The 60,948-nt window shown below is 34.5% G+C and overlaps 1 protein-coding gene and 3 long non-coding RNA genes across 4 annotated transcripts; 3 read left to right on the top strand and 1 right to left on the bottom strand.

Annotated features, from left to right (window-relative positions):
* Nucleotides 1-7,152: 7,152 nt before the first annotated feature.
* Nucleotides 7,153-13,308, bottom strand: LOC149724229 (uncharacterized). The gene is made up of 9 exons (XR_016386752.1): nucleotides 13,185-13,308; nucleotides 12,919-13,109; nucleotides 9,827-12,772; nucleotides 9,590-9,776; nucleotides 9,341-9,422; nucleotides 9,082-9,211; nucleotides 8,761-8,926; nucleotides 7,962-8,483; nucleotides 7,153-7,883 (listed from the first exon to the last, which is right to left on the bottom strand). It is a non-coding gene; the product is annotated as an uncharacterized LOC149724229 (long non-coding RNA).
* On the top strand, nucleotides 11,659-13,203 carry LOC149724230 (uncharacterized). Its single transcript, XM_089893254.1, has 4 exons — nucleotides 11,659-11,788; nucleotides 11,919-12,127; nucleotides 12,523-12,687; nucleotides 12,938-13,203. The coding sequence occupies exons 1-4, from the start codon at nucleotides 11,684-11,686 to the stop codon at nucleotides 12,975-12,977; spliced, it is 519 nt and encodes a 172-aa protein (XP_089749380.1). The 5' UTR covers nucleotides 11,659-11,683; the 3' UTR covers nucleotides 12,978-13,203.
* A 17,188-nt stretch (nucleotides 13,309-30,496) lies between the features above and the next one.
* Nucleotides 30,497-31,334, top strand: LOC149724228 (uncharacterized). The gene is made up of 3 exons (XR_016386727.1): nucleotides 30,497-30,696; nucleotides 30,756-30,900; nucleotides 31,228-31,334. It is a non-coding gene; the product is annotated as an uncharacterized LOC149724228 (long non-coding RNA).
* A 1,645-nt stretch (nucleotides 31,335-32,979) lies between these two features.
* On the top strand, nucleotides 32,980-36,661 carry LOC149724227 (uncharacterized). Its single transcript, XR_016386726.1, has 4 exons — nucleotides 32,980-35,505; nucleotides 35,598-35,686; nucleotides 35,741-35,849; nucleotides 35,992-36,661. It is a non-coding gene; the product is annotated as an uncharacterized LOC149724227 (long non-coding RNA).
* The last annotated feature ends 24,287 nt before the right edge of the window (nucleotides 36,662-60,948 follow it).

Below are 60,948 nucleotides of genomic sequence, written 5' to 3'. Positions count from 1 at the left end.
ATAACCCAAAAATATAAACAACATCAAACTATAATAACCAAAAAATATAAGCAATCACAAAATATAAGCAACCAAAAACTATAAACATCCAAAAAAAGATATACTGGTTAGTATAGTAGGGTGGGGCAAGATGGGACACATTTTCATTCCATCCTCTCGTACCATTTGGTAGTAAACAAAGAACAGTCAAAGAATTATAAACCGTTTTGTATTGTTTAAAAAAACTGTCAGGATATTTTGTGTTAATGGTGTCCCATCTTTCCCCACCCTACTATATATACTTAATTTTTGCAATGAAACTCTTTAAAACAATTGTTACTTGATTTGAGACACAGACACACATGGCATTTACTACAGTATATTTGGGAATAACCAGATTTACATAGTCTGCATCTCCCTCTTTGAGATCGAGGTTCTGGCCAGTGAGAAATTTGGTCAAAACGAAGAATTTCTTTAGGCGTCGGTGTGAAAGGCTTTTTTCCTGGAAGGGTATCATTTTCTAGCTTTCGTTTGTTTGAAGGCCTTCCACGTGTTGGTGTTGAACAGCTGTTTCGGTACAGCAAATTGTCGGATATGTCAACAACAAAGTTTAGGAGGGTCCTTTGTGATTTTTTTGAAATAGACATTTCATTACAATGTCGTCTGTACAACAACCAAGCATTAACTTTTGCTATGTCTATGCAGTGCCAGAAAATTTTAATGTACCATCTTCTTGTTTTTACTTCTGTTCGATACAGAGATATGAGCATATCTGCAAGGTCAACACCACCCATGCCTTTGTTGTACATTGTAATTATTTGTGGACATTGGATTGGAACCTTCTCCTTTATTTCTGAACTCCATCGGTCTATGGTGCTCATCGGTTCTATGCCAACAAAGTTTGACCCAATGTGAACTGCATTGTTGTCGTACCATTTCGTTACTAGTATGCCGGAGTTGAAATCAGATCTAAAGTCTACTGCACCTCTTCCATTCTTCTTTAGATCTTCATTCCCACGTATAGTGCCACACGCATTTATTCCTATTTCTTTTAAGTATATAAGGAGATCCAGGGTGGTAAACCAATTGTCAAAAAATAGCTGGTGATTTTGTTTCACAGGAAGATGTTGACATAACTTCACAACAGTTTGTGCTGATTTCTGTAGATGAGTTGCATCATCACTTAGTGCAAGTTGTTTAGAATCTTTTCCTCCATAAATGTAAAAATCATACATAAATCCTGAAGAACCAGCTCTGACCATATTCTTAAACCCCCATTTTACTGGCTTCTTTGGATTATACTGTCGAATTTTGCTGTACTTAGTTTTAGCAGGAATTATTTGTTCATCAACTGAGTGGCTTTGTTCTGGTTGAATTTTGATGCATTCGTTCCTGACTGCATCCAAGACTGGTTGTATTTTAAAAAGTTTGTTTGGGTTGTCAGAATCAAAGGTGGAGTTATCAACAAAGTGCAAAAAGCGGCGTAGTTTCTGATATCGCTTCAATGATATAGAATCTGCAATTGGTGGGAATCTCATTTCTTTGGACCAATACATTAAATATGAAGGCAGATGCAAAATGCTCATTTTGATTTGAATTGCAATGAACATACAAATTTCGCTGTAATTGATGTTGATACTGACACCTATCTTTTGTGTGCTATATAAATTTGTTTGTTCTACTATAGTTCGTATTAAGCTTTCAGGAAAAAATTGCATGAAATAGGTGATCGGTGAATGGATCGAATCTATATTGTCCTTTTGAAGCTGAAAATTACTATCGGTAACAGGAATATTTCTTTTTCTCCACCTATAAACATGTTTTTTCTTATGCTCACTCTCCACTTTATCTGGTACACTGATGTTCATAACTGTATCCTGAAAACTTTCCTGCACAGTATTATCAGTCTCATCCTCACTAGAAGAACCAATGTCTTCGACATCTGACACATCTCCACTTAAAATCAACTGAAGTGCATCATTTACTGTGTATTTATCCTGTACACTATTTAAATTAGACATTCTAATACCTTAATGTGCCTTATTAATGGTAACATGATTAAATTTGAGCTGGATGCAACTTAAAACAATTCAACTATCATCTATTCTTCTGTCATTAAACACTACTGAAATTCATTTAAAAATATCTCCCTTATTGGACAATGTTGCGGATTTGCAACAAATTATTTAACTGTTCGTGTATACGTAATTTAACCAACCTAACCCTAAAATAATACTACAAAACAAATATAGGAGTGTTATTTGTTCATAATATAAACTTTAACAGCAAAAAAACTAACGTTAAAACCCTATGGTGTCAATTTCAAAACCCATGATTTTGCGGTTCCCACTTTAACCCTACCGGCGAGCCGGGATCATAGAAACATTAAATATTCAAATCTGCAAGTCATCATTAATTCTGACAAAATTCTTAACTCGAAATTCTTAGCGGTCTGCGACAAGGTGTGGTATGATTTCTGGTTAAGAATTTTCTTGTGTAACAGGGTGTGTCGTGCTAAATGTTAATGTATTGTTATTGGGAAAAGTTAACAGTTTTCACGTGTGACAGGGTGTGTTATTCTAAATGTTAAGAATTTTCTCGTGTGGCAGGGTGTGTCGTGCTAAATGTTAATGTTTTGTTATTGGGAAAAGTTAACAGTTTTCTCGTGTGACAGGGTGTGTTATTCTAAATGTTGAGAATTTCTTCCTGTGACAGGGTGTGTCGTGCTAAATGTTAATGTTTTGTTTTTAGGAAAAGTTAACAGTTTTCACGTGTGACAGGGTGTGTTATTCTAAATGTTGAGAATTTTCTCGTGTGGCAGGGTGTGTCGTGCTAAATGTTAATGTTTTGTTTTTGGGAAAAGTTAACAGTTTTCACGTGTGACAGGGTGTGTTATTCTAAATGTTGAGAATTTTCTCGTGTGGCAGGGTGTGTCGTGCTAAATGTTAATGTTTTGTTATTGGGAAAAGTTAACAGTTTTCTCGTGTGACAGGGTGTGTTATTCTAAATGTTGAGAATTTCTTCCTGTGACAGGGTGTGTCGTGCTAAATGTTAATGTTTTGTTTTTAGGAAAAGTTAACAGTTTTCACGTGTGACAGGGTGTGTTATTCTAAATGTTGAGAATTTTCTCGTGTGGCAGGGTGTGTCGTGCTAAATGTTAATGTTTTGTTTTTGGGAAAAGTTAACAGTTTTCACGTGTGACAGGGTGTGTTATTCTAAATGTTGAGAATTTTCTCGTGTGGCAGGGTGTGTCGTGCTAAATGTTAATGTTTTGTTATTGGGAAAAGTTAACAGTTTTCTCGTGTGACAGGGTGTGTTATTCTAAATGTTGAGAATTTTCTCGTGTGGCAGGGTGTGTCGTGCTAAATGTTAATGTTTTGTTTTTGGGAAAAGTTAACAGTTTTTACGTGTGACAGGGTGTGTTATTCTAAATGTTGAGAATTTTCTCGTGTGGCAGGGTGTGTCGTGCTAAATGTTAATGTTTTGTTTTTGGGAAAAGTTTTCTCGTGTGACAGGGTGTGTTATTCTAAATGTTGAGAATTTCTTCGTGTGACAGGTTGTGTCGTGCTAAATGTTAATGTTTTGTTTTTAGGAAAAGTTAACAGTTTTCTCGTGTGACAGGGTGTGTTATTCTAAATGTTGAGAATTTTCTCGTGTGGCAGGGTGTGTCGTGCTAAATGTTAATGTTTTGTTATTGGGAAAAGTTAACAGTTTTCACGTGTGACAGGGTGTGTTATTCTAAATGTTAAGAATTTTCTCGTGTGGCAGGGTGTGTCGTGCTAAATGTTAATGTTTTGTTATTGGGAAAAGTTAACAGTTTTCTCGTGTGACAGGGTGTGTTATTCTAAATGTTGAGAATTTTCTCGTGTGGCAGGGTGTGTCGTGCTAAATGTTAAGATTTTTTTTTTGGAAAATTTAAGAGTTTTCACGTGTGACAAGGTGTGTTATTCTAAATGTTGAGAATTTTCTCGTGTGGCAGGGTGTGTCATGCTATATGTTAAGATTTTATTATTGGGAAAAGTTAAGAATTTTCTTGTGTGATAGGTTGTGTCGTGTTAAATGTTAAGATTTCGTTCCAACTTTTTGATATAGAAATTGACTGCATTTTAGATGGAAAATAGATTTGATTTTCGATTTAGTAACGTAGCATTTTTTAGCAGTTCAAACAACCCCAACAAACCCTACTCCAACACCAGCAATCCCAAACCGTAAGTCTTTGGTTTCCAAATTGTGTTACTTTGTAATTGCGGACTATTGTTAATCATTTTTATTTTTTGTAGAACACAAAAGAACAAGAAAGTAAGTATAAGTTTTAAACAATTCTTTTTTGTTTGTATGTTAGTGGCAATAGTTTTATATATATATATATATAATTTAATTTTTTCAGATATATCGGCAAAAGCCGATTTGAGTTTTTGCAACGGTAAGTGATAATGATGTTTTTGTTATAACTTATAATATTTAAACATTTAAACTGTCTTAACTTTTATAGTAAAGGAGTTATTCCGGAAGGAAAAAAGTAAGTATAATTTATATCTACAGTGTTTAACTAAATTGCAATTGTTGTACTCATAGGCGCTGAATGCGGGCCTGCAAGGCCTGCGCGCAGGCCCTCACAAATACCAGGGTACTCTCGCAGGCCCTGGAATTTTAATGCGTGCGTCATGTTTATTGCCTTTCTTACGCAAACTTATAGATCATATTCGCGCAGATAATACTAGAATAACTCCATAGGATTATTGATATTTCCATTAAAGTATTAAAATAATAAAAATCCAGCGTTTATAAATGTTCCAGACCGCAGTTCTAACGGAGACGTCAGTCAAGGTACGTTTCGGTTGCCTGGCAACTTATCGTGCGATAAAAGCATTTGTGTCTGTGACGTAAAAACATTCGGTTCTTGGTAGTTTCAGAATTTTTACAAGGTTAAAATAAATTCGACTTAATGTTTGGTTTAATAAATATTTCAACATGTCCAGTAATCACATTTCAAGTAACCCACCGGATTTTCAATAGAATTATCCCGCCGTCCAAAATTGCCGTCACAATAAAACATCATATACTTATATCGCAGTTTAATCTAGTTTCGACGTCATGTATAAGAGATTGTCATGTAGCCAGAACCCAAAAAAGGGGTCGGTCTAAAACCTGTCGTCATATTTAAATACTGCGTTATCAGGATCGTTTATCAGTATCGGCGTATCGTTAAGCCCACTGGCGTCGATTTATATGGTGCAGGGTATGCAGGCCTACCCTGACAATTTTGCAGGGGTTGCAGCAACCCCTGGATTTTCAAATTATTAAAGGAAATTATTCTTAAATTCTTCTTAAATAAATATATTTAACTTTATCAAACAATTACTTTATAGTAGTTACGCAACACCTTCATTTTCCCAACGCATAAACTAGCCGTTTTTGTACCCTGCGCGGTTACCTATAACGGCTGCGTGTTACGTCAGACAAGTGTTTACGTCACATTGATAATCGCAAAATCGCCAATTGTTACAGTAACAATTATATTATTGTGTGAGAATGTAATGTTTACTTGTCATTTCTACATTTTAAATTTTGTCTAACGTCTACTTCCAAAGCTGCTTTTCTCCCGAAGGCAATTCGAATTAAACTTAAAACACGCGGACCAGGAGAAAATTAAACTAAAGGAATAGGTGTTCTTTTTCTAAGACGCGCACATGCCATGAATCCCTAACAACAGTTGCGTGTAAAATCAATGTAATTTGGCTGTTAAACGTGCGAAAATGAACTACCTAAATCGGGTCGGTCACTGCTTTATATTTATATATGATATTTTCTTCAGCCAAGCAACATGTTTGTTACGAAATAGTAAGGATTCACGCGTGGATTCATTACGACATAATGACAATTTACACGTCGATTATTGCAACATAATAGCAATTCACACATTCATTAATTAGCCTACATGTGAAACGTTATTCTCGCTCGCAAACCTTATCCTGTTAAGTTCGTCTGTTAAAAGGGAGATCGTGGCGGTGCCGGTAATGCTCCTTTGATCGGTGATAGGCGAACGCAGCTTTGATCGTGTGTTGTACAACATGATTGACGCATGTTTAATTAATTTTTTTGTTTTCTCGACTTTTGTTAAAATGATTTTTTTAAACTTCATTGCGCCCGTCAACCAACACAAAATTGTTACGTGTTCAATTGTGATGCGAACAACTTTTAGTTTTATGTTGCGCAATTACGAGTTTTAAAGTCAAATGTTGCATTATAACCAATATTGTGACGCAGAGAATTAACGTAAGATATTGCGCAATGCTGCACCTGTCAGTTGAATAATGTTACGTCATACGCGGTATTGTGATGTGGTCCATTATCGCAACGGGTTACAGCATAGAGATACTAATATATAACACTAGAGGAGGCACCGCCATTCAAAGGGCCGCGGAACTGTGTTGCAAATTGAAGCCTAATTTGCCATGCAAGTTATGTTGCCAGATGAAAAAAAAAAAACTATTTTTTTTTGTATTTGGTAAAAACTTTGATTCAATAAGTGGTAGCATACGTTAGTAAAATGTTAAAAATTGTTTGAAACTTTTTTTTCGTTACATCACAATTATATAGAGAAATACACGCATGCAGCATTTAACGGTGTGTATTTTTGGTCAACACTAATAGTGTAACAGTTACTAAGCCAACAATTTAACTGTAATGAATAAAGATTGAATATTAAACAATGCTGTATAGTGAAAATAAATGTATGGCTGTAATGGAATGTACTTTCCCTTCATTCCAATCGTGATCATAAACAATTACCCCGTTTTGTGTATGCCAGTTGAAGCAATTAACCCATGCCATAAACTGTTTATTATTTTGTGACACATGTTTTCCGTTATATATACCTTGTTTTTTTTTGTATTTGGAGACAGTACGGACGAAGTAGTTCCTGTGCTGTTTTCACTTTTGTCTCAAGCTTCGTACAATAAACTGAGCTAGCTTACAATGCAATACAATGTCTTACAATCATGATTTGTGGAGTCGGATAGAATGTATGTTGGGGGAAAACAGCGATATTCACATAGTATTACACCCCCACAACATTATTAGTACAATTTTTACAAATTATTTTTTAAATTCAAGTAAAGAAGTGTAGTAAACACTAGTGTCAGAATTAGTGTGAGTTCTCTAGACCACATATTATGATATGAATAAAAAGCAAGTTGTATTAAGCGAAAGTGTTGATAGCAAACAAAAAAGAAATAACAAAGAAAGATTAGTTTTTAGAATGTACAGAAAAAATTATATTTTTTAAGATTTCCACATGCAAAACCGGAGCTTGTTAAGAAATGGGTGATGGCAATAAAAAGAGAAGGATTTAAACCAAGCAAATTTTCATATATTTGTTCGAATCATTTTAAAAAAGAAGACTATCGGAGTGGATTTTCAATTAGAAAAAGACTTAAAGATGAAGCAGTTCCATCCATATTTAATTTTCCTGAAAGACTGCAAACGGTAAAAGTATTTCATTTTAAAATCTAATCATAATGATTCCAGTTTTTGTCAGAGTTAGTTCACACGTACATTTAATTTATCAGGCAGTGAAAAAAAGAAAAGAACCTATGATTCGTAACAGACATTCAGTAAGTTCTCAGCGAGTGATGATGACACCGAATTGCAGTAATTTTCTTCTAGACCATAATTACACTTTAAGCCCAAGAAAAAAAAATAGCAAAATTAAAGAACGACTGGTTATAAAAAACAGACAGAACAAAATTTTGAAAATTCAAGCAAACAGATCTAAATTTAAAATAAGAAAAATGACCCTACTGCTCAAGCTGGCAAAAGAAAAAACACAACTTAATGACCAAGGACTTTCAATTTTAGATGCATGCTTTGGAGATACAGAATTAGATTTGTTCAAAGTACACCTGTCCAAAAAAAACATAAAAAGTTAGTCTATCCAGAAACAGTAAAAAAATTTGCTATGACACTCCACACATACTCACCAAAGGCATACAATTACATGCGGAGGTTTTTGACTTTGCCTCATCAACGAACATTGACTAAGTGGCTGAGTGTAGTGCAAGGGAATCCTGGAATAACTCAAGAAGCAGTACAATCAATTAAACAAAAGGAATCAAAACTGGATTACAAATTATATTACTCACTTATATTAGATGAAATGTCAATTAAAAAACAGGTTGAATGGGATGGTGACCATTATACTGGGTTCGTGAACTTGGGAAACAATTTAGATGATGATGCTTTACCAGTAGCAAAAAATGCCCTTGTATTCATGTTGGTACCTTTGAACGCTAACTGGAAAATACCAATAGCCTATTTCCTTACAGATGGCTTATCGGGTCAATTGCTTGCAGATATGCTCAGCAAGATTTTGTCATATCTCCACCACCATGATATTAATGTTTGTTCTATTACATGCGATGGCTGTGGGACTAATCAGAGCATGCTAAAATGTTTAGGTGTCCCGCTTCTCTATCCAGTAAACAAGTGTTCCTTTCCACATCCTGAAAATCAAAACACAAAAATTCATGTTATGCTGGATAACTGTCACTTGTTTAAGTTACTGCGAAATTTGTTGGCACAAAAAAAAGTTATATATAACAAAATGACCAATTCCTACATCAAATGGGAATACATAGAAAAGTTACACTCCTTACAAAGCACAGAAGGTCTAAGGTTGGCAAATAAATTGAAAAGAAACCATATTGAATACGCAACACAGAAAATGAAGGTAAATCTGGCAGTTCAAACATTTAGTGCCTCTACAGCAAATGCTCTTACTTGTTTACGAGAACTTGGGTACAAGGATTTTGATGGATCAGAAGAAACTGCAAAATTTATTTTGCTCATAGATCGCCTGTTTGACATGTTTAACTCAAAAAACCCGTATGGAAAAGGATACAAAGCTCCACTAAGTCAGTCAAACAAGTTGAAATGTTTTTACTTCCTGTCAGAAGCAGAAGAATACCTTACTAATCTATATTGTGATGGTCAACCACTTTACATGAGTAAAAGAAAAATTCCTATTGTTGGCTACCTAATAAACATAAAAAGTATTCAGTCTATGTACCATCTATTAATTGAAAAAGAAAAAGCACTTACCTATTTACTGACATACAAATTTAGTCAAGATTTTCTTGAGCTTTTTTTTGGAGCTGTTCGTGGGAGCAATGGCTGGAATAACAACCCAACATGCAGGCAGTTTAAATCCGCATATAGAAGGCTTTTAAACCTGCATGATCAAATTGCTGTAACAAGAGGTAACTGTATGCAAGATCCATCAAATAATGCAGATATTCTTGCAATTACAACAACAGTAGAAAAAACGACAAGTGAAATGGAAACTACAAGAAAATACAACCTTGATGCCCCATTAGTAGATCCAACGATAAATGACCACAGCTATTTTCCAGTATTTTCTTCCTCTTCAACATTGTTGACACCTATGGTTAATTCTGTGGTAACATACATTGCTGGCTTTTTTGCTAGAAAGCTAGTTGCAACATTGTTATGTAACTATTGCATAAATGGTCTCTATACAACCCAGCCACCAAGTTATGATCAGCGATACATTTTGATAAAAATTAAAGACAATGGTGGACTGACTTACCCATCACTGGATTTAATAAAAGTGTGTGCAACCACAGAGAAGGTATTTCGCCGTTACCTAGCAGTTACAAACAGACCAACGAACAGAAAAGGAATACACACTGCTATTTCAATTAATGTATTGGAACATTTATCCTGTGACCGACATCTGTTTCAACAGTTAGGTGACCATCAATTTGATACAGAGCCTACAGACAATCATCAGATTAAACTGATAAAATCAATTATAAAGTCATACCTTCTAATCCGGCTTCATCATGAAGGTAAAATGTATACTACCAAAGTGAGGGGAGAATTTAAAAGACAAAAATTGAATAAAATAGTTTTATTCAATAATCAGTAAATGTTTGTTCCCTTTTTTTTAATTTCTTGGTGCTTTTAAGTTTCTTTTCCTTTAACATTAATCCCCCCAAATTTTTTTTTATCAAATTTCTTTTCCGTTTTTCTTGGTTATACACATTGTTTTGATTTAAGTTATTTAACAAAATAAACCTGAAGAAAAGGTTTTCACAAACGTTCAGATACTGAATTCAAGCCTGCCACACAGATTTTCTACAGCACTATAGCCACATAAAATATCTGAAGCTATACAACTTTACCAGAAAAAATCAATCTCTATAATGATGAACGGCTAACTCAACTGGCATAATAAAATGCGTAATATGACTAAATGCGATACGTGCTAATGTACTAAACGTCAAACAGTGTATTTCCGTTTGGAAATTTACCTGAAAAAAAATTATTCAAAATTATCCCTAACTTCCGTATAGCCAGTAAGAGCATTTTGCCATGCTAATGGCGGATTCGCGTCGGTTCAATTTACAACACGTTTTTGGCGGCATGCCTCCTCTAGTGGTATATTAGTATCTCTATGGGTTACAGTGCGTTTGTATAATCAACGTATTGGCAATTATATGATGATATTTACATGTCATATTGTAAGTTTTTTAAACACTTACCCGCAATCAACTGCCAGACTTATGTCATACCTTTTCTATTGAATGCCGCACACGTTATATGCGTGGTTTTACTTGTTCTACATATACCTACTTTCAGCTAACATAGTGTAATGTCGCAACCCCTACGTTTTTATAAAATCGACGCCACTGGTTAAGCCTACAGTTGTTAATACATTCTTGAAGTAATAAAGTCGATCTTTACCAAAGTTTTCCTCAACCACGCATAATCCTTTGTTACGATATAGTGGCGATTCACACTTTGATTATTTGCGTCATAATAGCATTTGATGCGTCGATTATTGACGTCACAATGCCAATTGACGCGTTCATTATCAGCATTCCAGGAGATAACAAACTGAATGTTCTACGAATCTACGTTCACGGTGGAGACTGTTTTAACCCAAATTCACGTAAACACATGCGTTAGTTTTCTACTTGAAACAGATTGCAACGAAATACATAGCTAGCGCCATTATATACAATTTCCCTCTGTTGTACCACGACCGTATTAGAACTAAATAACATATACATAATACATTAATACAATAGTGACAAATGGTCTGTATTAAACACAATTTAAAATTAACTGTCTTATCATTTAAATCTTTTTTGCATGGCGGATGCCGTTGGGTTTAATTTTCTACTTACAGTCAGCTGCCAACGTAATAAAAGAGAACGAAATGTCCTTGCGTATATTACAGAACTCACGCCTCTCGTGAAAGTTAAATCAAACGTAATGGTTAATCCACGAAACAGCCAAACACTTAAAAACGATTTACAAACGTTTTTAAGAAAACGATTTACAAACGTTTTAATAAAAACGATTTACAAACGTTTTTAATAAAGCGATTTACAAACGTTTTATACAAAGACCCCACAAACACAAGATTTATAAAAAAAATGACATGTAATGTTCAACAGCAGCACAAAACTTTCGTGATGTTATATTTATATTGGATGGCGACTCAGTATTTTAAGCTCGTTGTCTAATAGCGATCGGCGGGAATTACTTTATTTCTTTTGTTTTAAAACTGCACGGACGATTCTATAGCTTGAAATATAGCTTAAAAGACACAAACAGTTTGCCAACAGTGCATTTTGTTGTTGTTGTTGGTGGCTAAAATATTATTGGTACTATGACGCAAATATTTGGCATACCCTGGCATTTTAAAAGTTCTCCGCCTATGGTTGTACTAAATGTAATTGTGTATTTTTCTTTCAGATGGATTCCCAAACATATAGTAAGTTATTTTTGCAGACATGGAAAGAAATTGTTAAACCTTAATTTGTTGTATATTTTATAACAATTTTTTTTTTATGGTCAAGTACCTCAATTCATGTAAATACTTATATCTCGTTTTTGTACTGCAGTGGAATAAAGGACCTCCAAAACGAGCAGCAGGCGTAGGCTCTGCTCCAGGGCCTCTGCTGCCCGCCGCTCCAGGGCCTCTGCCACCCGCTGCCCCAGAGCCTCTGCTGCCAGCCGCTCCAGGGCCTCTGCTACCCGTCGCTCCAGGGCCTGTGCCACCCGCTGCCCCAGAGCCTCTGCTGCCCGCCGTTTTCTGCTTTCGCTACTGCACGTAAGCCAGATAAAACTGCCTTTTTTCTGTCTCCAACACCATTATCTGTTTTTTTGACTCATCTTTCCCACGCCTGTTCTCGATGAAAGTCACATAGAAGAACTTTGCAATCTGGTGTAAAATTTCTTCAGCATTATAACCTTATTCGGTTCAAAAAACAACAGTGATTAACATTAGTTTATTAGATATTTTCTAGGATGAAAACTAAGTCAAAGTATTAAACAACTTTTTCCAAGACATAAATTTCATACAATGGTTTATAAATATAAACTAGTATCCCAGTTCTGGGTATATAGGATATTATTTTAACTGTAAGTAAATAAGGTTTAAAAATTTTAAAATTCAGTACTACACTAGTATACCTTGGAAAGTATCTTCCACTGCATTTATTTCAGCTTCACATTTGTCTGTCATGAAAAATTATGGATTCCAGCCAGGTGTCCAGATCTTTATCATTTCAAGGGCCTCTGTGATGTCAGATTGACGCTCATTTTGTGTCACAAAACATGCAACAACTTGATAATTGACATTGGTCTTTATGCACAAGAAGAACAATGGCAGTGCGTACTTTGATGTCTTATAATTTGCATCCAGAAGACAAATATCTTGGCCATAACGTAGCAAAAGTCTTTTTTGCCATGCTGTCTGGTATATAAACAACAATGTTTGTTTTGAATCGAAATCGAAATCTAAAAATACGAACATTAAGTTTGAGATGTATACGTAACAACATATATATAAATATAAAATATATGTTATATATAATTTATCAGTTTACAAACATTGCCTACCATTTTTTTCTTTTTTCAGGAAAACAAACTTGGTGAGGGTTTCTGTTTCAAAATCTTGAATGGCAACAGTAGCTTCCTGGAAAGTCTTAAACTTCAAGATTTGACCAGATTTGTCGTTGTGTGAAGTTTTTTTCACCAAAGTATGATCCTTTACAGTTAAAACAGATGAAGAAGCATCTCCTGCATCTTTCCTAAATAAGAAGTGACATTGTGAAACTAAATTTCACATTAATTTTAAAGGAAACCTAAAAAATATCGGAACTTACATTTTGAGCAAATGAGTATTTGGTTGAATTCTTATCTTCAAAGTAAAATCAGTTCCTTCTTTCAGTAAAATCAATTTTAATATTACTATGTAATTTTTTCTTAACTGAAAAACGTAGAAATCTGAATTAGTTATAGAGAGTAATGCATAAACATTCTCATTCTGTCACTTTTGAAATACGGAGAAAATTCTTAACTTTTCCCAAAAACAAAATATTAACGTTTAGCAAGACACACCCTGTCACAGGAGAAAACTCTTAACTTTTCCCAAAAACAAAATCTTAACATTTAGCACGACACACCCTGCCACACGAGAAAATTTTCAACATTTAGAATGACACACCCTGTCACACGAGAAAACTTTTAACTTTTCCCAATAATAAAATCTTAACATTTAGCACGACACACCCTGCTACACGAGAAAATTCTCAACATTTAGAATAACACACCCTGTCACACGAGAAAACTGTTAACTTTTCCTAAAAACAAAACATTAACATTTAGCACGACACAACCTGTCACACGAAGAAATTCTCAACATTTAGAATGACACACCCTGTCACACGAGAAAACTTTTAACTTTTCCCAATAACAAAACATTAACATTTAGCACGACACACCCTGCCACACGAGAAAATTCTCGACATTTAGAATAACACACCCTGTCACACGTGAAAACTGTTAACTTTTCCCAATAACAATACATTAACATTTAGCACGACACACCCTGTTACACAAGAAAATTCTTAACTAGAAATCATACCACACCTTGTCGCAGACCGCTAAGAATTTCGAGTTAAGAATTTTGTCAGAATTAATGATGACTTGCAGATTTGAATATTTAATGTTTCTATGATCCCGGCTCGCCGGTAGGGTTAAAGTGGGAACCTGATTTTACATGCAAAAATTCCACCATATTTAGAGGGTTGCTAGGGAAACATAGAAATAATCTAGTTGTTTAGGTTCAGTTTGGTTTGATCACATAGACATAGTAAATACATCAAAACATTTAGAGGGGACAGTTTCACTGTAATTAAAAATATACAGACCGAATTTACAACTGTTGCAAATTCGCAACATTGCCAAATAAAGGGTTAAGATCTAAAAATAATACAACTTATCGCATAAAATTCTTTTTTTCGTGTTGTATTTTGACCAGGTTGGGCCCTCATAAGAACGCGCATCTCCAATGTCGACAAAGGAGAGAGGTGATATACTCTCTCTCTTTCGGGGGTCGTTCCCGTTTACTATTGTAGTCAATTAAGTCGATAACGTTTTATGTAGTTTTTCTTCTTCTTTGACCTAATTTAAAGTTATAGTGTAAAACAACCATTTTCTAAATGTATATATATATTTCTAACAAACCGTTTGTTTAAAGTTTTTAATTAATTTTTCGTAAAAATAATTCAAGCGTAACGTAAAATTAATTCAAGTTGTAGCGTAAAATTAATTCAAGTCGTAACGTAAAAATAATTCAAGTCGTAACGTAAAATCAATTCAAGTCGTAACGTAAAATTAATTCAAGTTGTAGCGTAAAAATAATTCAAGTTGTAACGTAAAATTAATTCATGTTGTAACGTAAAATTAATTCAAGTCGTAACGTAAAATTAATTCAAGTTGCAGGCTAAAATTGTTTTTTTGTGAGATTAAGATCTAAAAATAATACAACTTGTGATACAAAAATAATCTAACTTATCGCATAAAATTCTTTTTTTCGTGTTGTATTTTGACCAGGTTGGGTCCCCATAAGAACGCGCATCTCCAATGTCGACAAAGGAGAGAGGTGATATACTCTCTCTCTTTCCGAAGTCGTTCCCGTTTACTATTGTAGTCAATTGAGTCGATAACGTTTTATGTAGTTTTTCTTCTTTTTTGACCTAATTTAAAGTTATAGTGTAAAACAACCATTTTCTAATGTATATATATATTTTTTTAACAAACCGTTTGTTTAAAGTTTTGACTTAATTTTTTAAATAATTAAAATAATTAAAAAAAGAAGTGGTAAACTGTAAGCGTTAACCTACTAAATAACTAAACTGGCATAATAAACTTGAATAGTTGGTGTAGTTTTCAAAATAAACAGTTAAAACCTTCCAAAAATACTATGCGCCTATCTTTTACAATGGAGATGAAAGGAAATGGGGACGGAGTTGGCGGTCACGTGAATAGAAAAAAGATTACCGGTTTTGGGCAGTTGCGCGTTCTACTCTTTTTTATTTCTGTGAGTACAATCATAACATTTTTACACTATCCCCCTCGTAAACCAAGTACAATCATAACATTTTACACTACTTACAAGTCACTACCCACCCCCTCCGATACCGAATACAATAATAACATTTAACACTTTCGGTTCGTCGTGTATGTAGTGTAGGGAAGGACGGGACCGATGAGACAATTTTCATACTTTTTGGTATATAGGCTGCGTTTAATCCAGCTGGTTTGTTATGAATATGAGCATAGCGGTTCCGAAACAACTTTTATTTTAAAAATATTCAGTTCATTAACTCTTCTAAACCACTGGAACTCTTCAGCATCTTTCTTGAAAACGACACTCTAGATTTCCCCATTCATCCTTCTTCTTTAAAACTTTTCCTGTGTATAGAACAGTTGCCTTTTCCTGGTGAAAATTCTACAACAATATAATTTCCTACTTCTGTTTTTTTCTCACTCACTACATCCTCTATCAGAACATCACATCTATTTACTTCTGTTTTTTTATACACTCACTACATTCTCTATCTACACCACATCTATTTCTAAATCTCTCATAACCTAACTAAAGAGTAATATTAAATTATAGTTTGTAGTAAATTTATGCAAGATTGTGTAACCTTATAACCTATTTAACCAAACACAGACTTAACCTTATAACCTATAACCAAACACAGACTTAAATATAAAATTATAGTTTGTAGTAAATTTATACAAGATTGTAACCTTAACTGTTCAAACACTTCTAAAACATTGGCTGTGTTTTTGAGGAACTTTTGTGGCGGATTTAGTTGCTAAAGAATATTTTTCTTGTGGCGGATTTAGTTGCTAAAGAATATTGTTCGAAAAATATTAAGAGTCGCTTATGGGTCCCAGGCTCATCGCTGCTACCATTGTGGGCGTATGTATCCTTAGCCAAGATACATAACGGCAAATTGTGGGCGTATGTATCCTTGGGCAAGATACCTAACGGCAATTGCTCCAACCCAGTGGTCACTAATGGGTTGTCTAAATTATCAGCCATACATAAAAATAACCATACATAAAAAATAATTACTCACAAAGTAACAATACATGGAACTCGTAAGCTGGCACGAGGTGTTAAACCCAAAAATGAAGCGTTAGATGCAATATTTTCCACAATGTTGCTGCTAGCGCGCCAAGGTCTTGCCGTTCGTGGCCACACGGACGAACGTTTAAACTTGCATGCAGTCATGGAACTCATTAAAAAATATAATTTAAGTATTAGTCGTTGGTTGAATCAATCCAGCTTCACTTGGTTTAGTCACGGAATAACAAACGAAATACTGGACACACCGGAAAGTTCCGTTTTAAATGAAATAGTTAATCCAATCCAGTTTCACTTGGTTAAGTCACGGAATAACAAACGAAATACTGCACACACCGGAAAGTTCCGTTTTAAATGAAATAGTTAATCCAATTCAGCTTCACTTGGTTAAGTCACGGAATAACAAACGAAATACTGGACACACCGGAAAGTTCCGTTTTAAATGAAATAGTTAATCCAATCAAAAAGGCAAGTTAATCCAATCAAAAAGGCAAAATACTTTAGCATAATCGCTGACGAAACCACCGACCTATCAGTATCAATGCAACTGAGCCTTTGTATACGGTTTGTAAACCGTGACTTTACTGTTAATGAACATTTAGTGGACCTGGCAGTATGTCCATCAACAACTGTGGAAAGCCTACACCAGCTGCTCACCAAAGCAGTAATAATATCTTTGGGTTTGTCAGACTGTCGGGGCCAGGGTTACGACGACCTGGCAGTATGTCCATCAACAACTGTGGAAAGCCTACACCAGCTGCTCACCAAAGCAGTAATAATATCTTTGGGTTTGTCAGACTGTCGGGGCCAGGGTTACGACGGAGCGCAATCACGTCTGGTATAGTGTCAGGGGTACAGGCAAGGTTTACTAACACGCTATGTTGTTCGTTCACTGCATTGGGCTCCAATTAAACTTAGCAGTGTACAGGGCAGTTTAAAATATTTGAGACAGGGTACTCACGCCCTGTCAATTTTGGAAAATACTGTTAATTTCATTAACGCTTCGCCAAAGCGATTAAGCAACTTCCGGGAGCCTCGTCCGATGCCACTACTACTTCTTTGCGACCGGTATGTCCAACTGGGTAATGCGACTACCGGCGATTGATGCCTTATTGCCTTCCAAAGCAATTTTCGGTAGTTCTTGATTGGCTGGAGACGATTTCGACTACCGGCGATTGATGCCTTATTGCCTTCCAAAGCAATTTTCGGTAGTTCTTGATTGGCTGGAGACGATTTCTAGCGACACAACAATTGACCTTGTTACGCGAAACAAGGCATCCAGTCACCTGATGTCACTGGAAAAATTTGAAGTCTATTTCATGTTAAGAATTTTTCCAAAACTGCTCACCATCATCAAGCCGGTCCATGTGGCAATACAAAAGCGTGGGATTAGTATCGGTCAGGTTCGGTCATTAATATAACAACTTTTGATTAACCGCATTCGTGGAAGATCACCAGCAAGCAATCGATTTCTTTTTAGTCTCTGAAAGATCTGCTGCACAAACTAGTGGTGAAAAAGGCCAGCGCAGATATAAAAGGGGCCGAACCATGGATAGAAACCGAAATACCAAAGCTGCTAGAGAAAAGTACGAACTAGATGATATATACAATGCTGATGAAACCGGACTTTATTACCGAGCAACACCAGATGGTTCACTTGCAAAAGACTAGCTCGTAGGTTCCAAAAAAAGCCATGGACAGAGTGACAGTTCTGTGTTGTGCCAACATGTCTGGAACAGACAAACGAAAACTCTTGGTCATAGGAAAGAGTAAAAATCCCGCTGTTTTAAGGGTATTGATGCGGAGAAGCTTCCCGTTTCATATCGTGCAAATAAGAATGCGTGGATGACAGGAGAGTTGTTTACAAATGAACGCTTGTTTGGTAAAAGAGAATAAAAAAAAATTGCTTCTTATAACTGTTCTGCGCTCCCTCATCTGGAGCTGGCAAATATCAAGCTACAGTTCTTGCCCCTAACACGACTTCAGTAATTCAGCCGATGGATCAAGGGGTAATAAAAAACCAAGACGCTCTTAACGCAAAGAGCTAATCTTTATGATCGTCCGCTACATCGACGACGACCTTTTAGATCCAAATTCAACAGCCATGAACAACAGCTCAAAAATTTGGTCCAGAACTGTTTCCTACATGCAGGGTTTCGAGTGGTACACACGGAAGTGAATGAGAAGAGAGCTAATCTTTATGATCGTACGCTACATCGACGACGACCTTTTAGATCCAAATTCAACAGCCATGAACAACAGCTCAAAAATTTGGTCCAGAACTGTTTCCTACATGCAGGGTTTCGAGTGGTACACACGGAAGTGAATGAGAAGGCTACGACATTTGAAGCGTCTTTGGACGAAGTAGTAGGTGAGGAGGAATACAATTATTGACGACGGCATACAGTGCTGGGAGGAAGAGCTTGAAGAAAACTTGACCGAGAACATCGTGGCAAGGCTTTGCGAAATTAGTGAACAAGCAGGCAATGACCAAGAAGACGAAGATGACGAGACTGAACCTCATAACTCATAAGCAATACCTACACAGTGTGTTGCCTAAACGAACACACACGTCCACAGTGGTGGCAACATAGAGTTTTGATGACCGCTCCAACCACTGAACCACAATGCCAGTCCTATCAGTTAAAATACGGGGTCGCTGTTATTGGTTTGTTCGACGAATAAAGAGGGCAAAGCTGTAATGAATTTGTAAATTGAAGAACATTTGCCTCGTTTGATAAATATGATTGATGCCTATCTTATTAACCTTGTCACTAATAAATCTTTTATTTTCTAGGCAATTGTTAAAAATATGTTGTAATTTTATACACCGGCAGCAAAATGCCCCCTGTCAAGTTATAAAATGACTGGCTTCTTATAATGGTGTATGCATGCAATTTATGATTACTATGAAATTGTAAATTAGCGCATTCTAAGGGCAACGGAATCCATAATGAATACAACAATATGCTGTTTCTTTGCTGCTAGATTGCACACATTCATATAAAATAAAAAATATATAATACAGTACTAATACTGCTAATGTAAATCTATTTTAATTTGGAGTCCAATCTTCCCCCACATTGTAATTGTGTATGTTTTCATTGCCAAACTTTAAAATATTTGCTTTTAATTTAGTAATTTATACCTCAGGGGGTTTTCAACTACAAGATACTGATATAATAAAAATATATATTATTTTGAAAATAAATTTGAAACTTGGTCATTTACACTTGGTGATTTAGTACAATGGGGGAAGATAGGACACTTAAGCACGCTCTTGTTTCTTTCATGCGACGGCCTGTTATTTTTCACGCCTCATCATGTGTTTCACGGATTCTGCACAAAAAAAGGGAAGTTAGGGAATATGCGGGAAGTAATTATCTTGGATTCAATTAAAAACGGCAAACAGAGTACCATAGTGTATGATTTTTTTGGAATAATAATTTGCAGTCTCTCCCAGTCTCATGAAGTGGAAAATTACAAAAGTATAACGGTTCAGTAAAGTTATTGAAACAAAACCACACTCCTATAAATGGTTAAAATTTATATTTCTTTGACATTTTGTGTGCCTGTATAATAGTAATTCGGGTTAAAATATTGTAATGTGAACAGAACAGCATTAAATATTTTAAAAGGTACAAGATTCTCCTTAAAATTATCAGCATACTGATATACAAAGATAAAAAATATCGCTATGTGTTGTATCATTTTCCATGTGTGTTGGTTTGCCTAGGGCAGACCGTTATCGGTGTAATTTCTACAATGCAGCGGTGCAAGGAAAAAAACATTCCAAGCAGTTATACGAACGCTACGTTTCGAAAACAAGAAAGAGACGAAATGCGATTAGCTAGACACTTAATAGGAAGTTATTAAAACGCTTTTTGTCCAATCAGACATCAGAATGAACGGTTTCTTGTGAATTGTTTGTAACAACGGCTTGCGGGATCGACTATTGTAATGAGCTTTTAGTTTTATTGACTGATGCTATATTAATTGGTCTGTGCTTTCTGTATGCTTACATGTACATGTTTTAAATAATTTGTTGCGATAAAATGTTGTCATCGGTGAAATTGTAAATTAGCGCATTCTAAGGGCATCGGAGTCCAAAATAAATGAAACAATATGCTGTTTCTTTGCTGCTAGATTGCACACATTCATATAAAATAGAAAAAAATATAATACAGTACTTACATTGTTGTAACAATTTAGCAATAGTTTTATATGCTGTCTGTTGAAAGTTTAATTTTCATAAAACTTTATATAGTAGGGTGGGGGAAGATGGGACACTTTGTCAGACGGGACCGTTTTTAAATTTTCTTTCAATATGGCTAAAATTTCAGGGGGTCAATATGATTTAAATTTAAAATAAAAACATCAAAAAATATCGGTTTAACGTTATGTATATAAGGTTTACATGGCAAAAAAATCTAGCACAGCCTGTTTAATTCGGTAGGTTAACTACAAGTTGCATAATACTGCTAATGTAAATATATTTTAATTTAGAGTCCCATCTTCCCCCACATTGTAATTTTGTATGTTTTCATTGCCAAACTTTAAAATATTTGCTTTTAATTTAGTAATTTATACCTCAGGGGGTTTTCAACTACAAGATACTGATATAATAAAAATAGATATTTTTTTGAAAGTAAATTTGAATCTTGGTCATTTACGCTTGGTGATTTAGTACAATGGGGGAAGATAGGACACTTAAGCACCGCTCTTGTTTCTTTCATGCGACGGCCTTTTATTTTTCACGCCTCATCATGTGTTTCACAGATTCTGCAAAAAAAAATTGGAAGTTAGGGAATATGCGGGAAGTAATTATCTTGGATTCAATTGAAAACGGCAAACAGAGTACCATAGTGTATGATTTTTTGGGAATAATAATTTGCAGTCTCTCCCAGTCTCATGAAGGGAATATACAGGAAGTAATTATCTTGGATTCAATTGAAAACGGCAAACAGAGTACCATAGTGTATAATTTAATATGAATAAGAATTACAGTCTTTCCCAGTCTCATGAAGTGGAAAATTACAAAAGTATAACGGTGCAGTAAATTTATCGAAACAAAACCACACTCCTATAAATGGTTAAAATTTATAATTCTTTGACATTTTGTGTGCCTGTATAATAGTAATTCGGGTTAAAATAGTGTAATGTGAACAGTACAGCATTAAATATTGTAATAAATACAAGATTCTCCTTCAAATTATCAGCATACTGATATACAAAGATAAAAAATATCGCTATGTGTTGTATCATTTTCCATGTGTGTTGGTTTGCCTAGGGCAGACCGTTATCGGTGTATTTCTACAATGCAGCGGTGCAAGGAAAAAAACATTCTAAGCAGTTATACGAACGCTACGTTTCGAAAAGACACGACACTTAATAGGAAGTTATTAAAACGCTCTTTGTCCAATCAGAAATCAGAATGAACGGTTTCTTGTGAATTGTTTGTAACAACGGCTTGCGGGATCGCGACTATTGTAATGAGCTTTTAGTTTTATTGATTGATGCTATTAATTGGTCTGTGTTTTCTGTATGTTACATGTACATGTTATAAATAATTTGTTGCGATAAAATGTTGTCCTCGGTGAAATTGTAAATTAGCGCATTCTAAGGGCATCGGAGTCCAAAATAAATGAAACAATATGCTGTTTCTTTGCTGCTAGATTGCACACATTCATATAAAATAGAAAAAAATATAATACAGTACTTACATTGTTGTAACAATTTAGCAATAGTTTTATATGCTGTCTGTTGAAAGTTTAATTTTCATAAAACTTTATATAGTAGGGTGGGGGAAGATGGGACACTTTGTCAGACGGGACCGTTTTTAAATTTTCTTTCAATATGGCTAAAATTTCAGGGGGTCAATATGATTTAAATTTAAAATAAAAACCTCAAAAAATATCGGTTTAACGTTATGTATATGAAGTTTACATGGCAAAAAAATCTAGCACAGCCTGTTTAATTCGGTAGGTAAACTACAAGTTGCATAATACTGCTAATGTAAATATATTTCAATTTAGAGTCCCATCTTCCCCCACATTGTAATTTTGTATGTTTTCATTGCCAAACTTTAAAATATTTGCTTTTAATTTAGTAATTTATACCTTAGGGGGTTTTCAACTACAAGATACTGATAAAATAAAAATATATATTTTTTTGAAAGTAAATTTGAATCTTGGTCATTTACGCTTGGTGATTTAGTACAATGGGGGAAGATAGGACACTTAAGCACCGCTCTTGTTTCTTTCATGCGACGGCCTTTTATTTTTCACGCCTCATCATGTGTTTCACAGATTCTGCAAAAAAAAATTGGAAGTTAGGGAATATGCGGGAAGTAATTATCTTGGATTCAATTGAAATGAGCTTTTAGTTTTATTGACTGATGCTATATTAATTGGTCTGTGCTTTCTGTATGCTTACATGTACATGTTTTAAATAATTTGTTGCGATAAAATGTTGTCATCGGTGAAATTGTAAATTAGCGCATTCTAAGGGCATCGGAGTCCAAAATAAATGAAACAATATGCTGTTTCTTTGCTGCTAGATTGCACACATTCATATAAAATAGCAAAAAATATAATACAGTACTTACATTGTTGTAACAATTTAGCAATAGTTTTATATGCTGTCTGTTGAAAGTTTAATTTTCATAAAACTTTATATAGTAGGGTGGGGGAAGATGGGACACTTTGTCAGACGGGACCGTTTTTAAATTTTCTTTCAATATGGCTAAAATTTCAGGGGGTCAATATGATTTAAATTTAAAATAAAAACATCAAAAAATATCGGTTTAACGTTATGTATATAAGGTTTACATGGCAAAAAAATCTAGCACAGCCTGTTTAATTCGGTAGGTTAACTACAAGTTGCATAATACTGCTAATGTAAATATATTTTAATTTAGAGTCCCATCTTCCCCCACATTGTAATTTTGTATGTTTTCATTGCCAAACTTTAAAATATTTGCTTTTAATTTAGTAATTTATACCTCAGGGGGTTTTCAACTACAAGATACTGATATAATAAAAATAGATATTTTTTTGAAAGTAAATTTGAATCTTGGTCATTTACGCTTGGTGATTTAGTACAATGGGGGAAGATAGGACACTTAAGCACCGCTCTTGTTTCTTTCATGCGACGGCCTTTTATTTTTCACGCCTCATCATGTGTTTCACAGATTCTGCAAAAAAAAATTGGAAGTTAGGGAATATGCGGGAAGTAATTATCTTGGATTCAATTGAAAACGGCAAACAGAGTACCATAGTGTATGATTTTTTGGGAATAATAATTTGCAGTCTCTCCCAGTCTCATGAAGGGAATATACAGGAAGTAATTATCTTGGATTCAATTGAAAACGGCAAACAGAGTACCATAGTGTATAATTTAATATGAATAAGAATTACAGTCTTTCCCAGTCTCATGAAGTGGAAAATTACAAAAGTATAACGGTGCAGTAAATTTATCGAAACAAAACCACACTCCTATAAATGGTTAAAATTTATAATTCTTTGACATTTTGTGTGCCTGTATAATAGTAATTCGGGTTAAAATAGTGTAATGTGAACAGTACAGCATTAAATATTGTAATAAATACAAGATTCTCCTTCAAATTATCAGCATACTGATATACAAAGATAAAAAATATCGCTATGTGTTGTATCATTTTCCATGTGTGTTGGTTTGCCTAGGGCAGACCGTTATCGGTGTATTTCTACAATGCAGCGGTGCAAGGAAAAAAACATTCTAAGCAGTTATACGAACGCTACGTTTCGAAAAGACACGACACTTAATAGGAAGTTATTAAAACGCTCTTTGTCCAATCAGAAATCAGAATGAACGGTTTCTTGTGAATTGTTTGTAACAACGGCTTGCGGGATCGCGACTATTGTAATGAGCTTTTAGTTTTATTGATTGATGCTATTAATTGGTCTGTGTTTTCTGTATGTTACATGTACATGTTATAAATAATTTGTTGCGATAAAATGTTGTCCTCGGTGAAATTGTAAATTAGCGCATTCTAAGGGCATCGGAGTCCAAAATAAATGAAACAATATGCTGTTTCTTTGCTGCTAGATTGCACACATTCATATAAAATAGAAAAAAATATAATACAGTACTTACATTGTTGTAACAATTTAGCAATAGTTTTATATGCTGTCTGTTGAAAGTTTAATTTTCATAAAACTTTATATAGTAGGGTGGGGGAAGATGGGACACTTTGTCAGACGGGACCGTTTTTAAATTTTCTTTCAATATGGCTAAAATTTCAGGGGGTCAATATGATTTAAATTTAAAATAAAAACCTCAAAAAATATCGGTTTAACGTTATGTATATGAAGTTTACATGGCAAAAAAATCTAGCACAGCCTGTTTAATTCGGTAGGTAAACTACAAGTTGCATAATACTGCTAATGTAAATATATTTCAATTTAGAGTCCCATCTTCCCCCACATTGTAATTTTGTATGTTTTCATTGCCAAACTTTAAAATATTTGCTTTTAATTTAGTAATTTATACCTTAGGGGGTTTTCAACTACAAGATACTGATAAAATAAAAATATATATTTTTTTGAAAGTAAATTTGAATCTTGGTCATTTACGCTTGGTGATTTAGTACAATGGGGGAAGATAGGACACTTAAGCACCGCTCTTGTTTCTTTCATGCGACGGCCTTTTATTTTTCACGCCTCATCATGTGTTTCACAGATTCTGCAAAAAAAAATTGGAAGTTAGGGAATATGCGGGAAGTAATTATCTTGGATTCAATTGAAAACGGCAAACAGAGTACCATAGTGTATGATTTTTTGGGAATAATAATTTGCAGTCTCTCCCAGTCTCATGAAGGGAATATACAGGAAGTAATTATCTTGGATTCAATTGAAAACGGCAAACAGAGTACCATAGTGTATAATTTAATATGAATAAGAATTACAGTCTTTCCCAGTCTCATGAAGTGGAAAATTACAAAAGTATAACGGTGCAGTAAATTTATCGAAACAAAACCACACTCCTATAAATGGTTAAAATTTATAATTCTTTGACATTTTGTGTGCCTGTATAATAGTAATTCGGGTTAAAATAGTGTAATGTGAACAGTACAGCATTAAATATTGTAATAAATACAAGATTCTCCTTCAAATTATCAGCATACTGATATACAAAGATAAAAAATATCGCTATGTGTTGTATCATTTTCCATGTGTGTTGGTTTGCCTAGGGCAGACCGTTATCGGTGTATTTCTACAATGCAGCGGTGCAAGGAAAAAAACATTCTAAGCAGTTATACGAACGCTACGTTTCGAAAAGACACGACACTTAATAGGAAGTTATTAAAACGCTCTTTGTCCAATCAGAAATCAGAATGAACGGTTTCTTGTGAATTGTTTGTAACAACGGCTTGCGGGATCGCGACTATTGTAATGAGCTTTTAGTTTTATTGATTGATGCTATTAATTGGTCTGTGTTTTCTGTATGTTACATGTACATGTTATAAATAATTTGTTGCGATAAAATGTTGTCCTCGGTGAAATTGTAAATTAGCGCATTCTAAGGGCATCGGAGTCCAAAATAAATGAAACAATATGCTGTTTCTTTGCTGCTAGATTGCACACATTCATATAAAATAGAAAAAAATATAATACAGTACTTACGTTGTTGTAACAATTTAGCAATAGTTTTATATGCTGTCTGTTGAAAGTTTAATTTTCATAAAACTTTATATAGTAGGGTGGGGGAAGATGGGACACTTTGTCAGACGGGACCGTTTTTAAATTTTCTTTCAATATGGCTAAAATTTCAGGGGGTCAATATGATTTAAATTTAAAATAAAAACCTCAAAAAATATCGGTTTAACGTTATGTATATGAAGTTTACATGGCAAAAAAATCTAGCACAGCCTGTTTAATTCGGTAGGTAAACTACAAGTTGCATAATACTGCTAATGTAAATATATTTCAATTTAGAGTCCCATCTTCCCCCACATTGTAATTTTGTATGTTTTCATTGCCAAACTTTAAAATATTTGCTTTTAATTTAGTAATTTATACCTTAGGGGGTTTTCAACTACAAGATACTGATATAATAAAAATATATATTTTTTTGAAAGTAAATTTGAATCTTGGTCATTTACGCTTGGTGATTTAGTACAATGGGGGAAGATAGGACACTTAAGCACCGCTCTTGTTTCTTTCATGCGACGGCCTTTTATTTTTCACGCCTCATCATGTGTTTCACAGATTCTGCAAAAAAAAAATTGGAAGAATGGCTAAAATTTCAGGGGGTCAATATGATTTAAATTTAAAATAAAAACATCAAAAAATATCGGTTTAACGTTATGTGAAGTTTACATGGCAAAAAATCTAGCACAGCCTGTTTAATTCGGTAGGTTAACTACAAGTTGCATAATACTGCTAATGTAAATATATTTCAATTTAGAGTCCCATCTTTCCCCACATTGTAATTTTGTATGTTTTCATTGCCAAACTTTAAAATATTTGCTTTTAATTTAGTAATTTATACCTCAGGGGGTTTTCAACTACAAGATACTGATATAATAAAAATATATATATTTTTTGAAAGTAAATTTGAATATTGGTCATTTACGCTTGGTGATTTAGTACAATGGGGGAAGATAGGACACTTAAGCACCGCTCTTGTTTCTTTTATGCAACGGCCTATTATTTTTCACGCCTCATCATGTGTTTCACAGATTCTGCAAAAATTGGAAGTTAGGGAATATGCGGGAAGTAATTATCTTGGATTCAATTGAAAACGGCAAACAGAGTACCATAGTGTATAATTTAATATGAATAAGAATTACAGTCTTTCCCAGTCTCATGAAGTGAAAAATTACAAAAGTATAACGGTGCAGTAAATTTATCGAAACAAAACCACACTCCTATAAATGGTTACAATTTATAATTCCTTGACATTTTGTGTGCCTGTATAATAGTAATTCGGGTTAAAATAGTGTAATGTGAACAGTACAGCATTAAATATTGTAATAAATACAAGATTCTCCTTCAAATTATCAGCATACTGATATACAAAGATAAAAAATATCGCTATGTGTTATATCATTTTCCATGTGTGTTGGTTTGCCTAGGGCATGCCGTTATCGGTGTAATTTCTACAATGCAGCGGTGCAAGGAAAAAAACATTCTAAGCAGTTATACGAACGCTACGTTTCGAAAAGACACGACACTTAATAGGAAGTTATTAAAACGCTCTTTGTCCAATCAGAAATCAGAATGAACGGTTTCTTGTGAATTGTTTGTAACAACGGCTTGCGGGATCGCGACTATTGTAATGAGCTTTTAGTTTTATTGACTGATGCTATTAATTGGTCTGTGTTTTCTGTATGTTACATGTACATGTTATAAATAATTTGTTGCGATAAAATGTTGTCCTCGGTGAAATTGTAAATTAGCGCATTCTAAGGGCATCGGAGTCCAAAATAAATGAAACAATATGCTGTTTCTTTGCTGCTAGATTGCACACATTCATATAAAATAGAAAAAAAATATAATACAGTACTTACATTGTTGTAACAATTTAGCAATAGTTTTATATGCTGTCTGTTGAAAGTTTAATTTTCATAAAACTTTATATAGTAGGGTGGGGGAAGATGGGACACTTTGTCAGACGGGACCGTTTTTAAATTTTCTTTCAATATGGCTAAAATTTCAGGGGGTCAATATGATTTAAATTTAAAATAAAAACATCAAAAAATATCGGTTTAACGTTATGTATATGAAGTTTACATGGCAAAAAAATCTAGCACAGCCTGTTTAATTCGGTAGGTTAACTACAAGTTGCATAATACTGCTAATGTAAATATATTTCAATTTAGAGTCCCATCTTCCCCCACATTGTAATTTTGTATGTTTTCATTGCCAAACTTTAAAATATTTGCTTTTAATTTAGTAATTTATACCTCAGGGGGTTTTCAACTACAAGATACTGATATAATAAAAATATATATTATTTTGAAAGTAAATTTGAATTTTGGTAATTTACGCTTGGTGATTTAGTACAATGGGGGAAGATAGGACACTTAAGCACCGCTCTTGTTTCTATCATGCGACGGCCTATTATTTTTCACGCCTCATCATGTGTTTCACAGATTCTGCAAAAATTGGAAGTTAGGGAATATGCGGGAAGTAATTATCTTGGATTCAATTGAAAACGGCAAACAGAGTACCATAGTGTATAATTTAATATGAATAAGAATTACAGTCTTTCCCAGTCTCATGAAGTGAAAAATTACAAAAGTATAACGGTGCAGTAAATTTATCGAAACAAAACCACACTCCTATAAATGGTTAAAATTTATAATTCTTTGACATTTTGTGTGCCTGTATAATAGTAATTCGGGTTAAAATGTTGTACTGTGAACAGTACAGCATTAAATATTGTAATAAATACAAGATTCTCCTTCAAATTATCAGCATACTGATATACAAAGATAAAAAATATCGCTATGTGTTGTATCATTTTCCATGTGTGTTGGTTTGCCTAGGGCAGACCGTTATCGGTGTAATTTCTACAGTTATCGGTGTAATTTCTACAATGCAGCGGTGCAAGGAAAAAAACATTCTAAGCAGTTATACGAACGCTACGTTTCGAAAAGACACGACACTTAATAGAAAGTTATTAAAACGCTCTTTGTCCAATCAGACATCAGAATGAACGGTTTCTTGTGAATTGTTTGTAACAACGGCTTGCGGGATCGCGACTATTGTAATGAGCTTTTAGTTTTATTGACTGATGCTATTAATTGGTCTGTGTTTTCTGTATGTTACATGTACATGTTATAAATAATTTGTAGCGATAAAATGTTGTCCTCGGTGAAATTGTAAATTAGCGCATTCTAAGGGCATCGGAGTCCGAAATAAATGAAACAATATGCTGTTTCTTTGCTGCTAGATTGCACACATTCATATAAAATAGAAAAAAATATAATACAGTACTTACACTGTTGTAACAATTTAGCAATAGTTTTATATGCTGTCTGTTGAAAGTTTAATTTTCATAAAACTTCATATAGTAGGGTGGGGGAAGATGGGACACTTTGTCGGACGAGAACTTTTTTTAGTTTTCTTTCAATATGGCTAAAATTTCAGAGGACATTTTTATCATTTTATTATATCAGGCCTATCTTATAGTTGAAAACCACCTGAGGTATAAATTACTAAATTAAAAGCAAATCTTGTAAAGTTTAGCAATGAAAACATACAAAACTACAATGTGGGGAAAGATGGGACGCTAAATAAAATATATTTACATTAGCAGTATTCTGCGACTTAACCTACCGAGTTTAACAGGCTGTGGTAGTTTCTTTGCCATGTAAACTTCATATATATAACGTTAAACCGATATTTTTTTGTTGTTTTTATCTCAAATTAAAATCATATTGACCACCGTCTATTTTCTTCATATTTTTACAAAACTAAAACTAGTTTTATGAGACAAAATCATCAAACTGTACGAAATATTCAAGGTTGTTTTATGAAGCTATGAAACTGGTTACTCGTTCGCACACGCAAACTAAAAAAATTCATTGACTTTACCTATGATTTAGCGAACAATAAAAAATAGCACCTTACTATTTCGCCTTTTTCTACCTGTTCAAACTATGCTAAAACTGTCTCTTATCCTGTGTGTTTTTAAATTTGTAAAATTTCACCGGTAGTGCGGATCGCTAAATAACTCCTCGTGTGTTTTATTATATTTTATTAAATTGGTTTCAATTAATAAAGGAATGATAGTACTATTTCGTGATATTACCCCAAAACCATTTATTTTGATTTTGGAAATATTTGGCAATATGTGCCTAAGTGTCCCATCTTCTCCCATTACTATATGTGATAAATTTTTAGTTTGCACGAGGCATATGAAACAGAATAGAAGCGCTAATAGCGACACTGTCCTTTCTCCGTTACGCGAGCAATACATAAGGTATATTTATTCATTTACTTGTGGTTTTCAGATGCATTTTTATACCTTTATCACGTATTCATTTTGTATAGTAACCATGTAAAAGCTAAACTATCTCATTACACAAAGAAATTCATCTATTTCTAACAAAGCTGCAGAAATTATTTTAGATAAGAAAAAAGAAAAAAATCGATACTTCGGAAACAAACTTTTTTTTAGTGTGAACGGCTATATTACGCGTCGTTTTGTACTGTACCATCACTTCTCCAGAAAACAACGTGAGTTAGCGTTGTGTTATAACGGTTCAACGGAGTTTAATATTTGATTATTTTTACAGATGAACCAATCGGCACTTCTTCTTTTGCTACTCATTGGACTCCTAGTCTTCATTGAAACCACGAATTCATGGGATCTGAACCTTTTTCGTCGTCGTCGCCAATGGAAAAGATGGACCGAGTGGAATCAAGGCAGAACAGAAAAGCGTATGTACACGTAATTGTTAAGTAATAGCCAAAATAATGTATTATGTTACATTTTGTGCATTTCGTCTTAAATCTGAACCAAGTTTTTTGATACTAAACTTTAAAAATACAGTCGGTTGCCCAACATGTTTTTAAATACGGTCGGTTTTCCAATTTGTTTAAAAACTTTGAAAATGATTTGATTTATTTCATATAAAAATAACAACACATCACAGACTTTGCAAATTCTGTAGGAATAGCCTATACACACGTAAATGCTATAAATTATGTGTTATGATATATCTACCATTAATTTAAATTCACCTTGTATGTATAATATCGTTTTAGTTGAAGAACTGGATGAAATTCTTGTGGCAAATGACGAAAACTAAAATGCCATATGCTAAATCGTATTTGTAACTTGCTTGTTTGTTGAATAAAGCATTACAAAGTTATCGGTTTATTATTTTGAATAAAGAATGTAGAACAGATTATCTGCTCACCGCTAAACCCTATTATCTTTTCTAGTTTTTTTAAATTTATTTCATCGTCGGATCTTGTCTATATATCAAGTTAACAATAAGTACATCGTTCAGCAAAAATATACTTGTTTGGTAATTATTTTAGCAAAATTAATTTGTGCTGGCATCAGTGGTGGCGCACCCAGGGGGGGATTAGGGGGACCAGTCCCCCCTTTTGAAAATCAATAAATGGTAACAATTTCCTTCAACAGTTACAGAAATATATATTTTCGTTCGCGTAAGGCGGCCATAGGTAATGCTTCACAAACGTGTCGCAGTGTAAAATTCGAATAATCGTTGATGCGAACGCACTGGCTCGTGCATTGGTCTGCGTGAGTGTGTTTGTGCGCGAGGTTACCTGTGTTTTGGCAGGCATGGATTCAGTCGGCGAGAATTAAACCTTAGCCTGGTCTCATTTGAAAACTTATTAAAACGATCGTGGTGATTAACTAGTTTAGTTTATAATAAAAGTTTAAAGAAATTATTTAATTCATTAGGATTAGCAAATTTTAAAGCCTGGTCTCATTTGAAAACTTATTAAAACGATCGTGGTGATTAACTAGTTTAAAAGTTTAAAGAAATTATTTAATTCATTGGGATTAGCAAATTTTAAAGAGGCAAGTAGACTAATGTATGAACTCCTACATGGCAACAACGTTAACCAACGAAAATTTGCGTCTTAATACATTTTTTAACAATGTCCTTTCTCTCGCTGATACCCGCTATGCTATATATATATTTATATACTTTTGGAGTCGAATATTTAACTTTAAAAAGTGCTACGTTGTCATAATTTGTCTAAACGTGCCGTGAATTGAGAACAAGAGATGCATTATTACGTCTTGGTCGAATGTACCAAGTTAGTTATATCCAAATTCATTATAAAAGGCTTTCGTAATCTTAATCAAGTTCAATCTTAATCAAGTTCAGACAGCAGATATTATTACAGATTTAGTAATCATGGCAGAACGACCAAGAAAGCAAGCGAAGCTTTTATCTTATTTTGGGTCGCGCATGTACACGGAGAAATTAGTAAGGAAGCAGATTCAACTGTAGAAAGCACTAGTGGTAGCTGTGATGAGACTTTTCAGTCGTCTACTTCCGCCATCACTGATATAAAAACAGCCGTTAGTGACAGTCCACCAGTGGAACTTTCTTCCAATGCCGCGGATATAGGAGACTATATTTCAAAAACTGTAGATGATCAAACCAAATATAAAATTCTGACGCAACACTGGAAACCACCACAAGCATACGAATTCCCCATAACATCCCGTCCTGGCCAAAGTTAGTATAGACTCTTGTTCTTGTTAGTATAGACTAAAGTTCTTGCTATCTATGTCTCGCGTCTATGACGTCATGGTCGCCACCATTACGGAGCCCACGGCATAGAATTTTATTGGCTCCATAATTCAGTAAAGTAAATACATAATGTAGATTGTAGATACACCTCACTATACATCATTATTGTTTATCAGAAGAACGTACAATCCAATGTAGTAAGTATAAATGAAATACAACGGTAACACTGCCACAGCGCGATTGAATTTCATTTTCGTTTTTTTCCGTTGGCACTCCTCGGCCACGACGTGAAAAGCGAAATTGAATTTCATTTTCGTTTTCAATTTCGTTTTTATTTTTCATTTTTGTTATCATTTTCGTTTTCATTTTCATTTTTGTTTTCAATTTCAAATTGGTTTTCATTTTCATTTTTGTTTTCGTTTTCGTTTTCATTTTACTTTTCATTTTTGTTTTCATTTTCGTTTTCATTTTCGTTTTCAATTTCATTTTCATTTTCGTTTTTTTTTTTTGTTTTTTTTATTGTTAAGAGATAAAAAAACGTTTGGCAACACTGGGCCACCATAGACTAGCATTATAAAATAAATATAACAGCAGTGCTGACTGACTGCTGTTGTTTAACCATGTTGCCATGTACGCTTATGTTCCTAACAGAAATTGCAATACTGCACATTCTACTTCCAGTATAGTATACAGTTTAATTTTTTTGGCTATAAATGATTACCTTATGCAATAACTTGTTGCACATCATGGGAGGCACGTATGAAAGATTTGTTTAGGCCAAACAAAGGAATGCTCTATGCTTACAAAAAAGAAAACTTGGCATTATATGAGGAGGGAAACCTGGCCCCCGTTTCAATCAATTTGAATACATGCAACAAGTTCTACAGTTTAAATGATAGATTTCACCACAAATCCAAAAAAAGTGTGCGGAAAGGTTTTTTAGGGACATCAACAACTGTCCTGGTTTACTAGTGTTGCAGAACAACACAACTCAAGTATGGCCCGTGACAAGTACAATTTTATACCATCATTGTTCAAATTTTTGTATTATAAGTCCACTAATTTTTTAGATATTCTGTGTGCCTCATGGATGCTGTCAACTTCATGTTTGTCACCCGTGCAAGCGTTTATTTTCAGAATGTAAAAATGAAACAACCTTTATATTACCAAACTGAAAAGGAAATTTTATGGCAAGGTTTTATTTGATCATCAAGGTCGAGCTGTACCGGATTTGAAGCGTAATTAATTAATCTTTAATACCCAAATGTTTCCAGCTCTATCTACAGATTTTCCATTTTTTTAAAGTGAAAAACTAGTAGACACAAAAGACCGGTATATTAAAAAGGTCAGTACAGTTGTACCATCACTGTACCCTAAAGCAGTCACAAGCATGAGTTTTTGTAGAAGTTAAACCTAAAGCCTTATTCACAGAAACAACTAACGCTATATGGATGAGGGTAAATTTAATAAAGCACATATTAAGTAAAAGAGAAAGTGGTACACAATTCTTTTTGTAGATACTGTGGACAAAATTACAAGCATGGAGTTTCCATAAGTTAAACCTAAAGCCTTCTAACGCTATGGATGAGGGTAAATTTAATAAAGCATATGTTTAGTAAAAGAGAAAGTGGTACACAATTCTTTTTGTAGATACTGTGGACAAAATAACAAGCATAGAATTTCCATAAGTTAAACCTAAAGCCTTATTTACAGAAACAACTAACGCTATGGATCAGGGTAAATTTAATAAAGCATATGTTTAGTAAAAGAGAAAGTGGTACACGATTCTTTTTGTAGATACTGTGGACAAAATTAAAAGCATAGAGTTTCCATAAGTTAAACCTAAAGCCTTATTTACAGAAACAACTAACGCTATGGATGAGGGTAAATTTATAAAGCATATATTTAGTGAAAAAGAAAGCGGTAAACAATTTTATTTTATAAAAAAAGTTGACAGGGTAGTATTTTCAGAAGAATCCCAAAATTAAGATAGTAAAGTGAATACTAAAAAAGTAACAATGTAAATCATGTGATAAAACAGTCAAAATCATAATCCGGCTTCTGGTTGTTTTGTTTAGGTATTTATATTATTGCAGAGGAAATGTACTCAAATGGGTCAAATGTATGCAACCTCCCTGAGAAGTTTACCAGTGAGTACTTGTTTTTTTCTTCACTTTAAAAGAAAAGAAAATAATGAACATTCAGACTCAGCACAAGTACATTATTGAGGAAGTTAAAACTGTTATCAAAAGTCTATGTTGCAGATTTTCATATGTTGATATAATGATACATGATATTGCAGACATTCATGATTTATGGTCTTCTAGCCATAAAAACAGAGTAGAAGCTGTTGTGGGAGGTGAAGGCATAACAAAAAAGATTATTGACTAATTGCATGGAAGCCAGTGGCTAAATGATGAGGTTAATTTTTTTATTTAAATCATCAGGTAAAAATGGATAATATTCACTTGAGGTTTTTAGATAATGGATTCAGTGTTGGCAGCAATTCACTTGAAGGTAATGTATAATAAATATAATATATACTTTTTCATGGAGATCATATAAGTTTAATGTATTTCCTAGAGACCTAGACCTTTAGTAAATCTGGTGATATTAATGTATTACCCTGTCAATATTCAACTCTCTGGTTTTATGGTGGTCAATTCCGTGGTCATTTCAAATCCTTAGTAAGTTGTTTTCGCTATTTCAATATATTATGATGTTCGTGTTTTTTCAGGTTCTAAAGATACTAAATTTCCCGTTGGTTTCAGCAGTACATGTTGGTGCACACTGCATTTTTCTGGTAATATCTTTGATTAATATAATCAGTTACTTAATTACATTTGTACCTTCCAAATGTATTTTTAGATTTAAATGCACTTCAATCTTTTTCAGGCTAGTAATTTAAAGCAGCGTGTGCTGTACGTGTATGACCCAATGGGTCAGGATTCAAGCTATCATAGAAAACAGTTGAAAAACTGGAAGTGAGCATTACATTTATACCCAACATAACGGGAATACAATGTTTTTTGTTTTAGAGGTTTCTGGCGACATCATTTACCCTCTTCATCTCAAAAGTGGAGGGTTGTATCTTCACCTTATGAGAATCAGGAAGATGGCAACAACTGTGGAATTCTTGTGTTAAAGGTATCTTAAGATTAAACCCTTCAATGCAGTTTATTAAAAAAGATTAGCCATTGTTCATTTATTTAAAACTGTATTGCAGCAAATAGGTATTTGTATCTTAAGTGGATTGTTTTTGATACTAAAAAATGTATTTGGTTTGCAGAATTTTATATAAAAAAATGAGTCCTTCTGTGACAGAAACACTGTGTCATTCAGCCACACCACAAAGGCCTGCATGCTGTATAGAGCTGAATTTGGCAATTTGTTGTTACAAGTTACAGGCAAGAGTTCATTATTCGTTTATGTATCAGTCGTATAAGTGTATCGGTTATTTTTATATCTTAAATACTTTTGTTAAAAACATCCACATTTAAAGTTGTAGTAATAATTACTTTATTTTTTATTCTATTGTTTATCAGATACTTCAGATTTGTTGAATTTTTGTGTTGTCCGCCACTGCAGAGAAGCTTGAAAAAACACAAGTTGGGTAGCCTGCGATGGTTGTGGAAGGTGGACTCATGAAGAGTGCAGCAAAGCAAAAATATGTGCCAATAAGCCCTATTTTTGCATGAGTGAATAAATATTAAACGTTCTAATAAAACCGATTGTTGTGTTAGTACTGTAGTTTTAAACTGATTTATAGAACAGCAAAAATTTGTGCTAATATTTTTTGCATGGGTAAAACAGACTATAATGTTAGCACTGTAGTTTTAAACTTATTGAATTTATGTATCACGGCAATGAAAAATAACACAATACCCAAAATCCCACCACGGCCTAAAATACCTTTAGCAGACCACAAGCCCGAGAGGGTCCGGTTCCCTAGAAACTAATTGGGGCCATGGTCCAAGACACTTCGGGGCCACGGTGCCCTAGAAAAAAATTGGGGGCCATGGCCCAAGACACTTCAGTGGCCCGCGCGGGCCACACAGTGAATACGGGGCCACGGTGCCGTGCAAACTCCTATTGTGTCAGCGGCTGAACGGGATATCATTAACCTCGTCCAACGGGGATTTGTTTTCATAAGATTAGTCTCCCATGAGATAAGTCGTATCCGCAGTGTTGACATTGATTAATGAAGTATTGGAATTGATGTGACGTCACTTTGAGCGACGAGTTGCAACAGAACTGCGACTGCAGTGATGGATCGAGACATTCGTAAACTGTGCTTACTAGAAGCACACCCATAGCTCATTCTAAAGCCCTTCTTATTCCTTTGAGAATTTTCAGTGTGTTGCCATCATAAAGGAACACACAGCTTCCTTTCTTTCTTGCATGAGCCTTCATTGAGTGTGTGCCTATTGTACGTGCCAGTTTTTACCAGTATTTGTTATTCCCAAGTGAAACCTTTTCTGTAATGGACAACGGTGCATTCTGTATTACTATAGTATCTCGACTGTGTTAGCCTTTTGCAGTTACTGCCTTTACTGCCAAATTGTGTTTGCCATAGAAACAACAACGAGCCTTAAGTACAAGCAGCATTGTTTGTGTATAGTTATTTGTGAAATGTGTTATTAGTGCTTACGCCTGTATATTGCAGTCATTTTTGCTGTGTAGCTCACACCTTTACGTACAATGGTTCATATTTATTGTGTCTCTTTAAATTGTGCTGCCTCTATAGTGTTGTGATTTAATAACCTTTGTTTAAATGACCTGGTTACCCAATTAAGTCATTGGGGCCGGTATGTTACGGTTATTAGTTCCCCTCCGTTGTGTTATGCGATTCTATGCTGTATCATTCCAAAACCACCATGCGTTACGAAACCGCAATTATTTCTATTTCCTTTGTTAACCGCCACGCTAAGTTTAATGTACCTGTTTTTAGCTCCGTGCAGTGCAGCATTTCTTAAGTATTGTTAACACAGTTTGATCGCGGTGATTTAGCATTGTACCTGTGTTCTAACATTTTGCAGTGACAGTCTATATTATAATAATCAAAACTGTACTAACGCTAGTTTTCTGTATTCTATTTGATTAAGGTGAAATCCGTGATCGTGACCGGGGTTGTTAACCTCAGAAATTTAGTCGTTTGGTCATGTTATTATCTTTATTATATTAGTAATTTGGTTGCAATTAGATTTGATTAGCCAAACACGTACTATTGCCGCTGTGTACCAGCTGAACTGTAAATACACTGTATATACACAACTTGGAGTGGTAAGACAGACTAAATTGCTGATTACGCATAACCGTTTCGATTGAAAGCTAGTAGGTCACAGCCAGGACCTACAGACCGAGACGAGGTTGCGAGAGTTATTTGCACAATGTGCGAAAAAATGTGCTCGATAAAAATGTTCTCGATGAAAATGTGCGCTTTTAAATGTGGGACCATCACGTTGCGCTCGCATCGCTCGAAAATGTGCACAAATGTGCAAATTCAAATGTGCATCTGCACATTGTGCTCGCATCACTTAAAAATGTGCAAACCTGAATGTGCGACCTGCACATTGTTCTTGAAAACGTGCACATTTAAATGTGCGACCTGCACATTGTGCTTGAAAACGTGCACATTTATATGTGCGACCTGCACATTGTGCTTGAAAACGTGCACATTTAAATGTGCGACCTGCACACTGTGCTCGCATCGCTTTAAAATGTGCAAACCTAAATGTGCGACCTGCACATTGTGCTTGAAAATGTGCAAATTTAAATGAGTGACCTGCGCATAGTTCTTGAAAATGTGCACATTTAAAAGTGTAACCTGCACATTGTGCTAATGTGTGGTCACAGAAACAATAAAATCAGTCCAAAAGACTGTATATATTTTATTAAAAGAAAGAATCATATAAAATGCTACTTTATACTAATTAATTACAAATAAAATACACATGATTACAATTTACAAATAAAATGCATATAAATACTATTTACAAACAAAATGCACATGTTCATTGCTCATTAAACATCGAACGTGGTACCACTTACCACAATTGTAACAAGCAACCTACACAATTTTTTTTCAGTTTGTCAAAACTAACTATACTAACCCATTGTTTGTAACTGCCTACACCACCACATGCTCCGCATATCTCAGCAATGTTAAACATTAAATCTGAACACATTCTTAAATCTCTGAAAGCTTTTTCCCCTCCTCTTCTTTTAGTTTTGAGGTGAAACTTGTTTCATAAACTGTAGAAGTTGAGTGCAGAATTTTCACTGTTAAGCTTGATTTTAACTGGCGCTAACTTTCAATCCTCCGCTGATTGCAGGTTTTCTTTGGTCTATTCATAAAGCATTCCTCTGAGTGGAGAAAACATACCCGCTTTTCTGTTCTTTCCGTGATGAGCAACCTATAAAATAAATTTATAAACATAGTAGAGTACAATTTTAAAACATACTCTACTAAGTGCCGGTGCATTATAAAACATACTCTACTAAGTGCCGGTGCATTATAAAACATACTCTACTAAGTGCCGGTGCATTACCTGAGAGGGTATGTCAGTTACGACAACATTGGGTTGCTGGGCAAATGACAGAATGCCATCTACGTAATCCCTTGCACTTTCTTGTCGCAGGGTGAATTTCATGTACACAGCGATTCCATGCACACAGCAAAAGTGAACAATGCCACTTAATAAATTAATATTTTACACCGGCAACTTTTCCTCCAGTATCACAGTTCATGTTTAACAAGCAAAAACTCACCCCCATACATCTCTTTAAATGTCGAAACGTTTTTGGACAAATTTCTTTAAATAGCATGAGCTCATTTAGTTTGTTAAGATTGTCTTCCACACTTCCACTGCCATCAATTCCAAGACTTTCACAAATAATCTTTAGTTTTCTGAAAGCAGTCTTAAAAATAAAAGAGTATTAATACTTGCTTCAGGTCAAAGTTTGCTTTCTTACAGGATCTTTAGAATTCAATACATCTAATATTTCTTACTGTGACACATTGGAATTATGTTTGAAAGATTTAACCTTACTGGTAGGTAATACATTAAAGAATCCGGCCAACAGTTTTCATGGTTACGCAGTTTTTTTAATAAGAAAATTTTTTTTTTTTTTATGGGTGAGGTCCTTGTCAAGGACCTGGGATTTAGGCCAGATTTGGCCCATTACCCCAACACCCGGAAAAGCCCATTTAAGTCTTTTTTGCGTGCGGTGCCGCGACACCGCATCGCAGTCAGACGCGTATTGTTGGCACCATTTTTTATCCACGTGTGCTTACGAGTTACCATGCTTTTCAACTTACACAGATTTTTTATTTGATATGGCTTACAATTTAGACAACCCATTAGTGACCGCTGGGTTGGAGCAATGTCCGTTAAGTGTCTTGCCCAAGGACACATACGCCGATCAGTGGTAGTACCGCTGCCGAGCACCGAACCGGGGACACTTTGGTTTCGATGCAAGCGCCGAAACCACTGGGCCACGGCGCCGGACAAAATAAGAATATAGTTTTATGTCTACTGATGCTAAATTAACAGTCAATTTGTAAAAGTTCGATTCAATTTAAAAGTTATGAACGTTTCAAAAATCAAATTTCTAAGTTGTAGAAAACGTCACTAGCGGGCACTGTGACGTCACAAAACTATATTTTGTTTATGGGGAAAACCCGGCCTATTAGCGTTTATCGTTGCAGTTTTGATAAACCGGTTCTACTAAAACACGCCCGGTGGGACCCGGTGTTACGAGTCATACCAAAACACGCCCGGTGGGACCCGTTGAGGACCCGGTGTTACGAGTCATACTAAAACACGCCCGGTGAGTATTTCGTGAAAAGGGAGCTTTCCCTATGTAAGATCCACCAAAATGTGATGCGTGTGTACAGATTTTTAGCCTAATGAGACCCCCGAGTTGAGGTTTTTGAAAAATAACTTTGATTATGGATGTACGAAGTTTGTTTCGTTGTACACTTACATAATGAACTGCATTTTTAGCAAAAGTTTATTCGTTGAATTTTGTTAAAGAGTCCGGCCCACGGTTCTCATGGTTGCGCAGTTTTTTGCATAAGAATAAAGTTTTATGTCTACTGATGCTAAATTCACAGCCAGTTTGTGAAAATTCGCTTTAACTTAAAAGTTATGAACGTTTAAAAAATCAAATTTCAAAGTTGTAAAAAACGTCACTCGCGGGCACTGTGACGTCACAATGCAATATTTCGTTTATGGGAAAAACCCGGCCTATCAGCGGTTTATCGTTTATTGGTGCAATTTTGATAGATAAGCAAATTAAAACGTTTTTTAAGGTATTAACAATATCTATGGCTTCAGCAACTTATTGGAAGCTATTTCCTAGGGATCAGTGTATAACCAAACAAAATAGCCTACCAAGCTTAGTGGAGAATTAATTTTCGTGACTTTCTAGGGTTCAGATTTTAAATTCTTTTTGTTTCTTCCCTATATGACATAGACTATTTTTATATCTGTATTTAAAGTTACCATATAGGAGTTTACCATAAGCCGAGTAATCATGCCTGATAGGTGCTGTGTTTAAAATAGCAAGACAAGAATGACTGTAAAGCGATAAGTCATCTCATATTTGTAGTGCACATTTTACTTCAGATCGCTTTACTATGATATCGATATGTTCTAATTAGGATATGCAAGGAAACTTGTTCAGATCAAGTAAGCAGCATGTATTTGGAGAGCGCAGAAGAACAGATCCACCACCTGGTACAAGTATTCTTTATTCAAAACAATGAAAATAATCCAATACTTAAATATGTATTTCTTGTAATGTTGAATGTACTTAATTTAAAACAACATAACTCTTGCATGATTCACATTTTGTATGAAACAAGACCATTCAAAACTGAATGATGAAAAATTCTTTGTCACTATAATGTTGAACTGTCACTATAATGTTGAACCTTTCTGTTTTCCTTTTCCAGTCATTCCGTACCTATCGAACAAAGTTCTGATCAGCTGTGTGGCGATACTATCTAAACAAAATAAATGCCATAAACATGTGATTGACCAACTTTTTGGTATGAAGGCCAACAATAAATACTAGACTAGAGTAAATTGATTTCACTAAATTTGTATTCCATGCTCCGGTCTCAGTCAAGAATATTATATGTCCAACACATATCTGTTTACACAAATTTCAACAAATTCAGGAAAAAAGACAGTACAACTCTTTAACCAACAGACTTATTAAATGTCACATTTTTTTAATAAATGCTATTCTTGGTCAACCCACCAAATTGTGTTGTTGATTTGCTCAGCTTCACTTATTTTCCGTGGTCTTGGCCTGTCTACTTCCCCAACACTTGCGGGAAGTACAGGTTCAAACTGGAAAGGCTCAATACCTATTGCTAGTGGACTAGGATCTTCGCTTATGTCACTTCATCAGATGAAATACTTCTATCTGACTATACATCACACACTGACACTTTTACATTATTGTTAACTGACAAATTTAAATAGCGTAATACTGTAATACACTTACAAACAATTTTAAAAAATATTAATTTTAAACTAAAATCAGGCCACGGCATTACCTACGTATATTTCTTAATTTAAAAGTAACAGAAAATGCTATGTCGACGGTACACTCTGTTTTGCTGCAAACAGCAAAGCCTAAATCAGCTGATCGATTAGAAAAGATCGTGACGTAATTTTCGTCATAGTGCCCGCGAGTGACGCAACAATAGGCGAATTTTTTGCACTTTTTAAAACGTTTTTTTGGCCAAACTAAATATTTTTTTCACAAAAAAATACCACAGATAGTATTTATTAAGTGTAAATTTTCAATTAAAACCAACTTGTATGAGCGTGGTCCAGACTCTTTAATAGGGGGTGGGGTAAGATGGGACACCTTTTAATTCTATTTTTCTCCCCATTTGGTAGTAAGCAAAGAACATTCAAAAAATTATAAAACCATGTCCTCACGACTCCCATAGACTGTTGTTAATTGTTTAAAACACGATCCTTTAGCACATAAGATCCAAACTTTCTGTTCGTGTGTTTTAAACAATTAACAACGTTCTATGGGAGTCGTAAGAATATAGTTTTATAATTCTTTGAATGTTCTTTGCTTCATACCAAATGGGACGAGAAACAGAATGAAAAGGTGTCCCATCTTACCCCACCCTACAATATGTGCTATAAGTGTCCTATTAGGTCACAGTAATATACATACACTTATACTTGATCGAAGTTTTAATATTTTATTAAAATCAAAGTTGTAATATTAAAAACTTTAAAAGACGAACGATGTAACTTTTAAAACGAAAAATGTATATATTCGAAATGATGTGTGTTTTAGTTAGCGTGATAGGCTTTTCCGTATTCGGACAAGCCCTCAGTACCGCGATCCAACGTTTGTTTCCGTTTTAGCGGAGCGATAATTAAAGAACTTGCGAATTACGTGTCCATTTTCATCATCATGTTTTATTTATTTTGTTACAGCGATGACGTGCGGAGCAAGAATTTAATTTCTATCACCGAAAATTGCCCGCTTTATGCTTTAAAGACAGACAATATCTTCCAATTTTTTCACAAGTTCTGTTTCACACACACATTTTGGTGACTCTTGCATAGGGAAAGCTCCCTTTACACGAAATACTCACCGGGCAACCCACCGGGCGTGTTTTAGTATGACTCGTAACACCGGGTCCCCTCACCGGGTCCCACCGGGCCCCGCACCGGGTGTGTTTTAGTATATTTTTTTCCACCGGGCGTGTTTTAGTAGGAGCCTGATAAACAAGCAAATCAGAACGTTTTCTAAGGTATTAACAATACTTTAAAAGGCTGCAGCAACTTTTTAGAAGTTATTTCCTGGGAATCAGTGTTTACAGTGTATAACTACGCAAAATAGCTTACCAAGCGTAGTGGAGAATTAGTTTTCGTGACTTTCTAAGGTTCAAATTTTAAATTCCTTTTTTTTTCCAATATTGCATAGACTATATTCATATTTAAAGTTACCATATAGCAATTTACCATAAGCCGAGTAATCATTTCTGATTTAGGCTGTGTTTAAAATAGCAAGACAAGAATGACTGTACAGTGATAAGTATATATATGTGTGTGTGTTTTCATTTTCAAAAACAAGAGTGGGCCATAGAAAAAAAGCATGCAAAAAGAGTGGGCCATAGAAAAAAAGCAAGCAACATTACATTGGTGGTCATCTAATGTTTGTAGTGCACATTTTACTTCAGGTGGTTTTACTATAACATTGTGGCGGTTGAGGTGCTCAGAGCACAGATATTTAAAATATACAATTATCTAAATTTTACTATATGCATAAAGATTGTGTGTCGTGTAAAGTTGCCAGCTGGCGCAACACGAACGAGACTTAATCGTTTTCCTTCCCACATATAACAATGCCAACGTCACGACAGGAATTTTTACGCGCATAAGTGCTTAGTTCTTAAAAATACGCAATATTTAAACGAAAAACAGTACTCCGCAATGATGGATGGTATGCCGTGGGCTCTGTAAGGGCTGCGACTATGCCGTCACAGTCGCGCGACAACGGAAAACAAAACTCATTGTTTTACAATCCGTTTTCCAACTTGGTCTATACTATAACTTTAAACAATGCCAGCGCACAAACGCATTAATGAAAAAAGTAACAATGCCAAGAAACTATGCTCCGTGACAATACGGAGCCTTGCTGTATAACGTTATAAGTGACGAAACCAAGCATTTTGTATTCTCGCCAATACGTTCTCATTGTATTGGATACCCAAAGAAACTGGTTCCAATCAAGCAAGCAGCATTTATTGGAGACGCCGGAGGAAAAAGAAACAGATACATAAATAATCAAATACTTAAATGTGTAATTGTTGTAATGTTGAATGAACGTAATTTAAAACAACATAACTCTAGCATGAATCACATATTGTATGAAATAAGACCATTCAAAACTGAATGATAAAATATTCCAGCAAATATTGTTGAACTATCACTAAAATGTTGTTCGCTTGTACGTTTAATCAGTACTGATGGAATCTTTCTGTTTTCCTTTTCCAGTCATTCCTGTACCAACCAAACAAAGTTCTGACCAGCTGTGTAGGGATACACAAATTTTAGCAAATTCAGTAAAAAAGACAGTGCAACACTTTAACCAACAGTCTTATTAAATGTCACCCTTTTTAATAAATGCTATTCTTAGTCAACCCACCAAATTTGTATTTTTGATTTGCTCAGCTTCGCTTGTTTTCCAATGGTAGGTAAACCTGGCTTAATACCTATTGCTAGTGGACTAGGATCTTCACTTATGTCACTTCATCAGATAAAATACTTCTACACTATACATCACACTTTTTTACATTATTGTTAACTGACAAATTTAAATAGTGTAGTACACTTACAAACAGTTTAAAAAAACATTAATTTCAAACTAAAATCGAGCCGCGGCAATACCTACGCATATTTCTTAATATAAAAGTTACAGAAAATGCTATGTCGACGTACCTCTGTTTTGCTGCAACCATTATTTCATTTTCCGCTAGCAAAGCCAAAATCAACTGACCGATTAAAACAGATCGTGACATAATTTACGGCATAGTGCCCGCGAGTGATGCACGTATTTTTGGCCAAAGTAATTATTTTTTCACAAAAAAATACTACAGATAGTATTTATTTTGTATAAACTTTCATTTAAAACCAGCTTGTATGAGCGTGGTCCGGACTCTTTAAGCTTGTGGTGCTCTGTGTTCAGAAGAAAGTTAGTCTTTCGGGTATCTGTGCCCATCCAACGTGAATTAGTTGTGTAGTCGAGGGTACATACCCACGGGTTCCCCTTCACTACTTAAAAACATTTGTTAAACACAGAATACATATATTATATATACAACAACTTTTTTAATATAAAACCTAGGCCCAATAATTTCTTTACCCACGCCAATAATCCATTAATTCTGGACATCTAGTGTTTCATGGACATCTTCAGAAAACATAAAAAAATGATTTTTTTCTATAAAAAATGAAGTTGTACTGTTTTCAACTTTACAACTTCATTTGTTTTAAAAAAAATTTTTACGAAAATATTGTAATGATCTATATATTCGTTCTACTGTTAGTCTATTTACTTAATTATTTTTAGCCCGTTTTGTTAACCACAGCCAGTTTTATTTTATTTCAATGCCGAGATACAGCGCGCGTGGTGATTACCATCGGCGCATTCTTTCGTTTATTTTCGTCTTAAATTCCTGTGTTTTTCGTTGATTGATTGGTTGTTTCATTGCGTAAGGGCCGTTCCGGTTGCCACTTCTTTTTAGTCGGAATAAAGCAGTTGTTGGTTGGATCGCTAAGTGAACGGACTTGTTTTTTTTGTGGTTAAAGAAGCTAAACGCTACACTTCTTTTTGGCGTCCCTGGGTGGGCCTCTGTATGACGAATATGGAAGAATAATTTGCTGAGAAGTTTGGCCAATTGCAAGAACATTTTGAGGAAAGGATTTCCAGAGTGTTTCGAGGTTTGTCCGATCGTTTGGACCGTATGTCAATGAACGCACAGCAAGCCACAATCAAACCTGATCAATCAAATCTGGAGGTCGAACACGACGCAAAGGTATGTGATTTACCCGTACGTCACGAACTCGTTAAGTTAAAGCAGACCTTTAACGGTGCCGACTGGTGGGGCTTTAAACGACATTTTGCTAATGTTTCAATGGCTAATGGTTGGACAGAAAGTGTTAAGGGGTTTCAACTTGCGTGTTGTTTGGAGGGCGAAGCACTATTTATACAAAATTGTCTTCCGGAATACAAGCGTTATGATTTTGAATCTCTATCTAAGGCTTTTAATCAAAAGTATGATCCATCCAACTCGGTACAAAGTCGCGGGTTCTTCTTTACGGCCACGCAAACTCGGTCAGAATCTCCAATTGATTTCGGTTACCGTCTGCAGTCATTATTTAAAGAGGCTGATGTTAAAGTTTTTAAGTTAGATGGTGAACGGTTATTACTAGAGCAGTATGCTGCGGGGTTGCTTGATTCGTCGTTGCGTCATTCAGTAAAACTCTCCTCGTCATCTACCCTCGCTGACGCTATTGACCTAATTTCTAAGCTGACTGTAGACGCACCCCAACGGACTGTTAGTCCAGCAACCAATAATGCGGCTCCAGGATACCGGTGTTATACTTGTGGCGAGCCTGGTCATTGGCAAAGAGAGTGTCCACGTCAGAACCGTTATGCAGCGCGGCTCTCAGTTGATCGGTTTAGTAATGGATACCGAGTAAATCATTTAAACCACTGAAGACTGGAGTCATCGCCACCGCTCCAGTCTTACCGATGACGGCGGACAAAATAAATTTTGAATCTTGTTGTTATATAAACTGTGATTTACTGGGTGTTAATTGTAACTTGTTGGTTGATACCGGTTCTGTGGCTACCATTATCGACAAATCTTCGGTGTTTGATGTTCTTTTAAAAGTAGACCGGCCACGATTATGCAATGCGAAGGTTCGTTTAATCACTGTTAATGGCGAGAACCTTGTCTGTTACGGCGAGGCCCTAATATTACTCACCATAGAAGGCCGCCAATTTAAACAATCAGCGCCTATAGCAGAGTTGTCGGGTTGTCACGGTATTCTGGGCATGGATTTCTTGAAACGCAATCGATGTTGTTTAAATCTGGCCGACTCTATAATACAAGTTCAAAGTATACCAGTGAGCTTGCATAAGAATCCAGGTCGTGTGCGTCCACTTACTCTACGACCAAAAGAGGTATCGCAGGTTTCTAACCAGTCGCTTCCCGATCATTTGTCTTGTTTAATTCCTGGCGATTTAACGTCGACACAACGGGGACTATTTGTGCGTCTACTTAACAGATATCAGGATGTGTTTTGTGATAGTAACGGGTCACCTGGACGGACCGCGCTTGTCAAGCATAAAATTGACACTGGAGCATCACGGCCTATACGCCAACCGCCACGAAGAATGTCGTGGGTTAAGCGCGAGCTTGCCGAAAAGGAGATTGAGAAAATGTTAAGTGAAGGCATGATTGAGCCCAGTCAAAGCCCGTGGTCCTCTCCTATTGTTTTGGTAACTAAAAAAGACGGTACTCAACGATTTTGTATAGATTTTCGTAAACTTAATGATGTTACGAAAAAAGATGCGTACCCCTTGCCCAACATTGAGGAAATGCTCGACGTCTAAGGCGGGTCCAAATGGTTTTCCACGTTGGATCTTGCCAGTGGCTACTGGCAAGTAGAAATGGACCCCGCACATAAGGAAAAGACCGCGTTTTCGTTACCCGGAAAAGGTCACTTTCACTTTAAGGTGATGTGTTTCGGGTTGACGAATGCCCCGGCCACGTTTGAACGGTTAATGGAACGCGTATTGACTGGGTTACTGTTTAAATCGTGTGTTGTGTATATCGACGATATTGTTTGTTTTTCTACCGATTTTACGAAGGCTCTACAGGAACTGGAAGTCGTGTTTTGTCGCCTCCGAAGAGCCGGGTTAAAACTTAATCCAAAGAAGTGCGATTTCTTGTCTAAAAGTACGAAATATTTAGGTCATATAGTGGGTGAGGACGGAGTTCGTTGCGATCCTGAGAAAACGAAAGCGGTTGGTGAGTGGCCAAGACCCAATAATGTTAAGGAATTGCGAAGTTTTCTAGGTTTTGCTTCATATTACCGACGTTTCATTCGAGGGTTCGCCTCAATCGCTGCTCCACTAACAGCTCTAACGCACAAAAATGTTTTGTTTTCCTGGTCTCCCGTGTGCCAATCTTCCTTTATAAGATTAAAGTCGGCCTTGACGTGTGCGCCGGTGTTGACGTATCCTTTACGTGAGACTCAGTTTGTCTTGGATACTGATGCGAGTGACACGGGTATTGGAGGTATTCTTTCCCAAGTAGTGAATGGTGTGGAAAAAGTGGTTGCCTACTGTAGTTCTACTTTAAGCAAAACGGAACGTCATTATTGTACCACGTTTCGTGAACTATTAGCCATGGTAAAATGTGTAAAAAAGTTTCGACATTATTTGTGGGGTCGGGACTTCTTATTACGCACCGATCACGCTTCCTTAAAATGGCTACTGACCATGAAAGCGCCGGAGGGCATGTTGGCCCGTTGGCTTTCGGTTTTGGGCACTTATAACTTTACGGTTGAGCATAGACCCGGGGCACAGCATATCAATGCAGACGGGTTATCCAGACAACGCTGCAAGCGGGAGGCTTGTTTAGATTGCGGGACCGTTGAGAGCACCGCGCCTATTGTTGCCGTCTTACAATCGAGAGTTGAACGAAATCCTCAACAAAATAATTCGTCTGATGAATGTAGTTGGCTTAAACAATGGACGCTCGACGAGCTGCGTCACTGGCAATGTGAAGATCCTTCTATTTCGCTTATAATAAGAAATAAAAGTATGAGTCAATATGCGCCGGATACTTCACGAATGGCAGTACACGAGACCACGCATCGGTATATTCGACAGTGGGATTTGTTGGAAGTCCACCAGGGCTTGTTGTATCGGTCGTGGAGACCCAATAATAATATTGATTCTTCCATTTTAGTACTGGTAGCTCCACAAGGGCTTCGGCGGGAAATATTCCATCATTTGCACGAACTGAGAACGGCGGGTCATTTTGGCATCACTAGAACAATTCATACGATTCGTCGTCATTTTTATTGGCCTGGTTTAGCTGAAGACGTAAAGCAGTGGTGTAGATGGTGCATCCCGTGTTCTCGTCGTAAACCGTATCATGGAAGACCACATCGACCTCTTGTGCAAAATATCTCCGGTAGGCCACTGGAGCGGGTGGCCATTGACTTTCTCGGTCCACTGCCACGAACTAAAAATGGTAATCAGTATATTTTAGTGGTGGCCGATTATTTTACTAAATGGACAGAAGCCTTTGCCTTGCCAAATCAATTGGCCACTACCACCGCTGAAACGCTGGTTACACAGTTTTTTTTACGATTTGGATTTCCCAAAGTTTTGCACTCTGACCAGGGTAGGGATTTCGAATCCCATGTTTTTCAGGAGATGTGTCGTCTACTGAACGTCCGTAAAACAAGATGTACACCGTATCGACCTCAGTCCAATGGCCTGGTGGAAAGATTTAATCGAACCATTCTACAGATGCTATCCACATGTGTTAACGAATACCACGACGACTGGGATGTTCATTTACCCTACCTTTGCTCCGCTTACAGGTGTTCTCGGCACGAATCAACAAAGTTTTCACCCAACAAATTGATGATGGGAAGGGAGACTACGCTGCCGTTGGAACTGATGTTTGGGCCTCCTCCAGGGGCGCACCATTTTCAATGCCACACTTCATACGTGCAAAAGATGCAGAAACAACTAATAGATTCATTCGAGCACGCCTATCGGACTCTGAGAAAATGTGCCGTTCGTCAGAAGCGGAATTACGACCGCCGAGTCCGAACAACGGAGTCTTTCACGGTCGGAGACTGGGTCTGGTACTTCTACCCTCCTGCAGCACGGAGAAAACTGGGTCATGGTTGGACGGGTCCCTACCTGGTACGACAACAATTAAACAACGAACTCTTCGTCATTCAGAGTAATGCAACCACTCAACCCAAAGTAATTCACGCCGACAATCTCCGAAAGTACGAAGCTGAACATTTGCCCGAGAATTGGACTCGTGTACGAAATTTGGATGCTCGAAATGAAAATGGGGACGTTACATCTGAGCCAGAAAGAAACGAGCGCAATTCTAGATCCGAGTCGCAATCCTATTCGATGGGGTCCGGAGAGGCCAGCGATTGGTCACCTGATGAAACGATACCTAGTAGTGTCGTAACGCCAACAGACGATGTTTCAATATATGGTCGAGTGCGTCGCCGACCCCAACGTTTGCAGTATGATGTGTATTAGTAAAGTGTTTTTTTTTCGTGCGTTTTTTTTTATTTTATTTTCGTTTGGGGACAAACGTGTTTAAGTGGGGGGGAGTGTAATGATCTATATATTCGTTCTACTGTTAGTCTATTTACTTAATTATTTTTAGCCCGTTTTGTTAACCACAGCCAGTTTTATTTTATTTCAATGCCGAGATACAGCGCGCGTGGTGATTACCATCGGCGCATTCTTTCGTTTATTTTCGTCTTAAATTCCTGTGTTTTTCGTTGATTGATTGGTTGTTTCATTGCGTAAGGGCCGTTCCGGTTGCCACTTCTTTTTAGTCGGAATAAAGCAGTTGTTGGTTGGATCGCTAAGTGAACGGACTTGTTTTTTTTTGTGGTTAAAGAAGCTAAACGCTACAATATTTTGCAACAAAAAAAAATCGTTGTAAAAACTAATGTTAAAAATTTTTATTTAATAAAATTTTATTTTTTTATTGTTTAAAACAACTAACTGTACGGTTTTAATTAAAACATTTTTTGAATCCTTTTGGGAAACAAAACAAATGATTTTTTTTTGTTTTTTGCATAAAAATTGCAGTTGTACTGCTTTAAACTTGAAATGTTTTCGAAAATATTTTGCAAAAAAAATTGTTGTAGGAACTAATGGTAATTTTTTTTTTTAATAAATTTTTTATTTTTTAATGTTCAAAACAACAACTGTACAGTTTTATTTAAAACAATTTTTTGAATTCATTTGGAAAACCTGAAAAAAAATGATTTGTTTTTGTTTTTTTTCGCATAAAAAATGTACTTCTACTGTTTTGAACTTACAAAAAAAATGTTGTAAAACTAATGTTAAAATTTTATTTTTTTAATAAAATTTTAATTTTTTATTGATTAAAACATGTAACTGTACACTTTTAATTAAAACATTTTTTTGAATTTCTTTGGGAAACATGAAAAAATTGATTTTTTTTGGATAAAAAATGTAGTTGTAATGTTTTAAACATAAAATGTATTCGAAAATATTTTGCAAAAAAAAAATTGTTGTAAAAACTAATGTTAAATTTTTTTTAATATTTTTTTTTTACTGTTTAAAACAAGTAACTGTGCAATTTTAAGTAAAACATATTTTTAAATTTCTTTGGGAAACATGAAATAAATAATTTTTTTGGATAAAAATTGTAGTTGTACTGTTTTAAACTTAAAATATATTCGAAAATATTTTGCAAAAAAAAATTGTTGTAAAAACTAATGTTAAATATTTTTTATTAAAATAATAATTTTTTATTGCATAAAACAAGTAACTGTACAGTTTAAATAAAAGCAATTTTTTGAATTCCTTTGGAAACCATGAAAAAATTGATGTTTATTTGCATAAAAATTGTAGTTGTACTATTTTAAACTTAAAATTTTTTCGAAAATACTTTGCAAAAAAAATTGTTGTAAAACTAATGTTATAATTTTTTTTTAGTAAACAAAAAAAATTTGTTGTAAAACTAATGTTATAATTTTTTTTAGTAAAATTTTTGCTATTGTTGTTTAAAACAAATAACTGAGCAATTTTAATTTGAACAATTTTTTAATCCTTTTGGAAAACATAAAATTTTTTTTTGTTTTATTGAATAAAAATTTTAGTTTTTTTTTTTTTGAACTAAAGTTTTTTCGAAAATATTTTGCAAAAAAAAATTGTTGTAAAAACTAATGTTAAATTTTTTTTTTAGAAAAGTTTTAATTTTTTATTGTTTAAAACAAGTTACTGTACAGTTTTAATTAGAATATTTTTTTGAATTCCTTTGGAAACCATTAAAAAAATGATTTTTTTGCATAAAAAATGTAGTTGTACTCTTTTAAACTTAAAATTTATTCGAAAATATTTTGCAACAAAACAAAATGTTGTAAAGTCTAATAGTAAAAGTATAAAAAAAAATATTATAAAATTTATTGTTTACTGTTTAAAACAAGTAACTGTACAATTTTAATTAAAACATTTTTCCTTGGAAAACAAGAAAAAAATGATTTCTTCTTGTTTTTTTTGCATGAAAAATGCAGTTGTACTGTTTTAAACTTAAAATTTATTCGAAAATATTTTGCAAAAAAAAAATGTTGTAAAAACTAGTGTTAAATTTTTTTAAATAAAATTTTAATGTTCAAAAGAAGTAACTTTACAGTTTTATATGAAATATTTTTTTGAATTCATTTGGAAAACATAAAAAAAATATTTTTTTTTTGTTTTTTTTGCATAATAAATATAGTTGTAATGTTTTGAACTTAAAATTTTTATGAAAATATTTTGCAAAAAAAATTGTTGTAAAAACTACTGTTAAATTTTTTTTTTTATTAAAATAATAATTTTTTATTGCATAAAACAAGTAACTGTGCAGTTTAAATGAAAACAATTTTTTAAATTCCTTTGGGAAACATGAAAAAAATGATTTTATTTTGTTTTTTTGCATTAAAAATGCAGTTGTACTGTTTTAAACTTAAAATTTGTTCGAAAATATTTTGCAAAAAAAATATTTGTGCAAAAAAAAGATTTTTTTATTTGTTTGCATAAAAATTTTAGTTGTACTATTTTGAACTTAAAGTTTTTTCGAAAATATTTTGAAAAAAACATTGTTGTAAAACTAATGTTATAATTTTTTTTAGTAACATTTTTGTTATTATTGTTTAAAACAAATAAATGTACAATTTTAATTAAAACATTTTTTTAATCCCTTTGGGAAACATAAAAAATTGTTTATTTTTTTTTGTTTTATTGCAGAAAAATTTTAGTTGTAATGTTTTGAACAAAAGTTTTTTCGAAAATATTTTGCAAAAAAAAAATTGTTGTAAAAACTAATGTTAAAATGTTTTTTTTAATAAAATTTTAATTTTTAATTGTTTAAAACAAGTAACTGTATAGTTTAAATTAAAACATTTTTTTAATCCCTTTGGTAAACGTAAAAGAATAATTTTTTTTGCATGGAAAATTCAGTTGTACTCTTTTGAACTTAAAAGTTTTTCGAAAATATTTTGCAAAAAAAAAATTGTTGTAAAAACTAATGTTAATTTTTTTTTAATAAAGTTTTAATTTTTTATTGTTAAAAACATGTAGCTGTACAGTTTTAATTAAAACATTTTTTTGAATTAAATTGGGAAACATGAAAAACATGTTTTGTTTGTTTTTTTGCCTAATAAATGTAATTGTACTGTTTTGAACATGAAATTTTTTTGAAAATATTTTGCAAAAACAATTGTTGTAAAAACTACTGTTAAAACTTTTTTTTTATTAAAATAATATTTTTTCATTGCATAAAACAAGTAACTGTGCAGTTTAAATAAAAAACATTTTTTGAATTCTTTTGGGAAACATGAAAAAAATGAATTTATTTATTTATTTTTTTTTGCATTAAAAAATGCAGTTGTACTGTTTTAAACTTAAACTTTATTCGAAAATATTTTGCAAAAACATATTGTTGTAAAAACTAATGTTAAATTTTTTTTAATAATTTTTTTACTGTTTAAAACAAGTAACTGTACAATTTTAATTAAAACATATTTTTATATTTCTTTGGGAAACATGAAATAAATAATTTTTTTGGATAAAAAATGTAGTTGTACTGTTTTAAACTTAAAACTTATTCGAAAATATTTTGCAAAAAAAAATTGTTGTAAAAAGTAATGTTAAATTTTTTTTATAATAAAGTTTTAATTTTTTAATGTTTAAAACCAGTAACTGTACAGTTTTAATTAAAACATATTTTTGAATTCTTTCGGAAAACATGAAAAAAATGTTTTTTTTTGTTTTTTGTCATAAAACATGTAGTTGTACTGTTTTAAACTTAAATTTTCTTCAGAAATTTTTTGCAAAAAAAATAAAACTGTTGTTAAAACTAATGTTATAATTTTGTTTTAAAAGTTTTAATTTTTATTGTTTAAAACAAGTAACTGTACAGTTTTAATTAAAACTTTTTTTTGAATTCAATTGGGATACATGAAAAAAATGTTTTTTTTTTGTTTTTTTGCCTAATAAATGTACTGTTTTGAACTAAATTTTTTTCGAAAATATTTTGCAAAAAAAATTGTTGTAAAAACTAATGTTAAACATTTTTTTTTAATAAAATAATAATTTTTTATTGCATAAAACAAGTAACTGTGCAGTTTAAATAAAACAATTTTTTGAATTCATTTGAAAACCATGAAAAAATTGATTTTTTTATTTTTTTTGCATAAAAATTGTAGTTGTACTATTTTGAAAAAACCAGTAACTGTGCAGTTTAAATAAAAACACTTTTTTGAATTCCTCTGGAAACCTGCATTGTGGTACTGATCTTGTGTAAGAAATTGTTAAACATCATATGCACCGAGGGGAGTTAGTTGTATTAGGTTTATAATCAGGTACAATTAATGTCGCTTGTCCAGTTTTGTGATGTTCTGTCACGCGATGACTTGTGTTGTAATGTTTACAAAGTGTAAAAGGATTGAACCACAGACCCAATATGTGAAAGAGCAACATGACAATTGGTATATTCCAGAATCGAAACGTAAAATAAAAATTGGTATATTCCAGAATTGACGTAAATTAAAACATATGACATTAAATGACGAATTTTGACAAATTGTAACGTTGGAAAAAATGAGTAGGTAAATAATGCGTTTTTGTAAAAATATTTTTTAAAAAATAGGCGATTTTTTAAAATATTTTTAACTAGTTTTCTCATTTTTTTATACTTTTTTAGGTGTATTGAGCATCACATAATATCAACCTAATAATCTCACTTTATGAAATATGATTGGACCATGTACTACACTACAGTACTATAAAGTAAGCTACAAAGTGTACATGTAAAATGAAAAGTTCACTGACAACGCAACTTCTACTGCACCACGACAATGCAGTTTCTAAAAAAAGATTTTATAAACAATTTTGACAATTTTTGACTTTTTTGATACGTCAATAAATGTTTGCCCTAACATACGAACCAATGTAACTTTGCTGTGTGATAAAATATTATAAAAAAGAGAGAAACGGAATTTTTCTCCCTCACAATTTCAACATGTGTGTCTGTTGAAAGAGGGTGTTTATGACGTAATTGCTTCACATCTACAATGGGTAAAACTGTTATAACCTTCAAAACCAGACAATTACCAATGCGATTTAAACGTTTATACCCCGATATGAAGTAGCTTGTTTAGCTGTCCCATGTTATTCATCAATATGACTTGTGTTTTAAGGTTTATTATTAAGTTTAAAATGTTGGCTTTGATTAATGTATCTTTATGCAGTGACAAAATGTCAAATGAAATGAAACTTTTAAATACATCAGCACCGCAAACGAATATAATTATCATGCATTATTAATTTAAGACAATAAAGCGAATTTTATTATCTTAATTTTCTGTTTGCTTATAAACTGTACGGAGTACTGCATTGTGAGCGTTGAGACGTGATGACGTTAAATAAGAGAAACCAAATGAGTAGGAGCAAACTGAACAACCAATCACTGCAATCAGAGTCAAACTCTAGAACTTTCATTTTAGTTTCTGCGACTCTTGTACTAAACTGCTCGCTAGGCCGAAAGTGAATGAGAATTTGTTGAATATAAATTTCGATTAAATAGATACAGGAGCTACTATGTTTGATTGTAAGACCATTACAACAAGTGATGCATCACCCGAAAGTTTGGATGAAGTGTCAATATCTGAGTTTGAGGCAACGTAAGTGGTAATCCTTTAGCTGGTGGTCACCTGAAATTTTGGTTTCAAAATGTTCTATAGCCCTCACTGATACCTGCTGTATATTTTTATTTAAGCCGGGCGTTCGTGTCAAAAATTAACTTTAAAAATGCGCGAAATCATGCTTCGTCACCGTAGTTCGTTTGATTTGCGTAAAGTTAACGATTTGTTACGTTACAATCGCGGTCTGTTACCTCACAATAGTGGTATATTACGTATGTTACAAGACGTTATAGCCTTGTTATTTCCAAAGTTAGTATAGACCAAGTTAGGAAACGGATTGTAAAACAACGAGTCTTGTTATCTATTGTTTCGCGTCTATGACTTCATAGTCGCCACCATTACGGAGCCCACGGCATAGAATTTTATCATTGCTGGGTGCTGTTTTTCGTTTAAATATTGCGATTTTTTAAAAACCAAGCACTTCTGCGCGTAAAAATCGCTTTCTACTAATGTTATATCTTATCACAATAATAAACCTCACACAAATAATCAACTTTCATGGAACACTCAATCGATTAAAGATTAAAAAAACAGAAAATATAAAGTTTACTAACCAAAAACATAAAAGTACATGTTTAAAATATAAAAATACAAACAAAAACGAATAAAATTACCATAAACTGGTGTATCTAGCTGCAGTTTTGCATGTAAATTGCCGTGATTTTACTTTATGGCTCACAAACTTAACACGTATACCCGGCAACGAAACTTACGGTATTTTTGTAAAATTTGCCTAATATCGAAGTAAAATTGAGGAAAACAATACTGAGTTACTATTTTTGGTCCTCTGCTTGAATTAGTAAGCTACCTTTTCCGCGTTCCGGGTCTTTATGAAATCGGAAAACGCAAACACCGCATCTGCTAGTACTTAAGCAGTTTGGAGCTGCATGTCCACTCATGTTGGATTATAAATGTAGTAAAGAATGGTTCTGTAGATTTGTAGGTATGATCATATACTATTATGTAAACTAAGCTAATTGCTGCTAGTCTTAATCGCTAACGTAAAGTACCCTGTTAAACCAAACTGTACGCCGAAAACCAGTCAAAATATTAATTTACTCCACATTAATTCCTAGATTTTATATTGTATAACAAGATTTATATTAGAAATTATATTTTAAATGTTAAAACACCCGCTATACGTGTTTTCTAGCTTTGTATTGCTTACAAGAACTAAATGAACACGTGTCGACCATACATTTGTACAGGCGAATCACGCTCTGTGGGCTCCGTAATGGCGGACACGAGCGCCGTTTCCTAACTTGGTCTATACTAACTTTGGTTATTTCCCACTGTTGTAACGTGGAAATCAAACGTAACAATACTCATTCTATGACGTAATAATCCAACCTTGGTTTAATTCATAACGGCTCCTGTGGAAAAACGGTGACGCAGCACGATTTCGCGCACTTTCAAAGTTAATTTTCGACACGAACGCCCGAGTCTTTCCAAAAAAAAGTTTTACAGTAAGTATTAGTAAGACCCAAGAAACATTTTTAAACCAAAATTTTAGGTGGCCACCAGCTAAAGGATTAACCACGTAAGTTATATATAGTATTTTGTAGGTTATGACTTTTCTGTTAAACTTAATAACAAAGCTGTTCTTGGTTGAATAGCAAATTGACCCCCGTATACCAAGGGTCGTATACCAAACGCTAGGGCTGCAGCTCTTCCCTTAGCATGCGCGCTTAACGACTCGAACACTTATTGATTTTAAACTCGTTTTATTAAACGAACAGGGTAATACTGCCGCTGGTAACCAGTGAAAATGTTGGTCTTAAAATGTTCCTTACGTCTTCCTGATGCCCGCTGTATATTTTTTAAAACTCGAGCGTTCGTATCGAAAATTAACTTTGAAAATGCGCGAAATCGTGCTGCGTCACCGTATTTTCCACACGAGCCGTCATAGGTAAGATTATTACATCATAGAATGCGAATCACCACGTTCGTTTTCTACATTACAGATTACGTAATTTGTTAGTTTTTTGGGGGTTGAAAGTAGGGGTTATGGGTTAAGAATTATGGCTTAGGGTTTTCCCTAGCATAAAACGGTGCAAAATCGGGATTATAACCTGCTCTAACGTACGTAATATGTCACTACTGTAACGTAACATATTCCTATTGTGACGTAATAAATCGTTAACCTTACGCAAGTCAGGCGAGTTACGGTGACGCAGAACGTTTTTGCGCACTTTCAAAGTTAATTTTTAACACAAACGATCGAGTATTTTCAAAAAAAAAATATACAGCGGGTATCAGGAAGACGTACGGAACATTTTGAGACCAAAATTTTCACCGGTCACTAGCGGCAGTATTACCAATTTGTAAATTTGACCTTTGACGTGACATCAGGTTGTCAAATTCTCGTCTAATAAACAGCTGAATTCATTACGTTTACTTTTCGTCCTAACGGCGATCTTGATAAGCCCCATTTTAAGTTACGAAGACAAATGTATAATAATCGTTAAACTTCAATCCAACAAGCCAAATGCAATAATGGCTATTGTGACAAATAATCAATGCATCAGTTTGTACTGTGCCACAGTAATTTAATTGTTACTTAATCCCTATTATGATATAAGCCCGTTGTTGCTTAAAGTTTGTTTTCGAGAACACAATATAAAATACAGTCAAAAAATTTGTGTGGCTAAACACAATGTTTGTTACAATACAGACATTGAAATTTGTATTTTTACTTTCCAATCAAAATTCTTAAGTTAACATGCGACATAAACGCAAAAGACGCGTTTATTATACAGGTCCAGGATTGTAAAAATACCCTTTTTTCGGTGATAATGTCACCGTCTGGATCGTCGAAAAACGTCCGGATTTTTTTAATAGAAATAAATCCTATTTATATTAAAATTAACCTTCTTACGTTCGGCCAACAATATACTCATTGGTTTCTTAGTTCAGTATTGACGACATAAACGTGCGCTCTATTTTAATCGTATCGGTTACCCTGCGAGAACACCGCGAATAGCTAAAATGATGGAACGGTTCGTGCAAATATTTAAAAAAATGCATTTTCCTAACACTCACTATACCAATTTTGACACAAATCATGTCACAAGGAACCTTGATGCGGTGAATTTAAAATGATATTACATTTTTTAAAACGACGTATCCAATCGGCAGAAACAACTGAAAAGTTTTACGCAGGTTCATCGTGGATTAAAGGGCCTAAACACACCCCAAATGTACTTCGCTTTAATCGATAGAGTGTGTTTTTCTAAATCCAACGACACCTTACTTGTTTTAATCGGTTCTATATAACCAAAGATATTCCAGCTCAAACACCGTGAAGTTCAAAAAACTGATTTGAAAGTTGCGTGGCGAAAAAAATTGAGAAGTGTACTACCCACGTGACAAACACGTAACAAAATTGTTGAAGCGTGGCCGCTCTCATTCAGAAACACTGAGAAAGGCGAGAGGCAGTGTTTTCAGCGAAAAACGAGAGAACAAAAAAAAACGCAAAAAAGCACAAAAAAACGCAGGTTTCGCTTTTACGAATGAATCAGTCACGTGACTAGTACGTTCCTACGTCACAATCACGGAGCTCGTAGTAAAAAAAAGGTAGCGCTAGAGATCACTGTTTGAGGACGAATATCTCCGCCTATACTGGACCAATTTTAATAAGCAAAGTATTTTTGGAATCAATAAAACGGTCGCTTTATGAATTTACCATAAAAATAAAAGTGACGTGGGGTGTGTTTAGGCCCTTTAAAAATGCAACGATGATTACGTCATAATGCCTTTGATAAATCCCGACATATTTTAAGCCAGCAACCAAGAACAGTTTAAACTTTGAATGCAGGTATATTGCGTTTATGTGAATTTGAACTGGTGCAAATATAAGAGCGAGGAGCGACGCTCAGTAAACTGAAACCAACGCAAATTGTAATATATTATTACAAAGTATCTTCCCGGCTGAGCTTGGACAGAAGCCAAAAAACATCTTTGTCGGCACCGCACGAGAACCAGAGTTTCATTACGTCATTTTTTCACGAGAATAAATTCACAACGATTGCTTCGCTTGTGATGTGTTAAATTGTAAGCTACCGCATGCGTCTTCTTTTATTTTCTACGCCGGCGCAGAGCGTAAAAATGTGACGCTAATACATGATGTTTCGATCCCGTGGTTCGTTGGGCAGTGGGCACATTCCTCCCGATTGTTACGTAATAAAACGTCATAGTTTATAGTTATGTTGCAATAAGACGTAACAGTTAAGCGCAAAATGACCAAATTGCAGCACGGCAATGTTTGTTACTCGATCGAATTCGTAGCTGATAATTACGAACACGCGACGAACATAAAACATTAGATCGCAGCTTTAACAACCGTTTCTATGTGGTGATGGTTAGTAATACGCTTTGTAACAAGATTTGGTAGCTTGGGTGACAGACGCACGTAAAACATAATACGTCCGGATTTACAACTTTTACAATCCTTCATGTCATATAAGCTTACGGACAACGTAGCTATATATTTACCGAAAACATTGCAAAACTTCCCTTTATGGTATAGCCAAAGTTAGTATAGACCAAGTTAGGAAACGGCGCTCGTGTCCGCCATTACGGAGCCCACAGAGCGTGAATCGCCTATACCAATGCATGGTCGGCATGTGTTCATTTAGTTCTTGTAAGCGATACAAAGCTAGAAAACACATATAGCGGTTGTTTTAACA

The sequence above is a fragment of the Ciona robusta genome, unplaced genomic scaffold (genome assembly GCF_009617815.1).
Source record: "Ciona robusta unplaced genomic scaffold, ASM961781v2 AP042737.1".
Lineage (NCBI taxonomy): Eukaryota > Metazoa > Chordata > Ascidiacea > Phlebobranchia > Cionidae > Ciona > Ciona robusta.
This window is presented reverse-complemented; position numbering and strand designations above follow the sequence as displayed.

Coding starts and splice junctions, on each gene's coding strand:
- LOC149724230 (XM_089893254.1), top strand. CDS start 11,684: ATGACGCAAATATTTGGCATACCCTGGCATTTTAAAAGTTCTCCGCCT. Junction 12,128..12,522: donor TTCTGCTTTCGCTACTGCAC/GTAAGCCAGATA, acceptor CATTTATTTCAG/CTTCACATTTGTCTGTCATG. Junction 12,688..12,937: donor GCACAAGAAGAACAATGGCA/GTGCGTACTTTG, acceptor TTCTTTTTTCAG/GAAAACAAACTTGGTGAGGG.